Source organism: Akebia trifoliata, chromosome 1 (genome assembly GCF_017979445.1).
Source record: "Akebia trifoliata isolate Shusen 1 chromosome 1, ASM1797944v1, whole genome shotgun sequence".
In the NCBI taxonomy this organism is placed as follows: Eukaryota; Viridiplantae; Streptophyta; class Magnoliopsida; order Ranunculales; family Lardizabalaceae; genus Akebia; species Akebia trifoliata.
The window spans coordinates 13,302,238-13,374,326 of NC_141375.1; the positions used below are offsets into that span (position 1 = coordinate 13,302,238).

The window sequence follows — 72,089 nt, forward strand, 5'->3', positions numbered from 1 at the left end:
GGTCCATCATGATTGTTGGATCGGGATGGACTGAGTCATTATTGTAAAAGAATGGATTTTTTTTATTGGATCGGTGCACCCATTTTACTTTTCAAAAGCAACATTTTTATCCTTGAGATCAATTATGCACTCGGATCTCATCATTCATATGCATTCATCAATCAACAGGTTCCAATCAATAAACAACCCGGGAACACCCACGATAAATTCCGATCGTGACCTACTGGGAAGGTTTCTAGACTCTAAGCTTACTACATGCAATGCATTTTTATCTGGCCACCCTCGTCCAAGCACACCTATATACCTTTCGATACATGGTGACTTGGTTTGATATACCGTATAGGTGATAATCTAAAATCTCGATTCACTTCTCTGAAGCAAAAAACAGCCAGTTCGATCTCCGGTTGAGAGGTGACGCACAATGCTGAGCAAGGGCCCACTTAAATACCTCTCGTCTAGAATAGACGTAGTCTATCCCCCTCGTACAGTAGGGTACAGCGGGGCAAGATCTTGCTTAGGCACCGATTTTGACCAAGAAGTGCAATTGATATACTTAGATTATCTTTTATACTTACGAGTACGAGTCAAGAGTTGTAGCTTTCATAAATTGTTTGGCATCCCACGAGGGGACCGATCACGTACTAGTACTACGTTGGCAATCGGGACATGTGACTGTGTGGCTCACAATAGGTCAAAGGCTCAGGTCGCTCCAGCCTGGGTGCATCAATATAGTTCTCAGAATCACCTGATCAGACGGTATTGATGCCCCCAGTTTGATATACCCTAAGGTACGTGACTGAAGTTGTGGTTTTCATGAATGACGTCGCATCTCCGAAGAGACCGGGCCACGCACTAGTGCCACGTTGGCTATATGGGACGTGTAAGTGAGTAAAACAGTAAACGTGCATGTGGTGTGTGCAAAACAGGGTGGGGTGTGCCCGGGGCTTCTTTTTTTTTTTTAAAACAAATAGGCCCATGGCTTGATCATACTATCACAATATGGATATTAGAAAAAACACGATCATAAAGCATAAATATCCATAACATCAAGATTAAAAATAAGGCATGCACATCAAAATATATATCAATCAAGGTCATGATATATCAGATAGGTAATCGATCAAGGCAGTGCAAAAGAGAATAAAGATGATTAATCAATCAGGATTGTACCAAAAAGAATATCAATCATCGAAAGCATCAAGTTCAAGATTTAAGCATGCACATCAAAATATATATCAATCAGGATTATGACATATCACAAGAAAAATCTTTTTTTTTTTATTGAAAAATAATTTAATTTGACCAACACAAAGAGATTTCAAAATTTACTAAGGATCACTAGGCCAACGTGGTCATTTCATCGGTAATCCAATACCATAGCTTTCTAGACTTCAATGGAAAAACTTGAATCCAAAAGTGAAATTCACACAATTTTTTTTTTACTTTGATCCAATGTTTTGAGAATGAGTGGCTTATGAAACCAAATTTAAAATCAAAAATCAAAATAAAAATTAATTTTGGAAAAAAAAATTTTAAAAAGTTTTAGAATTTCATCCGCCACAAGCACGTTTCATTGGATCACTTTTGGATGCCACGTGGCGAAGTCAATGACTCTGAGTAAGAAGGAAATCTTACTAAGCTAGTAAGATTAGCTCATAAAAAAATTTAAATTTGCTTTTCATGTTGCTGCCAACCACACGTAAACCCCAACTAGCATGTTTTTAATATGTTGCTATCATTACACAACAAAAAGAAATTTATACATTGCTGACAGCACAACAAGAAAAATGAAAGTGACATCATGTAACACAATTTTTCTTTGCTGCCAGCACACCATGTACCTCAATTTCCAGCACACAGCCAACATACTATTCTATTTTAGATCGTCATGTTGCGGCCCCACACATATTGCCAACACAGCAATACTTAAAAAAAAAAATTTCACAAGTCCAAAATGCTGCTGCCAGCACTTCACTCACATGTCCACGCATCACTTCCTCTTTTTCTTTCGGCATCTCTCTCTACCCAAAAAAAATAAATCCACTTCTAACCCCTTACTTCTCTTCTCTTTTTTTTTTTCTTTTAAAAAAAACATTTATAAGAACACGCAAACAGTGAGTCAACCCATTAAATCTCTTTAAGTGCCTGCCAAAACACTCAAACTTTTTTTTTTTTTAAACGAAAGGGAATATTTTGCAACTCCAGCTAGGATTCTTCGAGTGTAGCTCCAAGAACCAGAGAGCATGCCGATGTAAAGTGCTCAAATGGGCAGCTTCCACCAATGTCTGATGTTCGACCCTCTGTTAAGTCAATCATCTCCTTTGCGATGATGATCCTTCCCTTTTCAATAATTTCCACTTTTCATCCATGGAATTGATGGAAAAGAAGCTACAGCTATCAGAGAGAGAGAGAGAGACAAAGAGAGAGACGTTTCTCTCTAGGTTGATGAGCATCTCAAGGCAAAAAAAAAAAAAAAATCAAGGGTTGGCCATGTGAGGGAAAAGCAAGGAATGTTCATTAGTTTGCACTGATTGTGTCAAAGTTTTTTCAATTTTAATTTACGGATTCCCCATCAGGTTAGCTTCTCCCACACAATGTTGCAACAACTTCATGCCTTTCCTTCGTATTCTTACTCTTTCGACCTTAAAACACAGAATAAAACAAATAAAACTTATGATTCCAAAATCACGTCGGGCCAACTGAGACCCAACAAAAACCTGTCCATAAACCATGTAAACACAGGGTTCCAAACACCAACAAGTGTTGTCGTTGTCATGGTGCTCTATTCCTCGGGTAATCGGCAGTGCCCATAGAATTATCCCTTGAACCACAGATTTTAGAGCTATTCCAACCGTTGATCCAATACAAATCAAGAACCCAAATAGACGAAATAAGGGTTCATTATTTCTTGCTAAAACAATCCAAAACAACTGGAATCAAAACCAAATAAACTTCTCCGGATTCTTTCTTACAAATAATCAATAAAGTGAAAATTGCTGTAAAAAAAAAGTTGTTGCTCCAATTGTTAGACTGAACGATACAGGAAGATATCGAAGAGACGTGTTTCCACAAACAATAGAGAAACAGAAAATAACGGTTAGGATTAAGGTCTTGAAGAACTGAGTTTGAGAAACGAGTTGTTGAAACGGGACGAGTTGTAACCAATGGATTGAGATAAAACTGGAGACGGCGCAAAATACCATGTAAAGCATGGTTAGAATATGGGGTTTGATGGGGAATGGGATTCGTAAGTTTCGACAGCGCTGAATGGAGAAGAAGATGGATTCTTTTTATAAAAAAAAAACTATTTAAGAGGGGTGAAAAAGAAATAAGTAAAAGGCTTTTCTACTAACAGCACCCCAAAATCATTAGTTGATTTATACTAAGCACACACCACCAAAAGTTTCTGCCGGCAGAAATTCCAAAAAAAAAAAAAAATTATTTTTTATTTTTTTGAAATTCTATATGCTATCAATGGACAGCATGTCTTGCCTACTAAAAAAAAAGAATTGAATACCTACGCGATAAGCGAAAAACAAACAATTAACAAAATGAAAAAAAATCTCTCTTTTTTTTTAAAAAACATTATCAAACAACGTATCCACCATGTTTCTTTAAAAAAAAATCTTTTATTAAGCAAAAATGGATCAACATATCCCAAAAGGAAGAATAACCAAAACAAAATCCCTTTCGTTTCATTATTCCATCCTCAATGATCATTATTCCACCCTGAACAAAATTATCCATATCGAAATATCGCATTATTTAGGATCATTCCGAATGGCCCTTGATTAAATCATAAAAATTAACATGTTAGATCAAAGTGCTCCGAGTAGAATCAGATAATTAATGATGTACTAACAAAAATAAAAACAATAAACAAATAATAAAAAAAAACTAACTAAAAATTAAATAAAATAAACAAAAATAAAAAAACTAGGTCATTGGCAATGCTCCCATACTTGGGGTTTTTCAAATCTGATCCTCAATGTCCCCAGTGGAGTCGCCACTGAAAGTGCCCTCGATCCGCGGGGTGTGCGGATCCGCTTTTGACCCTTGAGGTTTGGGAGTCGCCACCTAGTTATTACGGTCTAGGAACCAATTTGACCCTACAATGGATAAAAAGAACTAATCTACTATAGAAATCTGAATCCGGGGATCATGTTACGGGGTTGGAAGGTGTTAGGCACCAACCCCGCCCGGCCAATGCCGGTCTCTACTTATCCCAAATAGATCTACATTGCTAATGATAAAACCTAGATTAAAAAAATAATAAAAAACCTCACCTTCGATCAGCAAAAGCACTATTCCCTCAGATCTGAAAAACAGTTCTTTGTACCGTACTCCTTGCTTCGTTTTGTCTCCGGATCTGATTTTTGATCTCCGAGGCAAGGTGTCTCCTTCTTGGATCTGAATGCTTTGAATTTGTGGTGGATTTTTTAGATGTTTTTGAGAGGTTTTTAGGTGTTTTTTAGGCTAAAATAGGAGTAGGGGTGTTAGGGAAGGAGTTGGGGCTCCAAAATTAGGGTTTTGGAGGGGTTGTGGAGGCTTCTTCACCTACTTTTTCTAGGGTTTTTTCTTTGATACGAAAATAAGGTGTGGAGGCTCCTATTTATAAAGTTTTTAGAAGCATTAGGGTTTGATTAGGGTTTCTTTTAGGGTTTCAATTAGGACTTAGTCTTTAGGGTTTTAGGGTTTTGACTTTAGTCTTATGAGATTGACTTGATTAGTTTTAGATTAGGGTTTGGATTTAGAGTTTTGACCTTAGTCTTATGAGATTGACTTGATTAGTTTAGATTAGGATTTTAATTTAGGGTTTTGACTTTAGTCTTATGAGATTGACTTCAATTTTGACTTCAGTTTTGCTTGATTGACTTTAATTTTGACTTCAGTCTCACTTGATTGACCTTGACTTCAGTCTTGCTTGATTTACTTTTATTTTGACTTTGGACTTATTTGATTGACTTTAATATCTTGACTTTAGTCTTGCTTGATTGATTTTAAATTTTTGGAGAACCCCTTTCTATTATATCTTTAATTCTTTGGACCCCCAAATAGAGGGGTCCTTAAAGAAATATCCCACGAACCCTCAACAATTTTGCCTGAGAGTCCAATTAATCGATTTTTTAGGTTCAACTTTTTAAATTAATTTCATTAATGTTTCACTTTAATTATTTAATGTTTTATTTATTAATTTTAAATTTTTTTAATTATGAAAATTGTGAAATTACCGTTTTACCCCCGGAGAGGACTTTTCACGTTTTAAGTCGTTTTTCAATGTTCCAAGATGTTTTGGAATCAGTTTTTCGTAAGGAATTCAATGGGAATGTTGGTTTTTGTCATTTATGAAGTTTTTTGTATGAAATGATCGTGAACTTTATGAGGGGTATTTTCGTAATTTTGTCAAATTTTGTGAAAATTGGCGAAATGGTTTACTTGGTTTCGATTTATTGTTTTATGTGTTTGAGTGGGTTTTCCTAAGTGTAATGCAGGCTCTAGAGTTGTTTTGATGTTAGGGGTATTTTGGTAATTTAGTGATTTTTATCGTGAAGCTTCTTTTTTATTTGCAAGATGATGATTTCTATGTTTCTGGGGTCGTATTTTCCTAGCGTAGCGTGGTTTCTAAGTTTTGTCAGTTCGAGATACCTCATCCAGATTTCTGAAACATATCTGGTAACAAAATAAAGCATTGGAATAGACATCTATCATTGGGAAACTTTGCGATCGGGTCGACGACTTGATTAATCAGGCGGATGCAAAAATGGGGTGTCTACAGGGAATCATTCCGATCGGGTTGACGAGTTGATTAATCAGGCGAGTGCAAAAATGGGGTGTCTACAGATGCCCCTCTCTGGCAGAGGGTTGAAGCAAACTAGATAGCAAATCTATTTTGGTAGATAGTGCGATATCTGAATGCCAAAGCTAGTGACAGTTCATTTTGTAGCCTGATTTACCAATTCGTCGCGATGTTCGGATCCTTGAGGATAAAACTCTCCCCGAACTAAAAAGTTGTCAGGTCCTTGAGCGCAAGCTCTCACTGACGGTGTCATATCCTTGAATTTTAGAAAATTCTCCTTGACTGATGTAACAACTGTGCAAGTGTGTGACTTAAAATCTGTGATAAATTTCAAAAAGTTTAAGTTGGAACTAAGTAAAATCTGAGCATAAAATGAATATAAATTGAGCATAAATTGAGTATAAACTGAACATCGACTAAGCATAATTCTGAGAAAACCCTCAACGGTAACTGAGCAAAATCCAAGATAACCCTTGGTGGCAACTGAGCAAAATCTAAGATAACCCTCGGCGGCAACTGGCTGAGCATAATCCGAGCAAACCCTCGGTGGCATCTACTTGAGCATAATCCGAACAAACCCTCGGCGGCAACTGGCTGAACAAAATCCAAGATAACCCTTGGCGGCAACTGAGCAAAATCCGAGATAACCCTCGGCGGCAACTGGCTGAGCATAATCTGAGCAAACCCTCGGTGGCATCTGGCTGGGCAAAATCCAAGATAACCTTTGGCGGCAACTGAGCAAAATCAGAGATAACCCTCGGCGGCAACTGGCTGAGCATAATCCGAGCAAACCGTCGGCGGCAACTGGCTGAGCATAATCCGAGCAAACCCTCGGCGGCAACTGGCTTAGCATAATCCGAGCAAACCCTCGGTGGCATCTGGCTGAGCATAATCCGAGCAAACCCTCGACAGCAACTGGCTGAGCAAAATCCAAGATAACCCTTGGCGGCAACTGGTTGAGCATAATCCAAGCAAACCCTCGGTGGCATCTGGCTGAGCAAAATACAAGATAACCCTTGGCGGCAACTGAGCAAAATCCGAGATAACCCTCGGCGGCAACCGGCTGAGCATAATCCGAGCAAACCCTCGGCGACAACTGGCTGAGCATAATCCGAACAAACCCTCGGCAGCAACTGGCTGAGCAAAATCTGAGAAACCCTCGGCGGCAACTGAGCAAAATCCGAGATAACCCTCGATGGCAACTGGCTGAACATAATCCGAGCAAACCCTCGACGGCAACTGGCTGAGCAAAATCCAAGATAACCCTTGGCGGCAACTGAGCAAAATTCGAGATAACCCTCGACGGCAACTGGCTGAGCATAATCCGAGCAAACCCTCGGCGGCAACTGGCTGAGCAAAATCCAAGATAACCCTTAGCGGCAACTATGCAAAATCCGAGATAACCCTCGGCGGCAACTGGCTGAACATAATCCGAGCAAATCCTCTGCGGCAACTGGCTGAGCAAAATCCAAGATAACCCTTGGCGGTAACTGAGCAAAATCCGAGATAACCCTCGGCTGCAACTGGTTGAGCCTAATCCGAGCAAACCCTCGGCAGCAACCGGCTGAGCAAAATCCAAGATAACCCTTGGCGACAACTGAGCAAAATCAAGTTAACCTTTGGCTGCATCTGAGCAAAATGAATAAATCTAGGAAAGAGTGGATGAATTTAAGAAAGAATGAATAACTTGGGAAAGAGAAAGTAAGGAAAAGAAATATTGAATCTGGGAATGAATAGATCTAGGAAATAATGATGAATTTGGAAAGGAATGATTGAATCTAGGAATGAATAAATCTGATAAATCATTAGTGAATTTGGAAAGAATTATGGAAATAATGAATGAATCTGGGAAATAAATTCTGAGTAGAATAAAACTTAAAGGTTGAGAAAATCTCTAGGAAAAGATCTAAGTTATCAACAAGTTTTGCGATACTTTTATCCCCCAAAAAAATTGAATAAACACTAATGAAAAGAAAGTTTAAAAAGAAAAACCTTGAAAACTTCTGTTCAAAACATATTAGGCATCTTATTCTCTTTAGGCACATGTTCCAAAATGATCTTTAAATCAGAATTTCTTTCTTTTTGATAAACCTGATTTGACAATATCTAGATTTATTGAGATGGTTAATTTTTATTAGGTCACGATTGCTCAACAGACAATTCGAACACATGAAACATAACAAGAACTTCTACGACTGAGATAAAAAAAACGTCTTTATTTAAAGATGACAAAGAATAGACAAACATGCTTGACTCAAGTGACCTCATCCTTTGAAATTCTGAGACTCTTAAGAGCATCATATGTGCAACTTTGAACATTATTTGAAAAACTCAAAATTTGATGAACATTGAAAATTTGAATTTTTCTTTCGAAGTTTGAAATTAATCTGTCTTTCTCCCTTTCAGATCACTTAATCTAATGAACATTCCTTCGAAAATCAAAGATGATTTCGATGTCTTCTGAGTTTTTGTCCTTCGTATAATCTTTCTACTACGGCATGAGCCTTGTAGGAAGTTTCGTAGATTCTCCTCTTGGATTTTTTTTTGATGGTGCCTTAACTTTTGTCAGAATTGTCCTTATGGGTTTTCAATCTAGTAGGTTAGGAATTTTATTCTTTATATGCTCTTATTTTTGCTTAGACCGTCCTTTTGGATTTTCAATCTAACGAGCTTGCTCTGACTTTTGCCTAGATCGCCTTTTCAAGTTTTCGATCTAGCGAGCTTTTTTTTCCTTGGCTCTGATTATTGCCAAAGTTGTCTTTTCAGATTTTCAACCTTGCGAGCTTGCCTTAGTTTTTGCCTAAGTCGCCCTTTTCGGGTTTTCAACTTAGCAGGCTTTTACTTTTCTTCATTAAGAGATCCTTATTAGCGATAGCACGAACTTCCCTTGATCATTTTACATAATACCCAGGAGAACTTTTTAGGTGGACTTAGGAGGGTTTAGAAAGAAAGGATATATGGTTCAAAATCCCAAAAAAAATGCCCCTAGTCTAATGTACTCTCCATTTCTAAGTATCTTTTTTCTTTGATTTTTTTTATTTAAAAAAATGCCCCTAATTTGGCATTCTTGATTTTCTTTCTTATATACTTCGGATGAAAAAAAAATACTCCATTCTTTATTCATTTTTTTCTAGGAGTAGAAATCTTTTTTTTTTGAACCAGGATTGAAGTAACTTCTCAAGTTGTCTACGTACCCCAATTTAGTTTGGGATCAGGTCTAAACGTAGTTCGAAATACCCTCCCCTAGGTTGGTTGGTTGGTGTGGTTTAGAAAAAAAAAATAGTTATCTTTTCATATTGGATAGAGGGGCTAGCGAAGGAAAATATATATATATTTTTTTTGAAAAAGGGTGAGATTGGGAAAAGTGCATCGATCAAAGAAAGGCCTCCTTAAATGGGGTATCACATAATTTGATTGAGGTTAGTTAATGCTTTGCCTTATACGGTCTCTTTGATGATAACTTATTTGCCTTAGTTGGGCTCAAATTTCTGAATGAGTGATTTTATTTTTAACATTGAGTACTTGAGTTGGACTTCTCTTATAGTGTTGATTCTGGCTCTTAGAGATAGTATTTTTTCTAAAGGAAAAAATTTTGCCCCTTACTTGATGTCCACTTTTTGGCATCCATTATATAATGTTCATTTCCCTAACATCCGGGATGGTAAATTCTGAACACTGTGATCTTGAAGTGTTTAATCCAATTTGATGGATTACTTTGAGTATTTGAACTCATTGGTGACATTTGATTCTTCTGAGTGTAATTCACGCTCCAAATTTTCTCTCTCTTGACCATGACTCCCTCGCGATGTGATGTGTCTTCGAACTGTCAGAATAACCTCTGATTCTAGAGATATATGTCGTACCCATATCATTAGATCAAAGATTCATTGTTGAAAAATATTAATGTTCACATTAGGCGTATCCTCATAGGATCATGCGAAAACATCTCTGAACTCCTTAAGTAAGTCCATTATTTTCTCATGTTCTTCTAGGGATTGGACAGTTTTGATTCGCACTTCTCAAGAATTATCCTTAGATTCAATTTTTAATCAAATTCATTTTCAACATTTGAAGACTTGTTGCACACATGATAATCGAAAAAATCTTTTTATTTCATTGGAATGGAAGGATTCCATTATTAACCTAGAACAATGACTCTTGTAAAAAGAAATATTCTTTGAAACTTGACACTACTTGAAAATTAATGAAACAAAAACTAATGGAAAGATTAGGAAAACTAAATGGTATTTTATCCAGCAGACTCAACATTTCACTTAAAGGTTATCTTCCTTGCGTCAATGAGGTCTTGAATAGCATGGCGGAGAGATATACATTTGTCGGTGTAATGACTTGTAACCTGGTGAAACTCGCAGAACTGGTGACTTTCGCCATTACTTTGAGAGGCATTGGGTACGGATTTAGGCTGTAATAGTCCTTTCTTTATCAACTTCCTCAAGGCACTACTTAAAGTCATCCCGAGATTATCAAACTTTCTTCTAGGCTTTGATTGTTTAATAACATTAACTGTCGATTGTGTTGGATTCGAGTTAGCGACCTTCAAACTAAAATGCTTCGTAAACTCTTCCATGATTTCTTCCCAAGTATGAAGTCGAGACTGTATTAACAATATAAGCCATTCAAGAGCGGGTCCTTTGAGAGTGGTGCGAAATAATTGTGCCATTTGTTCACTTCCTAAACCTCGAAGATGCATGTCCCCAACATATGAGCATAGGTGAGTTCTTGGACAGGAAGTTCCGTCGTATTTAGGCATGCTTAGTAATTCATATTTTTTTGAAGTATTGATTCTAGTCGTTGAATCCCCTCTATCTTTGTTTTCATTATCTTGGCATGCCCCCATCGGATGGAATTGACAAGCATGATTCATCTGGTTCACAAAATCTTGCATGATTTGACGTAGATTAACCGTGTTGAAGATTGATAATTCTTCGGAAACAAATTAGAGATCACGATCAACAAGGGCAAATGATTTGACCAAACAATAGAGACTATACTTAGGTAGCAAGTTAGATAACTTGACAGAATGACAGGGGTAAAAACACAAAATAGGATGATGTAGAATGTCTTAGAGCAATTTCGACCAAATAAAATATTTCTTTTTTATTAAATCCGGATGCATCCTTTATCATTACCAGGTTTACCAAAATAAGAAATTAATATAATGACCTACAGTCCGATGGGTAAAGTGATGTGACCAATTTAATTCATTTGATCATATGCAAGCATAATGAAATAATAAAAACTTGTTGATTTGAAACTACGCATCCAATCAAGTTGTTAGTTCTATTTAGACCAATCTAACCGAATGGACTAAATTAGATTTTTCTTTGCTTGTAATCAATTGATCCATTTGATCATGTAAAAGTTGATCAAAAAGCTTATTTCAAATAGGTTAATCGATTAGCTACGAACTAACTAATCCATAGGTATTTTAGTACGTTTTCAAGGTTCATGTAAAATATCAATTACTATTCTTTTTATTTTCCTTTATAAAATATTTTTCTTTCGAAAAATCTTGTTCTTATGGAAAATATTTTTTGGAAAATATTTTTTCTTGGAAAACATTTTTTCTGAAAAATACTTTCCTTTTGTAAATCATTTTTTTTCTTTAAAAATGGGTTGAAATCTGAATTTAGAAAATAATTTGATTTTGCTTTAAATGACCCGGCCTATCATGATTGGATCGAGATGAACTAGGTCATTATTGCAAAAGAATGGATTATTTACTAGGTCAGTGCACCCATTTTAATTTCTAAAAATAAATTTTTTGATCATTGAGGACAATCATGCACTCTGATCTCATCATTCATATCATTTACATACATCAATCATAAGGTCCTATTCAATGAACAACCCGGGAACACCCACAATAAGTTCGAGTCATGACCTACAAGGAAGGTTTTTAGACTCTAAGTTTACTACGTATAATACATTTTTATCTGGCCACCCTTGCCCAAATACACCTATATACCTCTCGATACGTGGTGACTTGGTTTGATATACCGTATAGGTGATAATCTAAAACCTCAACTCACTTCTCTGAAGTCAAAAACAGCCAGTTTGATCTCCAGTTGAGAGGTGGTGCACAATGCTGAGTAAGGGACCCACTTAAATACCTCTCGTCTAGAATAGACGTTGTCTATCCCCCTCATACAGTAGGGTACAGCGGGGCAAGATCTCGCTTAGGCACCGTTTTGACAAAAAAGTGCAATTGATATACTTAGATTATATTTTACATACCTATGGGTACGAGTCAAGAGTTGTAGCTTTCATAAATTGTTTGGCATCCCACAAGGGGACCGACCACGTACTAGTACTACGTTGGCAATCGGGACATGTGACTGTGTGGCTCACTATAGGTCAAAGGCTCAGGTCGCTCTAGCCTGGGTACATCAATATACCTCTCAGAATCACCTGATTAGACGGTATTGATGCCCCAGTTTGATATACCCTAAGGTACGTGACTGGAGTTGTGGTTTTCATGAATGACGTCGCATCTCCGAAGAGACCGGGCCACGCACTAGTGCCACGTTGGCTATATAGGACGTGTAAGTGTGCAAAACAGTAAACGTGCATGTGGTGTGTGCAAAATAGGGTGGGGTGTGCCCGGGGCCTTTTTTAAACAAATGGGCCCATGGGCCTGATCATATCATTGCAAGCAAGGATATCACTTTAATCAAGATAATACAAATCCCCATCATATCGACATTAAGATTAAAGCAACCCATCAAAAATATATCCGTAGAGATCATGGCATGGTAGATAATCAATCAATGAATGTAACACAGGATGGTCAATCAGATCCAGCATTGAACATGTAAATTTTTTATTTTTTATTTTATTTTATTTTTTTTTTAAATATAAAAAATCAGAATAATTTTTTTAATTTTTATGGCCCAATCAAAGATCACTTTGAGTGATCCTAACCAAATCGAGATTCTAAAAAAAAATATTAAGTGGAGAATAGAATGATAATCTTCGAAATAAGAAGTCATGATCAATTTTTTTTTTTACTATTAAAAAAAATTGAAAAATGAGAATCTAAAATTTCGCGTAAGCAACAAGTAAACCATTATTTTCATACCATCTTTTGTTAATGTCATACCAATTTAAAGTTCATAATCACAAACAAAACTGGCTAACATCTTAGCGATATGGGATAAGCAAAATTTGGTATGACAATAAATGTTCAAGAAGGATCAACCAAATGACTACCGTGGTCACCAGTAAATTAAAAAAAACAATTAAATTCTTTTAGTTGTTTCATCCAATCCACCGGTTTTGATCCAAAGAATTCCAATAATTCACCAAGAAGATTTCAACTCTCAACTCCCTATTCGAGTAATGTCCCAATTAGGATTGGCATCTTCAGCCATTTCTTTACTTTGCCTTTACTTTTAAAAAAGTTTAATCATTATTTTTTTGTGAGGGAAAAGTCGAGAAGGAAAGGAGGTAGATTACAGACCACAGAGAGTTAAAGAAAAAGAGGTGATGAAAACGAATATGAGCTCAACGCGTGCTGGCAACAGATATAGATAAAAAATACTCCTCGTTTTCTTTGGCTACAGAGATGATTGGGGTTTGATTTGGTCATTGGTTACGGTTCCTCGTTCGTTTGAGGATTAATCGAACCCATCTGGAACCCATCTGTTGAAGGAGATCATCCATCTCTAACTGGAAGCTAACAATGAGCTCCACAAATATTACACCGGAAATATCTCTAACTGGAAGCTAACAATGAGCTCTACAAGACGAAATTATTGCGAACTATTTAGGATTTTAGAAAAGGACTATAGACCTCAACGAATCATTCGAATTAGAAACCAAAATCTAAAAAAAAAAAAAAAAAATCGCCAATTGAAACGACCCCATAGATATTCAGTCTCAGTGATGCTGACCTTTCTAGAAACCTCACCAATCTGTTCTTTTTTTTTTTTGTTTGTGATGATACATCTCTGTAACAGAACTACAACTCGAAGCTCTTCTCTCTCTGCTTAAAATCTTTTAAGAGCTTGTTCAGAACTTGTCCCTGGTTCTAACTCGTTCGAGTCAACAACGATTTCGACTTGAGTTTCTGTGTTTGGCTCCATAACTTCGGGCGTAACAGGGGTTCTTCAAAGTGGGCAAGTCAAGTGAGAATGAAACCACATGTTGATCCAGTCCATGTGAAAGTTGTTTTTACATTTAGGGAGGAGTAGACCTTTTCATTCTCCTCGAATTCGGATAAGCACACGGCGCATTCTAGCACTTCAGCGTAGGTAGAGGTGTTGTAGACAAATGTAGGTAGGGATTTGAGTACAGAGGCATCGAATCCACGAGTAGGGACTAAGGTGGTGTAAGAGGGTAGGTCTGATGCGAAGATGAGGTGGGACCTACGATTTCTACAGTGGAGATTGTAGTGAAGACGATGAGCTCTGGTTAGAGACCAACGGGCGTGGAGTTGGATGCACAATAAGAAAAATACTATCGTCAACATGATAGAAATTGATATCAGGCTTGTAATCCAAAGGGAAGTCCCTAATGTTTTCGTCCATGTCTGTTAATTTCACACACACACACACAGGGAGAGGGAGGGGGAGAGAGAGAGAGAGTAGGAGAAACGGAGGAGACGTTGCTGTCTACTCTTCTGTTTCTTCTTTCTCAATTGAGAAGATAAAACAACAAAAAAAAAAACAAAAAAATTCTAATGGCACACCACTCATCCCATTAAATACATTGTGTTCGGTGATTAAAATCGATTTCTTATTAGGGGCGCACCAACATTTTAACAACCTTAAAAACCAGCCCTTTTTTTTTTGAGTTCTCTTCTTGCTGCCAAGGGACAACACGTTTTGAGAGTTTTTTTTTTTTTTATAATTATTTTTACTATTTTGCTAATCTTCTTCTTGCTGTCTAAGGACAGCACGCTAAAAAAAAAAAAAATAAACATAAAAAATGTTGTCCAAGGATGCATCGTACCTATAAACAAAACAAAAAAAATTTATTTTTTTATTTTCAAACAACTATGCTTAAAAGCAAAATCCTAAAAACATAAATATAAAACTTCAACAATCATTAATCATCATTCCATCCTCCATTAAACCGCATGATCTCTTTAATTACTTAGGATCATCATTCTAAATAACCCTCGATTGAGCCAGGATAATAAAATTAAATAAACAAAAATAATACGAACATGCAAGAGCAGAATATTCATAATCCAAACATATGATCAATGATTGAACCAAAAAAGATGATAAAAATAAAATAAAAACATGTAAACTAACAACTAAAAACAGTCTAGGTTATTTTAGCAATGCTCCCTTACTTGGGATTTTTCAAGCTTGATCCTCAATGGTCCCCAGCGGAGTCGCCACTGAAAACGCCCTCGATCCGCGGGGTGTGCGGATCCGCTTTTGACCCTTGAGGTTTGGGAGTCGCCACCTAGTTATTACGGTCTAGGAACCGATCAATGACTCTAAACGGATAAAAAAAACTAATCTAGAATCGAAAAAAAGCTGAATTCGGGGATCATGTTACGGGGTTGGAAGGTGTTAAGCACCAACCCCGCCCGGTCAAAGTCGGTCTCTACTAACTTCCCAAATAAATTACATTGCTAAAAACCTAGATAATAATAAATAAATAAATAAAAAGTTATACATTTCCGATAGCAAAGACTTTGTTCCCTTAGATCCGACAAAAATTGCTCCTTGTACCGTACTCCTTGCTTCGTTCTGTCTCCGAATTTGATTCCTGATCTCCGAGGCAAGGTATCTCTACTTTCTTGAATCTGAATTCTTCAAGTTTGTTGTGGATTTTGGGATGTTTTTGGACAACTTTTAGGTGTTTCTTAAGCTAAAATCGAAGGAGGGATGTTAGGTAAGGAGTTGGGACTCCAAAACTAGGGTTTATAGGAGGCTAGGGGGGCTTTTGGACCTACTTCTCTTAGGGTTTATGATTTGATACGAAAATAGGGTGTGAGTACCCCTATTTATAGATTTTTTTAAGGGTTGATTTTGATAGAGTTAGTATTTAATTAGAGTTCTTTTAATTAGAGTTGTGTTTTAGTTAGACTTGTTTTAGGTGAAGTTGTGTTTTAATTAAAATTGTTTTAGGTGGAGTTGTTTTTTAATTAGAACTCTATTAGATAGAGTTATTATTTAATTAGAATTCTATTATGATTTTGACTTTTGGTCTTATTTGATTGACTTTTAATATTTTGACTTTAGTCATAATTGATTGACTTTTAATATCTTGACTTCAATCTTGCTTAATTGACTTTAATTTTGATTTCAGTCTTGCTGGATTGACTTTAATACCTTGACTTCAGTCTTGCTTGATTTACTTTAAATTTTTGGAGAACCCCCCTCTATTATATCTTTAATTCTTTGGACCCCCAAATGGAGGGGTCCTTAAAGAAATATCTCACGAACCCTCAACAATTTTACTTGAAAGTCCGATTGATCGATTTTTTTAATTCAAAAATTTAAATTAATTTCATCAATATTTCAATTTAATTATTTAATATTTTATTTATTAATTTCAAAAATTTTAATTATGAAAATTGTGAAATTACCGTTTTGCCCCCGGAGAGGACTTTTCACGTTTTAAGTCGGTTTTTAATGTTTTAGGATGCTTTAGAATCGATTTTTCGTAAGGAATTCAATGGAAATATTAGTTTGTGTCATTTATGAAATTTTTTGTGTGAAATGGTCATGAACTTTATGAGGGGTATTTTCGTAATTTTGTCGAATTCTGTTAAAATTTGTGAAATGATTTATTTGATTTCGATTTATTGTTTTATGTGTTTGAGAGAGTTTTCCTCAGCGTAACGTAGGCTCTAAGGTTGTTTTGAGGTTAGGGGTATTTTGGTAATTTGTCAATTTTTAGTGATTTTTATCGTGAAGCTTCTTTTTGGTCTGCAAGATTATGATTTCTATATTTCTGGGGTCGTATTTTCCTAGCGTAGAGTGGTTTCTAAGGTTTTGTCAATTCGAGATACCTCATCCGGATTTCTGAAACATTTCTGGTAACGAAATAAAGCAATAGAATACACATCCATCATTGGGAATCACTGCGATCAGGTTGACGAGTTGATTAATCAGGCGAGTGCAAAAATGGGGTGTCTACAGGTATGACGCATCAAATGATCCTCGCTCGATGGTTCTACGATTGCCTCTCCAGCTGCAGGCTCTGAAGCTAAAAAAAATGGGAAGTAAATGGTGAGTAACAATGATTACGTAGTAGGTTCACAAACAATTCCTAATAATAATCTCATCTAACGTGATCGAGTAATCATACTGAATCATTTCAAAATATGCAAGTTTTACAAATTAAACTATGATTAACTGATACATATAGCCAGGGATGAGCAACTAAACAGTTTAAAAGTCCACATACATCCATCATCAGTAATCACTATATATTTTCATTCTTATACAAATAAATTGACAACTTTGAAATGATAGTCATGCTTTTCAGTTTATAATTCGAAATAGAACAACATATACATATTACATAATGGTGAAGTAATATAATTAGAGAGTTGTGATTCACGACTAAATTGTTCCTAGTTGAAACATGATATTACAACATTTCACTGATTTTTAGTTCTCAATTTTGTGGTCGGTCGCTGCACTTACCACACTTGGTGATCATTTTTCCGGCTCAGACTGGTCATTTGACATGACTATAAGCAATGGTCTCTTTTCGATATGTCAGAACGTTCGACTACTCTAGATTACTAGTGATCACTGACCAATCATCTTCATCTATGCCTATCAAGCGTACATGTGATTTCCAAAGTAAACAACTCCATTCATATATGACCACCTTTACAATACACATTTACTGATAAAGATAGAGAGGAATGGACCAGAATTCTAGTTGTGACTCACTGTCATACGTGTTTCATACCACGTAGAGCTTGATTGGTCCCTATCGTACATCCCAGGATAATATACTACTTCAGATGATATGACGTACTATCCCTTCAGGCATTCACATACTCTTTAACAACTCCCAAAATAGCTACGTATATATATTATTTTTCTTTCAAAATAAAAAAGAAACTTAACATAACAAGGTTGGGAACGGATATCCAGTTCTTACCATGGTCCCCTGGCCTAAAATAAATAACAGAACTCAGCGCCTCTTCATTAATAGAATTTAAAGAAACATGCAACCAATCATTATCCCTGGATATCCCTTCACCAACTTACACACAACATACAATGTAAAATGCATACATCACCCATCGGGTGTGATTCTAACATTTTACCATTTCATCAATTTCCCATTCTTCGATAGTTTCACTACTCAAATTTTCAAACCAAACATTTTTTTGTCAACCTTTCAAATTCATTTTGATCATTCAATAAAAAAATTATCAAATTTTTGTTAAAACGGGATCCCAATAGGTACACGAAGGCAAACTGTCAAAATTAGAAAAACTGGTGAAAATTTGGCTAAGTGTCGAAAACTCAAAATTTCAAAATTTTTGAAATTGAAAATAGGCTTTTTAAAATGAAAGCCTTGAACACGAGATTTGATACCATGTAATTTTTATAGCCTAATTCAAAGTAACGTGAAAGATATTAACTTTTGAAAATTTATCGAAAACATCGAAATTTACATTTTGTTCTTGAAACCAAAATTCAGATTTTGATCCTTTGAGATTTGGATTTTGAAACCATTCCTATTGTTCCGAAATGGGGGGTAAAACCTTAGGTGTCAGTGGCAACGCCAGCTCCTGAACACATTCATGAAATTTTGATTTTCGATCCACCCACGAATTTGTTGTTAAAACTTGATAAAAACACATCAAATCTCTAATTCTAAAATGAATTTAAAATCAAACACAAGATTTCTATGATTTATAAATATCACGCATATCGATAAAAGTTTCTAAATGCATATTTCAAAATCTAAGGTTACTACTAAGAATCAAAAGTCCCCTATTGAAGTTTGTGAATGCCAAAGGTGATGAGCTAACATGAAAATCAAGGTTGGATGGTAAGAGAGTCGATATTGGGTTGACTTGAGTGCAAAATGAATAAGGGTTTGCAATGTATTCGATGACGGCGCTTTCCTTCATTTCTGCAATGAAGGGTAGATCCGACGAAGCCTTCGGATGGAATGTGTAGAGGCTCACTCGAACTTTATGGTAGGTAATTGATAGAGGATGGGGAAGAGGAACGAAAATGGGCAAACAAAGATGGTGAGGTTGTAGCTTTTGTCGTAGCCGACAATTTTGCCTTTTTCATCGAGGTTCAACTCAGCCTCGTTCTCAACGAATCTTGAAGGAAATGAGTCGAAACCCTTGGGTTGGAAAGAGTTGATTCTTTGGTTCTTTGGTGAAGAAGAGAAAGAAATAAAAGAAAGATAACTTTCTTTTAAATAGAAAGGGCTGAGGGTATATTTGTAATTTTCTTTTCATTGTTTCTAGTTTCGGCGGTAACTTGATTATTTGGGCTGAAAAATGGCAAATGAGTATTTCATTTTGAATATTTTTTTGTTGTAGACCTAACGGTGTGGTCAAATTTTTTTGATTCTCACTCTAATAAAATCTCACTATTTTGAGTCCCATTCAACATGAAATTCGAGGATTTAATAATTTTTTCCTCCGAACTCGAATTCAAACTTGCTTACAGGCTAAAGATATATTTCAACATTTTTAAATCCGATGGCGAAGTCGATTTATATTAAAAATGAACATAACCATATCCGAATATTTTAATTAAAATTTTTCCTTTAGGATTTCCCTCGAGATACAAGTTAAAAACTCGGGGTATTACAGTTCATGTACCCAATGTTTTGTACAAAAATACACTAGGTTGTAGGTGATCCACGACCCTGAGGAAAATTCCTCTAGGCCCTGGGTTATCCAAGGCCTGGCTTAAATAAGCTTTGAAATTACTATTTTGGAGAGTTCTCTCCACTGAAGTGGGCCCCACTTGATCTATTTTGAACATTGCACTGAGCTTTTCTTAACTAGATTTCAAGAGTTTTCGGGCTCGGTCCACAGATAAATTGGTATGTCTACATGGGTTTTCTTCTTCTAAGGTTTGAGAGAGAAAATGATGGGTGTATAAGAGTTTTAGGTCTTGAGTTTGAATAAAAACCTTGGGTGTTTTCCTTGTACTATTCTCCTATGATTTCTTAGTGAAAAAATTTAATTTTGATCTATGGATGTAGGCACATTGTCAAACCACATAAATCCTTATTATATTTTTGTATTTTTGTTCCCTTTACTACTTCATTGCTTCACAAATTAATATCAGGGCTTATCGAGTTTGTATACATTTTTTGAGATAGTAGATTCTTTTCATTTAGGGTTTAATATGATGAGAGTGAAGAATTTGAACACGAAGTTCAATGTCAAGAGATTTGATATGAATGACACTTTCAATATTTGGCAAAAGAAAGGTAAATAATACCTTGGTTTAACATGGCCTGGCTAGGTTGTTGAAAGAGAAGTTCGATAAATTAAAAATATGGTAGATGCAGATTGAAAAGACATTGAGGCAAAACCAATTAGCACTATTTAAATTTATCTTGTAGATAACATTTTGTTTAACGTCATGGATGGGGAATCAACATCAGAACTATGGGAGAAGGTGAAAAATCTCTACATAGTTAAGAGGTTGACTAACATTTTATTTCTGAAAAAGACAATTGTATGCTTTGAAGATGATAAAGGATGTGAATCTCCTAGAATACATGAATATGTTCAATTAGATCTTGGATTAATTGTATAAAGTTGATGTTGAGTTGGAGAAAGAAGATAAGGCCCTCATGTTTACTACCTCATGTTCAGATTCATAAATCAATTTAATGACAATACTTCTATGTGGGCAAAGTACGCTAAAGTTGGAAGATGTCAAAACAACACTTCTATCGGATGATATTAAAAGGATACCCAATCTTGAAAGTAATGGTTATGGGTTGATTGTTCGTGAAGGGAATCAATGAGGAAGGATTTTAGATAGAAAATCTAAAAATAGTAGGAGTCGATCTAAAATAAAAGGGAATGAAAACATTCAATGTTACTACTACAAGAAATATGGTCACATCAAAAGGAATTAATTAATTCGTGCAGAAAAGAAAAAAAAGGGAATAGTTCTAGTACGTGATTGTTGTAGTGAAAAACAATGTTGACTACGAAGATGTTCTCATAGTCTCCAAAGGTATGTACACATTTTCTCATAATGAGTGGATATTATATTCTGGTTATTCTATCCATATATGCTCTAAAAAGGAATATTTTGATACGTTTCGAAAAGAGACTAGTATGATTTTCTTAGGTGATGGATCTGTTTGTGATGTCACAGGAATTGATATGGTAAAAATCTAAATGTTTGACGTGGTGAAACATTTTTTAGGTGATGTGACTTTTTTTTTTCCAAAGATGAAGAAGAATCTAATATCACTTGGCAAGTTGGATTCCATAAGTTGTAGGTATTCAACTGGAGGTAGAGTTATGGAAACCACACGTGGTTTGCATGATCATAATGATAAGAGAAGAATATGAGAGATAGAGTAGGATTTAAAAAAAAAGTAGGTAATCTTTGAAGTTGGGAGAGTGCAAGGAAACAATTCCTCGCATATTTAAATTATTAATACAATGTTGATTTTGTTTGTATATAATCTAAAATTAGTAAATTTTCAAAATTTATTAAAAATAATATAAAACGTTGGACTTCAATGTTTTCTGAAGGAAGCTGGGTTGTAATACCCCTGATCTAAAAACCCATGAAATTATTTTATAAGTAATACTCTTGAAAACATCTTTAATTGTGATATATTATAATCAATATTTTTAGTTTTAACATATGGTAGTTTCATAATTTACATTTCGATAATTTATTATGTTAGACAATTAATTTACATCATAAAACAAAATATTGATTAATGTCAGGTCTCCATTCATTGTTAAGATTTAAAAAAAAATTATTATGAGATAAAAAGTGACTACTAATATAGAATTTTGACTTTATATAATTGAATAATTAATTAAAAAGTTTGCACCCAATAAATAAATATAGTAGATAACTTAGTAGCTCAAATTATAGAAGTCTATGTGATGTGGATAATATTTGTTAAAACAATGATAAATGAATTACTATAAAAATGATTAATTGACAGTGGTGTTATAATGTAATTTATAATGCATAGGGAGGGTTCTTTTTATTTAATTTAAAATTAAGAGTTTTTATGAAAAATTGATTTAATCATAGGTGTTAAAATTAATATTCAAATAAAAAATTGCTATAATTATTTGTGGATTACATTGAGTCTTATTTTGGTATCATTAAATTTCTAAATAGAATATAAATAAAATTTATAGAAAACTTACATATTGTGGTGATCCTTAATAAATGTTTTGTTTCTTTTTTTATTTTATTTTAATAATAATATAGAAAAATAAAAGAATAAGGATGAAATGAGAATTGAATTGGGAAGTTATTCAAAATTTAAAATCATTTTTAAATGGAGTGGGCTCAAGTAGGAAATTCTTTTTAAAATTCAAATTAATATTTTATATTCATATTAAAGTAAGGAAATAATTTTAAGATAGTTAAAATTTTTCTTAATTTATGAGTGACCTAAATTGATAGCAGAATTAATATTTAGAGTAAATAAATGAGATAATATGTGGGGACATTATTGCTGAAATTTTTAGGAGCACACATTTTTTTTTATTTTTTAAACTTAATCTCATCCTTAGGAAAGAGAAAGAGAAAAAAATGGAGAGAGGGAAAAAGTGATGTAGGTAGTGTGGAGACTCTCTAATAGAAAGAAGAAGAAGACTATGGGGTTAAGGAGGTGTGAAGAACGCGTGACTCGATAAAAAAAGATCTAGAAGTTGATCAAGGTAGGATTTGACTCTCTTTAACTTAGTTTAATAGTTATATAAAAGAAGTAAATCATGCTTGTATAAATGTTGATTATTATATAATCTAATGATATTGTATGCATAAATGTTGGTATGATTTTAGTGATTGCATGCTAAGGATGAATGGTTCACATGATTTTTGAGTTATATAAAAAAGATACAATTTTTATGAGGACAAATGGTGATGTAAAGCAAATAGGGCGTAGGTCCTTACGTGCAAGACCCTTAAGCCTTCGAGGAAGACCTTAGAATGCGGTCGTTTACATTTTGTCAGATCGGGGATAAAATGACTGAATTGAATATGACGGTTTAACCAAACCGAAGATAAAATGGTTGGTAAGATATTGATTTAACGATTTATTTATTTATTTATGAAATGGTGAAATAATTGTTTTGTTTTATTTTATTATCATTACACCATGAGCAATTTGATGTATTCTTTTCTATTATTTTTTTGACTATGTGGAGGGGTGTCATATCACTTTTGTTGGGCTTCGTTGCTCATTGACATTTTAAGTCAAAAATTTTAGATTTCGATGAACACACATTAGCAGCGATGAGATCATCTTCAACGATTTACTTTGTTTATTTTTAAGTTGATTTGCTTCCATAATTATGGGTATATGGGGTTTTAGGGTGACTTTTTGATGTTATCTTATACTTATTATAAACGTTTTAAACTAAATTTATCGAATAAATGTATAGGATTTTCATCTTAAAAACCTTGGTTATTAATTGATTTAGAAAATAATATTGTTATGTTGCTGATTCCTTTTAACATATTTCACGAGAAAGATTATATAATTTTCATTTGTTGTTGAAATGATATTGTACCACTTGAAAGAATTTTGTAACTTGCACGCGTATATCTTTATATTTTTTTTTGAATTTTAAAAGTTTTTATTATATTTTAAAATGAGTCGTTTTTTGCTGTCGCTATTAATGGATAACAAAAATGAATAGAAAACAAAACCTATTTTATATCGTTGTAATCCATGGTTAGACTTCTTCTTTGGTTCTGAATTTTTTTGAGGATTGGGTTTAGAAAGTTAACTTTAACATAGTTTTGACTCCATACCATTTAAATGATAGAAATATTTATTTCGGATTTTACCATCCAACCTACTGAATAGGATTGTAAGAAACCTATTTTGTACCGCTGTTTTTGAAAAAAAAAATTTCACATGTCAAACAATGATTTTAATATACATTTCATATTTTATTGGGTTCTACATTTCAATAACTTCTATAGAATTTAAAATCTCTGCTTTAAAATATGAATTGAAGTGTATACATATTTTAGAAGTCACATGATGTGTTGTTAAATTAAATTGCATCATAGTATAGAATTTTTGTTAGGTATTTTTATATTTGAAAAATAAATATTTATTTGGTTTAACATTTTTATATTATGGTTATTTTAATCATCTTTCCAAAATGGGGTGTCGCATTAAATTATGATAAAACAAGTGATGAATTTTTGATTGAAGGTGCATTGAGTTGTCCTAGGTGAATGTTTCCAAGAAATGAATTTAGATATGTTTTTAATTAGGTTTATCATATAATTTTTTTTTTTGTTGCCGATGTGAGTAAGTGGATTATTCTTAAATCACTCCTAAGTTATAGATCACGGTTCAAATAGTGGTTATGAATCTTGAAACTTGGGGTGTGACATGGGTCATATACACTCAGGTGCATGGTTGAAACCCTCTTTCCACACCTCAATCCATGCCACGTAAGCTACAATCCGAGAAAGTAGCGTCTAAAATATTTTTCTTGGATTGTGAGTTATATGACTTGTATTGAGGTATGGGAGGGGGTTTCAATCCTCCACTCCGTGTGCGTACTATCTTGACTATTTTTGACATTCTTAGATAGTCCAATATTTTAGTTTCCCACCTTTTTGCATGCCTAAAACAATCTATACAAATCATTGGACAGTCCAGTCCAGTAAAGGGTCAGAAAAGTTTTAATGTTGGACTGCCAAATGTTTTAAATAAATTTTGAAAAATTAATATCATTTTGATAATAATAATGAGAATGTGATAATCTAACTACACGATAATCTAACTACCCACGTGGCACACTCAATCGACTCTTGTGACAAATTTGGGAATTGTATATCACTACATGGAATACAAAACTGCACTTTCCCATAAAATGTGTATCTTGAAGGAATCGTGTATCCTATGCTATATTGATATGCGATTCCAAACTTGTCATGTCAGGAGAGTTGATTTAGTGTGCCATGTGGGGTAGTCATATTATCACGACTCTAACAATAAAGAAGATTGTTTTAGTGATTTTGCATAAATTCTTAAGCAACAACATATTCAAATTGGTTGATTCGACCAAGTTTCAAAACCTGACGAGTTAAAAATCGGCCGATTTAAAGTACTTATCGCAGTCGATAAAAAATGTGAATGAAACTCGTTCGAGGTCGTGACTCACTTCCGAATCTTCCGAGTTTAAAACCCATGTCTATCGCCAAATTCTTTTGCCCTCCGACTCGTTCCACACGACTTCCCTCTTCACCATTAGCGAATACTTGCAATCATAATTAAACCAGATCAATTGGATCTATCTTCGAAGAATACTTGCAATCAGATTCATACCGATCTTTGGAGAATCACAAGAAGACTGCTCTCGACTTGTCGGTAAGAGACTCTCTGCACTTATTTTTATTTTTTGAATGATTTCACAGTGATTTATTAGGTTTGTTGTGGATTCTACTTTTGAATGCTTTCTGATTTTCTTAGTTTATTTTGAATGGTTTTCTGATTCTCTTAGTTGAGTTGAGTTCCTAATTTTGATGGTTTATGAGTTGACAAATATAAATTTTGTTAGGTGATGTTATTGAGTGGATATTAATTACTGAACTTTTGTTATTATTATTAGTACAATTAGTCTTCAGTCCTTTTTGATTCTATCGGTTGAGGATTTTTGTTCTAATTTTGATTGGTTTTGCATGCATTGTCATTATTGCTTTTTGAAAAATTTAAATTTTGTTATGTAATGTTATTGAGTCAATATTTATTTTCTTAGTTATGACCTCTGTGGGATTAGATTTGTTTCCAAATTGACGTTTTCTTTTGTGGGTCGATTGGCCCAGGAAAGGATTCTCCTGAACAATGTGTTCCCTTTCTCAATGAACAAGCGAGTTGCCCTTAGGTATTGGTCTTGTTTTCGAGTTTTAGGAGAGAACTGATTACATAATTAATCCATAATTGGGCATGTTCTTTGAAGAAATCCCATAACTTCAACCAAAATTAGAATCTAAGAAGTTATACATGGGATGTTTGAAACTTAATTTCAATGGTACTATTTACAATATTGGTGTGATAGGGGTTGGGAGATATTTAGCTATGGAAAAGGAGAGATTTTGTTGATTGCATATAACCTAGTGAAGCAGAAGTGACAACCTACTTGGTGTGTAAGCATTTTGGGTCCAATCACAGTCGAATCAGTAAAGTCGATGAACTTGGTGACATGAAAGAACTTTAATTTTGAAATATATTAAGGATTAATAGAGGATCTAATCTATTTTTTAGCAGTTGTTATCATTTTGCCAAGGAACAAGTATTTTTATTAGCTACCAATAAAAAAAATAAAAAATATTTATTAGCTCAATAGGATGCTCTTAAGATTTCTTTATACAAACTCTCCTAGGTTTCATTTTCTTTTCTTCCTTAAAAAACAGTTTTCTTAGCGATTTAAGTGCATTTAGCACTAAATATTCAAGAGAAGGTTGTGAGCACCTTCACTCACAAAACAAAATTAAGAGAAGGTTAAGACATATACTTCCAAACTATCTTTGTTTTAGTTTCTAGTTTTTAATTCAAGAGTATATTTTTAAGATAGATAAAACATATGGTACGTCCAAATTGTAAACCTTTTTGAGAAGTACTTTTCTAAAGAAACCCTAAGCGATGCATTTGTTTTTTCTAAGATGGTGGTGATAATGCATTATAAAACCCGTGGGCCAATACTATGTTGATGTATGTTATGGGTCGTGTAGTTAAGTTTCGCATAGGCGACCACATCACGTACGTAGCACCTCTAGTGCCTAGGCAAGTCTTAGACATTTCCTAAACACCATGCAGTCACCTAGATGCACCTAGGCATTGTTGTTCTGGGCTCTATAGGCAACCTAATGTAGCATATCTTTTACAGACAGGTAAATGTAGCTCTAATAGATCATTTTCAACCTATTTCTTTCCTTTGTCAACATTTTGGAGTTGTAGCTATCATGTTTTGAAGCCCTAGCTATGGTAACCTTCTAATTTTAAGAGAAACTATGTTCCTTAGTAACATATAGAGAAAATGTGTTTTCTATTTTCTGTTTCCTGTTTGTGCGGCGAATAAACAATCATTCCTTTGCTTCTCTATCTTTTTATGTTTTGGGTATGGATTGTGTTTTTTGAAACATCGAAACAACCATTCCTCTGCTATTATTGATGTTGTTTTATTTTTTGTTATCTCCTTGTCCTTTTTAGTTTTTCTTGCTAGTTTTTCCAATTTGTTTTTAACTTGGGTTCTTTTCATTATTTAAAGAACAATGACAGACTCTTTATACATGCATATAATTTGCATAAAATATTCAAGAGGTAAAAATATTTTCATAGTAATTGATGATCACATTGCCTAGTTTTGTCCTTGATTTGTGCAAGACTTTATTACATGATAAAAAGAAGTTAATGCATTCCAGTCGAACAATATACAACATAAGAAAAAGAACTCAACGATCCATAACTCTTGTCTAAAAAGGTACGACACCCAATCTAGAAACAGATCCTCAAAGAACATGCCTCTAAATTCTTTGAAAGGCTTGGACCAAAACAAAATAATAGTTTTCTTTTGAATGGGCAAATTAAAACCAATAGCTTCTACCCATAAAAAAATATTGTCCTCTCCTTCCAAAGGCTCCATATCAAACTACAAATGAGAGCAATCTCCTCACAATTCTTTCCTTAGAACTAAAGGCCACGTAATTCCAACTTTTAAATAGGAACAAATAATATAGTCCAATTGATAATAAAAAGACTAAAAGAGAGGGATCAAGTTGGAAAAGCAGCAGGCAATGGATAAGGAGATGGTTAATTGAGAACTGTAAAAGATGAATGGTCAAGTCTCAATGAGAGCTTGCCACGATATTTATACTAATAAAAGGAGAATGGCCATAAATGCCTTTACATAAAACAGAATAAAAAAATAGAAAATAAGACACATTTCCCAATATTCCCCCTCAAGCTGGTACAAATATGTTAACTAAGCTCAACTTGACAAGATGAGAGTTAGTAACAGAAGGACCAATAGACTTTGTAAGTATGTCGACAAGCTGATCTAAAGAAGATACGACTACTGTCTAAATATCACAAGATCGAACTTTCTTCTAGAGAAAGTGAACATCAACCTGTGTATGCTTGGTTTTTTCATGAAGGACATAGTCAGAAGCAAGCATAATAGCAGACTTGTTGTCGCAAAACAGAGTGGAGGAATCATAAATAAGAAATCCTAACTCCATTAGCAAAGTTCAAAGCCAAATAAGCTCACACAAGTCAAGGGCCATAGTTTGATACTGAACTTCAGAAGAATGATAAACAACATCAAGATGAGAAGTGTGTTTATGCATGAACTGATTGACCACACTAACCGCAAAAGTCATATCTGGTCTAGTGTTAGTTAGATAAATCATATAGCATATGAGTCTTTGATAAGAAGGATTGGATAAAAGGTCACTAAATTCAGTATGAAGGCGATGATTCTGATCTATAAGAGAGGAAGCATAACGACAACCAAGCATATTAGTATCTTGAAGAAGATCCAATGTGTATGTGTGCTGAGATAGTGAAATACCACGACGAGAGCGGGCTCTTCTATCTCCAAGAAGTACTTAAGAAGACCCAAGTCCTTAGCTTCAAAAGCACGACTCAATATCATTTTTACCTTATTAGTCCACTGAGCATTATCCCCAATAAGGATAATATCTACATAAAACAGAACAATAACACAACGGCTACCCAATCCTCGACGAACGACACATGTGTGATCTGAGTGGTATATGGAAAATTCCATATATAAAATGACCTAAAAAAATGTTGAAATCAAGCTCACAGAGACTACTTCAGCCCATATAGAGATTTGAGGAGGCGACATACCTTTCTAGAATACTCCTTCTGAAGATGAAACTCAGGAAGGGGTCCATATAAATGACCTAAATTAGATCGCCATTCATAAAGGCATTCTTCACATCTAGTTGATGAAGAGGCCAATGGTGACATGCAACCAAAGAAATAAGTAGGCGAACAATAATAAGCTTAGCTACAGGAGAAAATGTAGCACCAAAATCCTTCCTTTGAGTCTGCGTAAATCCCTTAGCAATAGGCGGGCCTTGTATTGATCAATGGTGCTATCTACGAGATACTTAACTAATAATAAAAACCCATTTACGGGAACAGTCCGCTCTCCAGAAGGAAGAGGAACAAGCTCCCAAGTATGATTATTTTGCAAAGCATCTATCTCAGTAGTCATGGTTGTAGTCCGTTGAGGGTCTTGTAAAGCATCTGAAACACAACGAGGAACTTGAATGGAAGCAGTGGCAGCACGGTAGGCCTGATAAGAAGATAGACCCTAATAGGAAACAAACTAGGCAATAGGGTGATCAGTAATAACTCCGCCTACTTTTGTGAAGTGTAATAGGTAAGTCAAAGGCAAAAACATAAGGGATATGAACAGGGATAGGAGGTAAGATACTTGAGTCTAATATGGAGGTTGATAAAGCTGGAGAGGGGGCGAGGGTGACGAGAATAAACTTGGAGCATTAGAGAAGATGAAGAGAAGACCGGAGAAGGCAACACTATAGGAGAATGAGTAGAAGAAGGGTCCTGCAAAGAAGGGTCTTGCAAAGAAGATGATGCATAAAAATATGAAATATTTCTCAAAAAAGGTGGCATCAAGAGTGTATAACACAATGAGAAATATGATCATAACATTGATACCCCTTCGACATAGATAAGTATCCCAAGAAAATACACCGAATGACTTTGTCATCTAATTTCCTACGATGAGAGCTTCGATCCTGAATAAAATAGGGGCACCCAAATACTTGAGTGTGATAGGAAAAAAGTGCTATCAGGGCGAAGAACATAAAGAGGCACATGTCCTCCTAAGGTGCGAGTCGGAACACAATTAAAAAGAAATACCACAGTGATGAATGCCATGTTCCAATATAGCTTAGGAACATGCAGTCGTTGAAGAAGGCAGCGGACAATATTCATAAGGTGGCAATTCTTTCGTTCCGGCACCTTGTTCTATTCAAGAGTATAGGGACACGTCAACTGATGAAATATTCCATGCTTATGAAGGTGAGAATAGAGCCCATCAAAAATATATTCCCCTTCATTATCTGATCGAAGAGTTTTTACAATAATGTTGTACTGTGTCTAAATCATTTTAAAAAAATTAACAAAAATAAGAAGTCCTTCAGAATGAGAACGCCTCAAATAAATCCAAGTATAACTAGAATAATCATCTATAAATGTAATATAATATCGATGACCAATAAAAGTAATAACAGACGAAGGCCCCCACACATCATAATGAACTGAATCAAACATTGTATTAAACCATTGCATGTGAGGAATATATGAAGTATGTGTTTTTAGAAAGCTCACACACAGGGCATTGAAACTTTTGTCCACTATAAGACGTTTTCAAAGCGAGAAATAAAGAACATAAATGTTAAAAATTAGCATGTTCTAAGCAAGCATGCCACAAATCTAAAGACTGAGATGAAAAAGTAGGACTGAAGTCGGAGAAGTAGTATGCGGAGATCCAAATAGGTATAGTCCATCCGATTCATACCCTTTTCAAAAATCCTCCTCGAAGTCAGGTCTCAAAAAATACAATGAGTAGGGAAGGTCACTGAATAATTTAGAGATTTATTAATACTACTCACAAACAAAAGGTTAAGAGATATGTGAGAAACATGAAACACATCATCAAGAAAAATTTTAGAAGATAAAAGGATGATACCCTTGCTGTGTATAGGTGTAAGAGTTCCATCAACAAGGTGAACCTTTCTTTGAGTAATAGGAAAAATAGATGAAGTAAAGTAGTTAGACTCACTGTTCATGTGATCAAACACACAAGAATAAATAACCCATATCAAGGGAGCAGGACCCGACTGGGTGACATGAAATATAGAGGATGTACTTGGAGGCGTGGTAATTGAGGCCATAGTAGAAGAAGATCAAGTATGAACATGAACAATGGTGACAATTTGGGTCTGAAGCTGTTACAAATCAATAGTGGCAAGAGAAATGAGAGGGTCATTGGTAAGAATTGGTGATGAATTCATAGCGGGAACATGGAGAGCGGAATGCCCTAAAGAAGGAGCAGTAGATCGCAACAAATGAGGATAGAGCTGAAAGCATCGGGCCTTCTTATGTCCAGTCTCTCGATTACAGTTTCTACGTCCACGACTCCCCGTTCCCTGAGTAGGAGAGGTAGAAAAATCCGAATTGACTGCTAGAGTCATCTGATCTGTCGTTGGGGTAGAAAGAATACTAGGAGCTTGAGTTTGAGACAACATTACACGATGACGACGCTCATCACTATTAATAGTCGCACAATTCTCAAATAAGAAAGGCATAGGAGAGATGTTAAGAATCTGAGTCCGTAGTGCCTCAAACTCAAGACGTAAGCACATAAGAAATTGGTATGTCTGATGTCGAGCAATCCTTTTAACCAGATACCCAGTTGTCTCAGCAGACAACTTCGCTATAGACTCATAATGAGAAAACTCCTTGCATCAAGATTGAAGAAATCCAAAATAATCGGCTACACTCTGAGTTCCTGAGTAGCCTAGGCAATGTATTGATAGAACTTATAAATCCTCGAATTGTTCCTAGCATGCACATATGTCTGAGTGAGAGCTAACCATAAGATGAGATGGTCTCATGATACATAAACATAGTATATATACGTTGCTCCATGAAATTAAACAACCATCCAAGTACGATTGTCTATCTGCCACTATTCAAATTTGAAATTAGTAGTAGGTGGCTTGTTTACAGTGCACAAAAGTCATCCAAATTTGCCTCTACTTCCCAAATAGAGTATCATAGATCGAGATCGAGACCAAGACTAAAAATTTTGATCATCTAATAAGGCATTAGTAATACGTTGGCTTGAGGAATTTTTCTCAAGAATAGTATTTGATTCATTGTTCTCTTGGTTCGACGTCATGTTGCACAAAAAACTATAGAGAGAAACCAGTGAGGCATAAAGTTGAACTCGCAGCAATCACAAGTCAGAAACACTGAGATTTCTACCACAAAATCAAATGTCCAAGTCTAGATATGAAGCTTTGGCTTGAAGGGAGATCTCTCACGATTCCAATGTCATGTGCGATCATCAAAAAGGCAAAAAGAGATCATACGAACCAGAAATAACACCAATCGCATCATGCGAATGGGAGATAACGAACCCCAAAAATAAACCTAAAGGAGAAACCCTCCAACGAAGCTTCCTTTAGGGTTTTAGATCTCAAAGATCTAAGGAGATAAAGGAGAGGAGGGTGGTGGCGTTGATTTCTCAAGGGCCCAAAATGGTTGAAGAAAACCCAAGGGAAGGGTTGTCGATGGGTTATCTCCAACTCTGATACCAAGAAGAATTGTAAAAGATGAATGGTCAAGTCTCAATGAGAGCTTGTCAAGATATTTATACTAATAAAAGGTGAATGGACATACCTTACATAAAGAAGAATAGAAAAGTAGAAAAATAAAGACATATTTCCCAATAGTTCCGCCACTATCAATATATAATGAAAAAACTTTAACTATAATCATTCTAGAAGAGACAATATGGTCAACAATCATAAATTATCAAAGAAAGGCATTGGAAGTTAGGAAACAAAAATCTCTTGATCGAGCTAACATGTGATAAGATGTCACTGAAATCATAGCACCACTACTTTTACTCACTCTAGAGTCCTCATCCAAGGGTTGGCTTTAGAAACACATCTAATAAGATCAACTTAGAATTCATCTCCAGCATGGAAGCTTTTTTGAAATCGAAATCGCAAAACTTCCCATTTTCCCGATAAATTAATTCTATATTGTCTTGTTTGATTATTTAAAATATCATAATTGGTAAATTTTTTTCTTTGAATCCTGAAGGGCTCCTGGCTATAGGAGCCCGTTTTTATTCTGAAAAGGCCTTTGGGTCCCTCAACTTCTTTGGGGTTGAGGCTAAGTAATCATTTGGTGTTTAGGAAATCAAAGATTGAGTCCAGGTTTGTGTGGTTTTCAAAATGACATCATGATGTGTTATAGAATCAATATGTTCATGATAATCAAAGGATTGGGAAAAAATAATTGACAAAGCAAATTGATAGAAAAGACATGGCAAGACAAGGCAATCCTTGATAAGGGAGAAATCAAATGGATGGGAAAAATATTAAAGGAACCTATTCATTTTGATATACTAATCTTGTTCTTGTGAAAAAGTTTTACTAGTGGCTGTTATAAGATAACAAAGTAATGGTCTTTAGAAGAGGGAGACTTCACCATCTGACAGTGATTCCTCTAGTAAAAAACCAAAACAGTCCAGAGATGAAGGAGAAGAAGAAGAAGAAGAGGAAAAAGAGAAGATTGGAGAAAGAGAGAGATGAACACACAATTTGTAGGGTTTGGCCTCTCCTTTTATTAATAAACTAATAATAGTGTGTGGGTCCCACCCTTTTATATAAAAGACCTAAATGCCCATACGGCTGTCGCACAAAAGAGAAAAGAATAAACAATCCTAGGGGCTATTGCACATGATTAAAACAATAATTCTAACACTCTCCCTCAAGCTGGAGCATACATATCAAAGACGCCCAACTTGATACATAAAGAAGAAAAAAGGTACACGAGATAAAGGCTTAGTGAGAAAATTAGTCAGCTGATCAGTCGATTTCACATAGGGTGTGACAATCTGTTTGCGCATGAGTAAATCTCGAACAAAGTGATAATCAATTTCGATGTGCTTGGTGTGCTCATGAAAGACAAGGTTGCTGGCAATAAAGATGGTAACCTGGTCGTCACAATACATCTGTATAGGTAATGGAGCATCAACACCCATATCACGAAGAAGCGAATGAACCCATAACATATCAGAAGTAGTGTGGGCCATCGCACGATATTCAGCTTCAACACTATTGGAAATAATCTAGTTGTTATTTAGTTTTAGTTGTTATTTTAGTAATAACTTTTATTTATTTCTTATATGTAAGGGTAGTTTTGTCTTTTGACTCTTTTATTATTATAAATTCTTGCCAAACTCTCAGATTGAGACTTAACAATTATTTTTCTAAAATTTTTCTTGGTGTCAAATCCAAGGAATTTCACCCCCCTCTTTGGTTTATCTCCTTCTTCTCCTCTTTATTCACTAAACCCTAACCTAGAGCAACCTCATTCGATCTTCTCCCCTTCGGGGTCTTTTAATTTTCTTTTTTCCCTTTATAGCATGTTGTGATAGGGATTTAATCACATGCTGCGATAATCTTTCCGCATTGTATTTCTACCCTACGTTAGGGTTTGTTCATCCAAATTAAATTTTTTTCTGCCCTATGATAACAATAGTGGCTGTTTTTGGGGTGAACGACAACAACTATTACATCTTTCCTGCTTAATGACAACAACATATGTTGTTTTTGGTGCTGCGAGAACAACAGTTAGCAATTTTTATGTTTTTTGGTGCTGCGACAGCCTCTATTAGCATCGTTTCTACCTTATGACACCAGCAATTGTTGTTCTTGGTGCTGTGACAACAACTGTTAGCAACTTTTCCACCCTACGACAGCAGCAGTGGCTACTTAGGTGTATGTGACAACAACTAGGCTAGTGCTTAGTGTCCTACGATAGCGATAGTGGTTGTTTTGGTGCTATTGACAGCAATTAGTAGCAATTTGGTGCCCTACAACAGCAGCAGTGGCTGTTTTGGTGCTGCCGACAGTGATCAGTAGTATTTTCGTGCCCTACGACATCAGCAGTGGTTTTTTGTGTTGTCGACAGCAATCAGTAGCAGTTTGGTGCCCTTCGATAGCAGCAGTGGTTGTATACGATAGTAACAGAAGTGCTGCGCCATTGATTTTTTGTTGTTGCCCTTCGACAGTATTACTACGGGAGATCTCTCTTCGATTCAAAGTTTTTGTTGTTCATAATGCGCAATGACGACAACTCATGAGATTAAGGATTCCAATACAACCCTTGGGACAAATTCCTTAGTTCAACGTATAACCAATGCCTTACTAGATGGTCGAAAATTTCAGTCCTGGTCTTAGTCTGTGCGACTTTATTTGGGTAGTAGAGGTAAATTTGGATGGCTATTAGGCATCGTCGCTAAATCACCCCTCACTGATTCTAAATTTGAACAATGGTAGATCGATAACTGCACTATTCTTGGATGGCTATTTAACTCAATGGAGTAGCGGATTTATACCATATTTATATGAAACTGTTCCATTTTTATGGTCAGCCCTCACTCAGACATATGCTCACGCAAGGAATGACTCGAGGATCTATAAGCTTTACCGAGACATTACCTAGGTTACCCAAGGAACACAAAGTGTAGTTGATTATTTTAGGTTTTTCAGTCCTGTTGGGAAGAACTTTCTCATTATGAGTTTATGACTGAGTTATTTGCAGAAATAGTCGGATTTGTGATTAAGAGGATTGCTCGACAACAGACATACCAGTTTCTCATGGGTTTACACCCTGAGTTTGAGGCACTTTAGACCAAAATCCTTAATACCACTCCTTTGCCTCCTTTATTTGAGATATTTGTGATCATTGACAGTGATGAGTTTCGTTGTTGTATTGTTCCTTCTCAGACTCAGGTCCTTGGCATCTTCTCTGTTCTAGCTACAGATCAAATAGCTCTAATAATCAACTCGAGTTTTCTCAACTCGTACCCCGAGATCTGGAAATCATGGCCGTGGCAGCCATGGTTGTGGTAAAAGGAATGACCTTACTTATAGTCATTGTGGGAAGGATAGCCATAAGAAGGCCTGCTGCTTTCAACTCTATCCCCATTTGTTGCAATCTTCCACCACTCCATCTTTGGAAAGTTTGCTTCTCGTGCCGTTATAATGGAGTCATCATCTATTCTTCTCATTGATCCTCCGTCTTCACTTCGCACTATTGATTTGCAACAATTACAGACTCAGAATGCTACTATTGTCCGGGATCAGATTTATGCTCACTCATTCACCTTCTACTGTGGCCTCAATTACTACTAGTCTGAATCTGCTCCTCTGACATGGGTTATTGATTCTGGTGCCTCTAATCACATGATCGATGAGTCTAGTCATTTTACTTATACTTTTCCTACTACCCATAGGGTGGTTCGCCTTACTGATGGATCTCTTACCTTTATCTACAACAAGGGTATCATCCCTTTATCCTCTAGGATTTTCCTAGATTCTGTGTTTCATGTCCCTTACCTATCTCTTAATCTTTTGTCTGTGAGTAGTATTACTAAATCTCAAAATTGCTCAGACACTTTTTTTTTTTACTGTATTTTTTAGGACCTGACTTCGAGGAGTATTTTTGACAAGGCACATGAGAGGGATGGGCTGTACTTATTTGGATCTCAGCTTACTGCTATTCTGACTTCTGTGCTTCCATCCTCTGGGAGCCACACGTTTACATCTTAGACTCTAGATTTATGGCATGTTCACTTAAGATATGCCAATTTTAAGTACTTATGTTTTTTATTTCCTATTTTAAAAATTGCTTATAGTGGACACAAATTTCAGTGCTCTGTATAAATTTTTTAAATACACATATTTCTTATATTTCTCGTATGAATCAAGTTAATGCTATATTTGATTTAGTTCATTTTGATATTGGGGCCTTCTTCTATTACTATTTTTAATGGTCATAGATATTATGTTATATTTATAGATGACTATTCTTATTGTACTTGGGTTTATTTGATGCATTCTCGTTGTTCTGATGTGTTCTCCATTTTTGTTAACTTTCTTAAAATGATTCAGAATCCGTAAAATATCACTGTTAAATCCTTTAGGTCTGATAATGGGGAGGGGATATATATTTGCTAGGAATTTTTCCCATCTTCATGAGTATGGTATTCTTCACCAGTTGACTTGTTCTTATACTTTGAGTAGAACGGGGTAGCAGAACGCACGAATCGCCACCTCAAGAATATTGCCAGCTGTTTTCTTCACAGAATGCATGTTCCTAAGGCATATTGGAATATGACAGTTCTTACTACGACTTTTCTTCTTAATTGCTTTCTGAGTTGCACCTTAGAGGGACAGGTGCCTCTTCATGTCCTTCAACTTGATAGTCTTCTCTTCCCCATTACATATCGATCCTTTGGGTGCACGTGCTTTGTTCAGGACAGGACTCCCCATCGCACAAAATTGGATGACAAAGCTATTCGATGCGTTTTCTTGGGTTACTCCTTTATGTAAAGGGGTATCGGCGTTATGATCCCGTGTCTCACCGTGTCATATACTCTTGATGTTACTTTCTTTGAAAATGTTCCATACTTCCATTCCACATCTACTTTATAGGAACCGTCTCCTATAGTGTTGTCGTCTCCAATTTTTCCTCCATCTTCGTCGATGCTTAAGATCTACACTCGTCGCCCTCGCCCTTCTACATTCTTGCCAATTTCTTCTTTGGATTCAGGTATATCATCTCCTACCTCTACACATATACCTGTTCTTATCCCTTTTATTTTTTATTCTTACTTATTGCCCTTCACAAAGGTAAGCGAGGGTGTGTTACTGATTATCCTATTGCCCAGTTTGTTTTTTATCAGGATCTTTCTTCCTCTTATCAGGCCTACCTTGTAGCTATTGATTCTATTCGAGTTCCTCGGTCTGTATTAGAGGTTTTGCGAGACCCTTAGTGGACTAAAGCTATGATTGTTGAGATGGATGCTTTCCAAAAAATAATATCGGGGAGTTAGTTACTCTCCCATTTGGGGAGCGGACCGTTGGTTGTAAATGGGTCTTCACTGTGAAATATCTTGTCGATGGTATTGTTGATCAGTATAAGGCACATCTAGTTGTTAAGGGTTTACACAGACTCTAGGAAAAGATTTTGGCGCCACGTTTGCTCGTATTGCCAAACTCTCCATTGTTCGACTTCTTATCTTTTTAGTTGCGTGAAACTTATGGCCATTTCACCAATTTGATGTGAATAACACTTTTCTAAATGGTGATTTGACTAAGGTTATTTTTATGGACCTTCCTCCTGGGTTTCGTCTTTAGGGGAAGTATTCTGGGAAGGTATGCCGCCTTTTTAAATCCTTGTATAGCCTGAAGCAGTCTCCTTGAGCTTGGTATCAATGATTTTCTGAGGTTATTTTATCTATAGAGTTTTCCAGATGCCACTCAGATCATATTGCTTTGTTCGTCGAGGATTGGATGGCCGTTGTACCATTGTCTTGGTTTATGTGGATGATATTATTGTGACTGGAGATGATGCACAGTGGATTGATCAAGTTAAGGTATTATTGGATCGTGTTTTTAAAGTTAAGGACTTGGGTCCAATCAAGTATTTCTTGGGGATAGAAGTGGCCTGTTTTCGTCGTGGTATTTCGCTATCTCAGTGTTAATGTACCTTGGATTTTCTTCAAGACACTGGGATGCTTAGTTATCATCTTGTTTCCTCTACTATGGATCAAAATCATCGTTTTTATGCTGATTCTGGTGATCTTTTATCGGATCCTTCTTATTAGAGACTTGTAGGTCGTCTGATTTATCTGACTAACACTAGACCGGACTTGTCCTTTACGGTCAGTGTGGTTAGTTAGTTCATGCATACTCCGCATACTTCTCATCTTGATGCCGTTTATCGTATTCTTCACTACTTGAAGTCACGTCTTGGTCTTGAGTTTTCTACTCTTCGACTGTTCAGCCGCATTTGTCTTGTTTTACAGATGTTGATTATACTGGTTCTCTCACAGACATGAGATCTACCTCTGATTTTTGTACTTTTTAGGGTGATAACCTTATCTTGTGAAAAAGTAAATAACAAAATGTGGTTTCTCGTTCTTCTTTGGAAGCTGAGTATCGTGTTATGGGCCTTGGCACATGTGAGCTAATTTGACTTCGATCTTTGCTGAAAGAGTTGGGATTTTCTGTTTCTGATTTTTTTACTTTGGTCTATGACAAAAAGTCTGCTATCTTGCTTGCTTTTGATTCAATTCTTCATAAAAAACTAAGTATATTGAGGTCGATATTCATTCTCAGGGAGAAAGTTTGATTTGGTGATCTTTAGACAATCTTCGTACATTCTTTAAATAAACTTGCCGACATGCTTACGAAGTTTGTTAGTCCTTCTATTACTAATTCTCACATTATCAAGCTGGGTATAGTAGATATATTTGCCCCAGCTTGAGGGAGAGTATTGAAAATAATCTAGTTGTTATTTTAGTAATAACTTTTATTTATTTCATATATATAAGGATTGTTTTGTCTTTCGACTCTTTTATTATTATAAATTCCTGCCAAGGTCTCAGATTGAGACTTGACAATTATTTTTCTCAAATTCTTCTAGCACTAGAACGAGCCACAACGTTTTGTTTCTTACTATGCCAAATAACAAGATTTTCACCAATAAATGTGCAATAACCAGAGGTGGATTGACGATCAGAATGGCTCCTAGCCCAATCAACTTCAGAGTATCCAGAAATAGTCAAGGAAGAGGAAGGACGGTATAAGAGACTTTTGCCAGGTGCATCATTCAGATAGCGTAAAATACGATGGATAATTTCCCAATGTGGTTGTCGAGGGGCATGCATAAATTGACTGACCACTCCCACAACATAAATAATGTTAGGACGAGTAATTGTGAGATAGATGAGCTTGCCAACCATTCAAATATCCAAAGGAAATATGGCCTAAGCGTAAGTGCCAACATATTACAAGTGCTTTATTAGACTAACCACTACTACTAAGTTGAGAAACAAAATGAGTGCTAGGTGAAATAGGTGCGTCTAAGAGATACAAGCCATTTACTTCACATCCAGTGCCAATCGTCCTCTTCGACCCCAGATCCTGAAAGACACAATGAGAGGGATAAAAAGTTACATTGCAATTCAAATGCTTGGTAATGCTACTAACAGAGATAAGATTAGTAGTAAGTTGAAGAACATGTAGTGTATTAGTTAAGGATAAAGTAAGTGTAATAGAAAAATGACCTTGACCAACTATAGAAGACAAAGAACCATTAGCAAGGCGAATCTTGCAATAACCAAAACAAACACTATAGGTTTTGAATAGGGAAGACGTACCGGTCATGTTATCTGAGCCACCAAAATCAATGATCCATGGTGAGGAAGTGGTGGAAACACTGTGTGCAGATGCAAAGTTACCTGAGTGAGCGAAAGTAGAGACCAACTGAGATGAAGTCTCCATATGATTAAAGAATTTCCTGAACTTGTCAAGCTTAGCCTGGGACATACATATCAAATCCATGGAGGAGGTAGTAACTGGAGGGAGTGCTGGATCAGTAGTCGACTGAGAGACTACATGAGTAGAAGATTATTGAGACAGTTGACGTTGTTGATTAGGATGATCATGAAAGGCATAGCAATGGGCCTTCACGTGACCTAACTTTCCACAATGATTACACTTATGTCGTTGACGTGTAGGCAGAGATACATTGGGAGGTTGTGGAGAAGGTGTGTGAGTAAACATAGTAGAATGGTCTCCTAAAGAGTGAGGCAGGATAGCTGTGTAATGACTCTTATTAGGTAAGACATAAGAATACGTAGTCTGTAGGGACGAAAAATGATCCATACCCAATAAATGAATTCTCGCATACTCAAACTCATCTCGGAGATTGGCTAAAAATCGAAAAATTCGATTCTTATCTAAAATCAACACATATAATGCCTTATCAAAGACGAGGAATAGAAGGTCGACTATTCCCATCGAGCACGTAGCTGTAATATATAGGTGGTGACTGAAGAGTCATTTTGTGAAAGGCAGGAAATCTCACGTTTTAAGTTAAAGATCCGGACATTGTTTTGACGTTACGAGTATCCCATATCTGTTTTACGGTCTTGGAGAACATAAAATCAACAGCAATGTGTGGTTGCATAGATATAACTAGCTAAGAACGGACCATAGAGTCATTAGCAAATCATTGGGGGTAAGTAGTGTCAGTCGGTGTAGGTTGTTTGTCTGTCCCTGTGAGATAACCAATCTTCATTTTTCCACCAATAAACATTTCAACCGATCGTGCCCAAAAAAGATAATTAGGACCATCTAATTTCAATGTGGTAATTTGGATGCTTGGAAAATCGGTTGAATGAGAAGACCGCCCGATCCATCACTATTACCGGTGATCGAGGAAGAGGCCGTTTTAGAGGCCATTAGAGTCGATGTGCTTTGGTTTGAAGAGACTTCAAATAAGAAGAGGGGACGACTCGCAAGGAGAAACTGATCGCAACACTCTAAAGGTGGCAATACATGATCGTAAGAGGTGTGGAAGGTGATCAAACACAGCTATAGGTGACCAGAGAAGTCATTAACGTAATCCTAGGGCACGTAGGAGCAATTCTGTTGCTGTTGTAAGCTTCAAACAACAACTTGCTGTTGTTGCAACCTTCAAACAGCAACACTACTGTAAGCACAGCCTCAAAACAGCACCCTACTGTGAGCACAACCCCGAAACAACACCTAGCTGTGATAAATACCCCCAAACAACACCACTGCTGTGATCGAGACCCCCAAACAACACTTGCCTTTTTAGCAAACAACCAAGGAGTTGTTGCCGCAGGTCTCTATGGATGGTCTAAGGGCCATCGTTTGGCCTAAAAGCCATCAAAAAACAAAAAAAATAGCACCTTTGTTGTTGTCATAGGGCTTCAAGATGTTCTAATGACCTTATCGCATGGTACGATTAGCATATGAAGCAAAAAACCCTCATAGGGGTGATGTTTTAATCTAAGACGAGAGGTGTTGAAGATGGATTTAAGAGAGGAGGGGGACGATAGGGTTTGTAGCAAGGAGGGGGGGGGTGATGGAGGTAGGTTCTAATATTAAATTGAATTGAGAGAACTCAAAAAAGTGATTAATTACTCATATCTAATTAGGCTTTAAAAGGATTATATAGTCTAATAAGTGGAAAAGACTAAAAAGGACAAAAGACTTAATTTTTTTAAAAATAAAATAGAGTTATTCAATAAAAACAAAGGATGTAGTGGCTCCACAATTTCCTGTATCAATTGTTTAGATTCTTTAGGCTTAGATTCTTCTTCAAGAACTAATAATAATGCCTCACACTCGTCAATCTTACTATCGCTTAAATCAAACTCATAGATTTCTTCATTACTTTACTTGAGTTTAGGCGTATAGATTTTAATGACATTTGCCTCATTCTCCCAGTTCGAGTACTCCGATTTATAATGTCCAAAATGATTGGACTTGGAGTACAAGTTTTGTTGCCTGAGCTCTTCATCCCACGGATCACGTAATTGCCTATGTTCTTTGCTTTCCTTTATAATACGATCACGAATAATGTGGAAATATTCTTGACAGTTGCGTATTTAATGTAATTCTGAAAAAATATTTTTAGCTCTTCTAAAAACATCTCTGTTAAGTCCATCCCCCTTTAACGCGATCTGCTAATTTTTTTATTTTTTTTACGGCTTGAACTTAAACTCTTATACCAAATTTTGTGCAGGACGGTGAGGGAAGAAGGTGAGAAAAAAAATAGGGGTTTAGGAAAATTGGTTTGGGATTTAGAATTGGGTTAAGGATTTGGGCAACAATAGGAGAATGATTTCCAAAATCCCAATTGGCTATTGAGATATAAAATACAAAGTTTTGTAAATTATGATATTTTTGTTGGGGGTTAGATAATGGTTAAAGGAAACGGATAAAGGATTAAGGATTGAGAAAAATGTTAAAGGTTGTAGGAAAGGTTTTCAAGAATCAAGAATTCAAGAAAACCAAGAACAAGGAACTAAAAGAAAATCAAGAAAACAAATGCTTAAAAAAGAAATAGAGAAATCATAAAGAAAAAATAATGTTATCTTAGACTCACTGCAAAATGGCTTCACACTACACCCATTGTTCGGAAGATCAAAGATCAAACTCTATTTTTTATTCATCATTGTTCTTTGCTAAAAAAATTCCTAATACAATCTATATATAAAGAAAATAAACCTGAGAATCCTAATCAAACTAAAATACCAAATAGATAACTTAATTTCGTAACTTTATCTCTCATAAATTTTCTACCCTAATAAACTTAAATAGAAAACAAAATAAATTTACCAAATTACCCCTAAACATTATACTAAGACCGTGGGCCAATAAAATATGCAAAAGCCCAAAAAACATAAAAATAAAGTCCTAAAACAAAAAATTAAATAAAAATAAAATCTACCCTTCAATCTTTGATGCCCCGATTAATGGATCTCGAGATCACACTCTTTGGGGGAATAAGGATGCCCCCATTAATGGATCTCGAGATCACACTCTTTAGGGGAATAAGGAGCAATCACTTGTTTAAGGGTCAAAGTTAGACCTTTTGAGGTTGAGGAAACAAGGGTCAGGAAAATAAGCTCTATCGTGGTATTAACAAGTTAGGTCTAGCTAGAGGTGGCACAGAAGGTTGGCCAGGCTTCAATCAACACAATATTATGGGAACCGGTATTTCCAACCATATAAGCTTTAATTAAGGTTTGGATCAACCTAGTTGGCAACGAAGGTCAAATTGCGAACTTTGTACCATGTCTAATCCTAGAGGTGGGTGAATAGGACAGTTAAATTTTTTCTCTTAAATCCTAAGTTCTCTAGGTGGGACAAATGTGATGTTCTACTCACCTAAAGCTATTCACTAACCCCGATTCAATCAAGGTCCCATAGTTGAGCTAAGCAATGTATTACACTTAGAATATGGAATTTAAAGTATGACATTCAAGGCATTCATAACATTCAAGTGCAATTTGAAGTAAAAGCATAAATCAAAAGATGAGACACAAGATTTATAGTGGAGGCAACTTGCCTACATCCACTCCCAAGAGCACCTTAGCAAAGGTCTTGGTGTTGCACTAATCAATGAGGTTTACAGTTCACCTCTAGCTGTACATAAGATTTTTCCATAGGCTAAATCTCAAAACCCTCAAATTTGAGAGAGAGAACTTCTCCCTAAAAAATCTGAGTTTTATTCTTAGTGTTAAATAAGTCTGTAGGGTTATTTTAGTCTTTTCACTTCTTTCTCTTATGTAATACTTATATAGCCTAATTAGGGCTAATCAATCTAATAACTTTTTCTCTCTAATCTTCAATTTGGTATCAGAGCAAGGCTCTCTCGATTTCAACTACTGCTTCGTCTGCTACACCTTCATCATCTTCCTCTTTCTTAAATCACCTCCACACTTCTCGTCTTCAATCCCCATCACCCCTACGGGGGTTCTCCTCCACTCTACACCTAATCGCATCATGCGATAGGGGTTCTAGATCTGTTTGAAGCCTGTGATCAGGCTGTTCTATCAGCAAGGTTGTTGTTTGGAGTTAACAATAACAACAGCATGATAGTATAGCGTTTGTTTGTCATTCACGACAGCAGCAGAAGTGCTGTGCTGTTTGACTTCCACGACAGCAGTAGAAGTGCTGTTTGACTTCCACGACATCAGCAGCAGTGCTGTTTGACTTCCACAGCAACTGCAGAGGTGCAGTTGGGTCTTACGATCACAGCAGACCCTGTGTTGGAGGCTGCAAACACCTACAATCACTGCAGAGGTGCAGTTTGTGGTTTACGATCACAGCAGACCTTATTTTGGAGGCTGCGATCATTGCAGATTTATTCTCGGGAGGCTGCGATCACTCCAGATGCTGTTTATTGGATTGCAGCAACAACAGTTGATTGGTTCTTTGGCTGCGGCAACAGCAGGTGCTGTTTAGGAGGCTGCAGCAACGACAGTTGCTAGTTGTTTGTGGCTGTCAGGCCATCGTTAGTGGGGTACATCAACAGCAGGTTGCTGTTTGGGAAGTTCTGGGGCACATAACAGCACCTGGACCCCTAGTTGAGGCCTACGACAACGGCAGAACCACTCATTGGTGTCCTACCATTGATTTGATGGTTGTTTGGGTCACATACAACAGTGTTTAATCATCTTCCACGCCTCTTACGATCGTGTATTGCCACCTTTAGGGTGCTGCGATCAGTTTCTTTTTCAAATTAAAGCACATCTAGTCTTTGATGGCTTCCGAGATGTCTTCTTCCTCAATCACTGGTAATAGTAATGGATCGAGTGGTCTTCCCTCTAACTCAACTGATTTTCCAGGTATTCAGATCACTACCGTAAAATTAGATGGTCCTAATTATCTCCTTTGGGCAAGATCAGTTGAAATGTTCATTGGTGGAAAAGGAAAAATCGGCTACCTCACTGGGACAGACAAACAACCTGCACAGACTGACAGTTCTTACTCCCATTGGTTTGCTAATGATTCTATGGTCCGTTCTTGGTTGGTTACTTCTATGCAACCACACATTGCGGCTGGTTTTATGTTTTCCTCTACAGCAAAACAGATATGGGATTCCGCAAAGAGTATTTACTCACAACGTCAGAATAATGTCAGAATCTTCAATTTGGAGCGTGAGATTTCTCGTCTTTCCCAAGGAGACTCTTCAGTTACCACTTATATCTCACAGCTACGTGCTCGGTGGGAAGAGCTGACTTTCTATTCCTCATCCTATGCTTGGAAGGACCCCCTTGATGAGACATTATATTCGTCAATTCTGGATAAGAATCGGGTTTTTCAGTTTCTAGCGGGTCTCCGGGACGAATTTGAGTATGCGCGAGTTCATTTATTGGGTATGGATCCTTTTCCGTCGCTACAGACTGCTTATTCATATGTCTTAGCGGATGAGAGTCGTCGTGCAGCTGTCCTACCTCATTCTTCAGGGGATCATTCTGCTATGTTTACTCGCTTATCTTCTACACAACCCCCCAGTGGGTCTATGCCTACCCGTCAACGACATAAGTGTGATCATTGTGGAAAGTTAGGTCATGTGAAGGCTCGATGTTATGCACTTCATGGTCATCCTAATCAGCAACGTAAACAGTCTCAACGATCTTCAGCTCATATAGTTTCTCAGTCGACTACTGATTCAACACCTCTTTCAGTTACTACATCCTCATCAGACTCGGTATCTCTATCCCAAGCCGAGCTTGACAAGTTCAGAAAATTCTTCAATCAGATAGAGACTTCATCTCAGCCGGTTTCTACCTTTGCTCACTCAGGTACCTTTGCATCTGCACACAGTGTTTCCACCACTCCCTCACCATGGATCATTGATTCTGGTGCCTCAGATAACATGACCGGTATGTCCTCCCTATTTCAAACCTATAGTGTTTGCTCTGGTCATCGCAAGGTTCGCCTGGCTGATGGTTCTTTGTCTTCCATAGCTGGTCAAGGTCTTTTACCTGTTACATCCTCTTTATCCTTAACTAACACACTACATGTTCCTCAACTTACTACTAACCTGGTATCCGTTAGTAGCCTTACCAAAAATTTGAACTGCAGTGTAACCTTTTATTCTTCTCATTGTGTCTTTCAGGATCTGGAGTCGAAGAGGACGATTGGCACTGGACGTGAAGTGAATGGATTGTATCTCCTGGATGTTCCCGATTCCCCTAGCACCCATTCTGCTCTTCAGCTTAGTAGTATTAGTAGTCAATCTAATAAGGCTCTTGTAATGCGTTGGCATTTACGCTTAGGTCATATTTCTTTTGGATATTTGAAACACATGTTCCCTAATTTATTTAATAATAACAATGTGCTTGATTTTTCTTGTGAAACTTGTCAATTAGCTAAACATGTGCGTTCTTCTTATCCTATTAGTATGAATCCTACTACACCTGCTATGTTTGACTTAATTCATTCTGATGTGTGGGGTCCTTCCCCCGTCATATCCACTCTTGGTTTTCGCTATTTTGTCTTGTTCATTGATGATCACAGTCGTACCACTTGGGTTTATCTTATGAAACACAAGAGTGAGGTTTATGGGATCTTTAAGCAATTTCTTGCTATGGTTCAAACCCAATTTGGTCGTACCATCAAGACCTTCCGTTCTGATCATGGTACTGAGTACACTTATAGTGAGGTCTTGAAACTTTGTTTAGAGTCTGGCATTGAGCATCAAATGTCCAATGTTAAGACCCCTCAGCAGAACGGCCGATCAGAAAGAAAAAATCGCCATATTCTAGAGTTAGCCCGTGCCATTTCGATTGGCATGAACGTGCCCCAATCCTATTGGGCTGATGCAGTTCTTACTGCTGTTTACCTTATTAATCGGACCCCCTCCAGTGTTCTTCAGTTTGTCACACCCCTTCTAAGCTCTCTCCAGATCGTCCCGTGTTTCCACTTCCTCCGCGTGTTTTTGGGTGTGTCTGTTTTGTTCAAATTCTTGACCAAAATCGTTCTAAACTTGACCCTAAGGCCGTCAAATGTATCTTTTTGGGTTATTCCTCTACCCAGAAAGGCTACCGTTGTTACCATCCTCCTTCTCGACGACGTTTCATTTCTCGCGATGTTTCTTTTTTTGAGCATACTCCTTACTATAATGGGTCCGTTGGCATTCAATCTGAGTGGTTTCCTCTAGATTCACCTGATGATCATTTTCCTTCTTTATTTCCCCTTCCCATGCCTGTTCCTCCCTCTCCACCCCCCGTCAGTTCGTCCTCTCCTTCATTGCAGGTTTACACTCGACGTCCACGTGATACTACCATCACTTCTATGTCCGACCAGCTCGCCTCCTCGCCTCCAGCTCCGCCTCCGTCTGTTCCCTGTGATGATCGTCCTATTGCCACTCGTAAGGGTAAGCGCACTTGTACTTATCCCATTTCAAATTATATATCTGACTCTGCACTATCACCCTCCTATCGGAGTTTTCTTGCTTCTGTTTCCGCTGTTTCTCTTCCTACTACTGTTGCAGATGCTATTGCTCATCCTGAGTGGCGTGCAGCTATGATTGATGAGTTGACTGCTCTTGAAAAGACTCAAACTTGGGAAATTGTGCCTCTTCCGTCTGGACGGAAAGCTGTGGGTTGTCGTTGGGTATTCACGCTTAAGCATAATTCGGATGGTTCCATTGCTCGTTATAAGGCCCGTCTGGTGGCCAAAGGTTATGCTCAGACTTATGGGATTGATTATCAGGAAACTTTTGCTCCGGTTGCCAAGATGACCACCATTCGCGTTCTCCTTTCTGTTGCTGCTATTCGAGGATGGCCTCTTTTTCAGTTAGATGTCAAGAATGCTTTTCTCAATGGTGATCTTGAAGAAGAAGTCTATATGGTCCAACCTCCTGGTTTTCTTTCTTCTGCTTCTCCTGCACATGTTTGTCGTCTTCGCCGGTCTCTTTATGGTCTGAAGCAGTCTCCTCGTGCTTGGTCTGAGCGCTTCACTAAGGCCATGCATCAGTTTGGTTTCCATCAGAGTTCTGCTGATCACACCTTGTTCTTGCGTCACTCCCGAGGCAAAACTGTTGCTCTGATTGTGTATGTGGATGATATTGTTCTTACTGGAGATGATGCCGATGGCCTTACCGAGGTCAAAACTTACTTAGGACGTCAATTTGAGATTAAGGACCTTGGACATCTTCGCTATTTTCTGGGTATTGAGGTTGCCCGGTCCCGGTCTGGTATATTTATTTCTCAGCGTAAGTATGTTCTTGACTTACTCAGTGCCTCTGGTCAGCTTGGATCTCGTCCAGCTGATACTCCTATTGAGCAGAATCACAGGTTGGCTGATTCTGAGGGGGAGTGTGTGTCCGATATTGGCCAATATCAGCGTCTTGTGGGAAAATTGATCTACTTGTCTATGACTCGCCCTGACATTGCCTATGCTGTTAGTGTTGTAAGTCAGTTTATGCACTCGCCTCGAACATCTCATCTTGCTGCTGTTTATCGTATTCTTAGATACCTTAAGGGATGTCCTGGTCGAGGTATTTTATTCAACAATCATGGTCATCTTCGCATTGAGGCATGGACAGATGCAGATTATGCTGGTTCAGTGACTGATAGACGGTCTACTTCTGGGTATTGTACTAAAGTTGGTGGTAACTTGGTAACTTGGCGTAGTAAGAAGCAGGATGTGGTTTCTCGGTCAAGTGCTGAGTCAGAATACAGAGCCATGGCACTTGGAATATGCGAGTTGTTGTGGCTCAAAATCTTACTAGCTGATTTATGTCTTCCTGTGCCGGTCCCCTTCTTACTATATTGCGATAATAAATCAGCTATTAACATAGCTGCAAATCCGGTTCAGCATGACAGAACGAAGCACATAGAAGTTGATCGTCATTTCATTAGAGAAAAAATAGTTTCTGGACAGATTTGTACTCCCTTTGTCCCTACCTCTCAACAACTTGCTGATGTTCTTACTAAAGGTGTTAGTAAAACCTCATTTGAAGATGTCTTGTCCAAGTTGGGCATTGTTGATATCCACGCACCAACTTGAGGGGGAGTGTTAAATAAGTCTGTAGGGTTATTTTAGTCTTTTCACTTCTTTCTCTTATGTTAATACTTATATAGCCTAATTAGGGCTAATCAATCGAATAACTTTTTCTCTCTAATCTTCAATTCTTAGGAAACTCAGAACCTTACTTACTTGACATTAGTCCTAGATTCAAGCAAGTGCTTGGTATTTGATCGTTGAAAATCAAGAAACTCCGATGAAGGATTTTGAACTAAAAACAGAAAATGACAAGGACTCACTCGATACATGGATCTTCCAATCAAGCTCTTGAGTTCTTCATGTCCTTGACTTTCACTTCTTCCATCTCCTTTTGCTCCTTGTTCCAAGAATGTACCAATGGTGTGTGCAAGGTAAGGGTTGATTGTTGAAGTGGGATCAAATGAGAGGGTTTGCAAAGGTTGAAGGCAGGTTCAACTAAGGTAAGGCTCTCGTGCTTGTAGAGAATGCTCCAAGGTGTGTGGGAGGCTTGGGAGCTCAAACTCTTCGGGTTTGATCAAGCCCAAATGAAGCCAAATGCTTCTAATATATATATATTAAGTGATGAGCAACGTCTATCCGTTGGTGGTAGCCTCTATTTGTTGGTGGCACTGATAGAGAGACAAAACGGTCACTAAATTCAAATTAAGTTACATTTGCACACTGTTGGTGGCAGGGGTTGGCATCGAAAGGTGTTGCTGACTGGTCTGTTTCTGATCAGACTTATTTGATTTTTGGGTGTCTGGGTCTCACTCTCACTCGGTAAAAAGGGTCTACCTATTGGTCAAGCCAAGTGAGGTTCCAAATGAAGTGTGGGAAGGTCTGGTTGGTCCAATTAGCTCGTTAAGCTATGCACACACATGATCGTTTTGTTGAGGTATCTGAGGTTGAATGTCGATGCCGAAGTCTTCACGAGTTTTCCAATCACCCTGATTTAGAAATTTTAACACATCGGTGGGATGATTTGAGTTAATTTTTTTTTTCTGGGGAGTCTAAATGGATCAATAAGATGGAAGCTGCGGAGAGTTTTCCTAGTTTGATCACCAGAAACATTGTACTGTCAAAGGAATCATGGTCAAGAGACCTCAATGGGTTGTCAATTAAGGGCTGTCAACCACTTGTCGGAAGGTTCCTTCCCACCCCAACATAATATAAATGATATCTCATACATCATCCCTTTGTGGGTTCTTCCTCAATGGCGCGATAAGTTGGATCACCCAACTTTAGATTCCTTTCCAATTTTCATTGTCATGCGAATATTAGTTTCCAAAGCTATGTCACTGATGTACTGTCAATGTTGAGTTAGTTCCTTATTTTTATCAGGTGGGATACAATCTTTCTACCAAAAGATTTGAAGGGCTATTAAGATTGTAGCCAGTGAGATGATGCACATATTAGATTCAACTATGAGATACAGTCAGGAAGATACCTTACGCAATGGATGTTATGATGACCCCTCACTATCCAAGTATTATTCAAGAAGGAGATACAAAAGAATATAGATATCAGGGAGGCAAGTAGCCTAAAACAGCAATCATTGTGTATAGTAGGAGGAAGAGCATGATGGTTTGGAGAGTAGGCTATAGAGAAGAATACCTAGTGGGAGAAGGGAACACTTAATATGGTGAAGAGAAACTATTTGCAGTGTTTGGGACAATGCTTACTGAGTGGGGCATGGAGGTAATATAGGCATTTAGTAGGAAGAATATAATAATGATAGAGAGGGCTAACTAATTGTTGAAACAAACAAGGTGAAACAGGTCGAGTAAACTACGAAGAGGAAGTAGTGGAGAATAGTGGGGGCACACAAGAAGTTGGGGGAGTTGAAAGTAGGAAAGGAAGTATGTGCTGGTTCATAGGAAAGATGGAGGAGAGTCAGGCTGGAAAGGGAGGTGAAAGACCTAAAGGATATATTAGGTAAATGTAGCAGGAAAAGGAGGAAATCAGTAGTATAATGAACTTGAAAGTTCAATCTTGGCATGTGAGGGCTCTCAGAAAAAAGGAAAGGAAGTTGTGATTAAAGCATTCATAAAAATCCAAACACCAACACTTGTGGTTTTGCAGGAAACGAAGTTGAAAATCATGAATGATAACACTATTAGAGAGTAATGGGGGCTTAACAGAAGTGGGTTTGTGTGATTTGACGACAAGTGTCAGTAGGGGGCATAGTGATGATGTGGGATAAGAAGTGCATTAAAGTGGAGGACACACTTACAGGGGCTTTCTCTATTTCAATTTTTTGTTGTTGCTTGTGAGAGAATTTTTCGTGGGTATTTTCAGGGATGTACTTTCCATTGAAGGGGTGATTTATGGATCAGCTTCTGGAGGAGCTCTGTGATGAGCGGTCTATAGAGTACCGGTGGTTCATCGGAGTTGACTTTAATGTCATTAAATTCACATACGAGAATAGGGAGTAAAAGAACACAAAGCATGGAGAAATTTGAAGAATTCTAGCCTTATGGACCTCTCCTTGCAAGGTAGTTGTTTCACCTGACCAAAAAATCAAGGAGTCATGGTGATGAGTAAGATGGATGGAATCCTTATCTCTAGATGTTGGGAAGAACACTTCCATTTATTGACACAAGTGGCTATCCCCAAGCCTTCTTCGGATCACAATCCAACATTTGTGGAGGTAAAGGAAACGTCAGAACTCAATTCCATTTCACTTTTAGAAATCTGGTTGAAAGCCCAGATTTTTTTTGGAAAACTGTGGAGATATTGGCGGCTTCCTTCCAAGTAGTAGGGAGGGCTCGAATGATTTTCAGGAACCAGCTTAAATCCCTCAAAGAAAAGGTCAGTGAATGGAGCAAATTGGAATTTGTGATTATAGATCAGAAGAGAGGGATCTACTGGAGGTGATTGAAGATTTGGATAGGAAGGACGGACAAGTGGAGTTATAGGTTGAGGTAAAAAACAAAAAAAATCAATGCCAAGATGGAATTAAGAAGCGCAAGGCAGGGGGGGTTTTGATGGTTGAAAGAGTAAATAATAATACAAAATAATTCTATTAAATCATGCATGGGCATAGGAGGGTTTTTGTTTGCTTTAGAAATCATCTCAGATTCAGTTTCAACGCATTTGAAGCTTCATTTCAGCCCCATTTCAGTTGGTTTCAGCTCTGTTCATGCTCAAGTTTATCGGAAATACGTAGTTCACATCATTTCAGATTCCATTCAAAATTTAGACAGTTGTTATTACACATTTCAGTTCAGAATGATTTATTTTGAAGGTTTGAAGAATTTCTGTAAACAGCACAAGTGTTGTTTTTGTTAAGAAAAAAGTTTGAGAAGTGGAGCATGCATACTAGTTATGGTATTTGCCGGCCGTATTGATTCCATAGTCTGAAGTGGCGGTATGAACCAAACTGGAGGCTGTGATACTTTAGCTAGTCATACTTTATAGGTTATGTTTTGTTGAAATAGTTGAGCATCACTTGTGGGGGCTGAACGTGACGTTGAAGTTACACTTGTGATACTTGGTGGATTTTTAGCATTGATTTCTGTCCACACCAGCTATATTGATGACATTTGTGCCACTCAACATGCTCAGTGATTCTGTCATTTTGGTGCTAGCCCTTGAGCTGTTCTCCGATGGTTTACCACCAAGGAGGCTTTATTGTTATAGGTTAAAGTGGCATGAGCTCTCTTAATCTTCATAAATTGACTCTTTTCACCTTCATTTTTATTCAAGGGCATTTTGTAACTTAGAGTTATTAAGGAGCATTTCATAATTAGAGAAGAGATGTAGGAAAATCTATTATTTTTTAAAGATGAGGGCACTTGTAAGCTCTCCGTATAAATAGGAGTGAGATTGATAGGTTTAGAGATCTTCTAGGCATTCTCTCATTTTTTTAAGTTGGAGAAATTTGGCGTGAGGATTTCATGTACGTGAGATGATGATAAAATAAAGAAAAGAGTCAATGGAGAAAATTCTCTCTCTCTCTCTCTCTCTCTCTCAATATATATATATAATAAAGGAGTAAAGAGGAAAGATAATCAAGAGGTGATATTAATGAAAACGAGGGGGGAGAGGAAAGACAATAAACTTGAAGGGGGAGAAAAGGAAGGGTAGGGTAATGTGGACCCCACTCCAACTGTAGCTAGAGGGGACGTTTATACCCCACAAGTGGGACTCATAGTTGTGTTTTATGTTATATACATGTATATGTGTATTTTTTCCTTCTTCTTTAATTTCTAGCTGTAAACCTTTAAATTCCTAGCTGTAATCTGCGTTTTTTTTATTTTTCTTTCCATTCTTTCCATGAATCCTGCTCAAATTTATTGATCTAACTCCATAAATAAGGGAACTGTTAGGTAGTTGGACCTCTTGATCCGTCCATGGAAGGAAAGTGAGATCTTTGACTAAAATCTCCCAACAAATAGACCCTAGATAAACGAAAGTGGTCGCTTCAAGTTATTCTTAGGCCATCATTTTATGCTAGACATTCTTCTTCTTGTGTGTTTGTACTAAACTTATACTTAACATACCCCGTCTTGGTTCTACTTATTTTGAAGTCCTAGGACTCAAAACACCTCTCTTCATCAGTAGTTTTGTGTTGACTCCATCTCTAATCTTGTCCCATCAATTAATACTAAATTATCTGCAAATAACATACACCAAGACATGCTCTTGAATATGAGTAGTTACTTCATCTATTACTAAAGTAATCAAATACAAACTCAAAGTTGATATGTGATATAAACCAATTGTAACTGGGAACTTTTTTCTTTTTATAACGCAGGTTATCCCTATGGTCTCACACTCGTTAGAACCCTTTCTTAAATGTCATTTATGTCAATATATTTATCATTGCTTTTCTTTCCCAATTACCATCAAATTAGATATCTAGGTCTTTGTCACTTGCTTTTTCTATGATATGTGTATGTGGCAGGTTCAAGAGCCACTATTTGGCAAACATATTTTGTCCTATATGGGTTAGAAGTTTCAGAATGGGCTGATTTTTGGTGAGGATGATCTCTATGGCGAGGAGATCATGCTCACCAAAACTCAGCCCATTCCGAATCTTCTAACCGGTTTACAAAAAAGTGGACGGCCCACAATTCTTCAACTTGTAAACTAGGGTTGGTAGTTTCGAATAGGCTGATTTTTGGTGAGGATGATCTCTATCAAGGACAAAACACGCTGGCTCTTTCGCACATATTTATGTAGTGTGCCAATAAGTTTAATACCTAGATAGTTACTAATATTTTGTCTCCTTTATTCTTGTATTACAATCCTTTTCTTCCAATTGTCAGGTCATCATAAGATAAATGGCTGCAAGAGGACACTTACCATCGAGTTTTGAGGGACGTTCTATCCAAGCTCCTGGGATGATGCGGCATGGTCCATTTCCCGGGTTGGGCCCTGCTGCTGGACACCGCTCTTTCGAGCAACTTCCTCCTCCAGAACTACTGGAGAACAAGATAGCTGCTCAGGCGGCAGAGATGGAACGACTTACAAGGGAAAATCAAAGGTTGGCTACCACTCATGTGGCCCTACGGCAAGAGCTTGTTAATGCTCAGCAGGAATTGCAGAGACTACAGACACATATAGGAAGCATCCAAGCAGAAAGCGATATTCAGATTAGGGTGTTGTTGGACAAGATTGCAAAAATGGAGGTGGATATCAGGGCTGGTGAGAGTGTCAAGAAAGACGTACAACAAGCACATAAGGAGGTGCAAAGCCTAATCACGACCAGACAAGAGCTGACTATGCAAATTCAACAAGCCACTCAGGAATTGCAGAAAGCCCATGTTGAGGTTAAAAAGTTACCTGAATTGCACGCCGAGCTTAGCAGCTTGAGGCAAGAACACCAGAGGTTACGGTAAGCGAAGAAATCTTCCATCGTTTATTTTCTATTACTCTGCATTCTGAGTAATAGACAATAAAGGAATCCATAATGTTGATATTTTTGAGTAGGGGTGTCAATGGGTCGATTCCTGTAGGAACCAGAACTAGAACCATTAATTTTTCTCAGTTGTAATTCCTATCAGTTTCAGTTTTGCCACCCAAAGCGATGGAATCCGACCCATTAAAAATTTCTTTTTATACTGTTCTGATTCTTGGATTTTATCGGTCCTAGCCATTTTTGTTCTCAATTGCTTCGGTTCCAAAACTGTAATTGGTTTAATAAAAAGGGACCCAAAACTGTACAATCAGCTCTGGTTAATTAAGTACGCCATTGACACCCTTACTACCAAGACATTTATTTGTTTCCTCATGAGTTAATCAAACAATTTTTGTTTATTGTTTGGGTAAAAGGGCTTCTTTTGAGTACGAAAAGGGTTTGAACATAGAACAAGTGGAGCAAATGCGTGCAATGGAGAAGAACTTGATGTCCATGGCGAGAGAAGTGGAGAATCTACGGGCTGAGGTGTTGAATGCAGAGAAGCGAGCTCGTGGTAATGTTTTGTTTTTTCTTCATTAAATTTATTTACTTAATTTACATAATTCCATCAAACTCAACACTATATGTAGCAGCAAACCCGTATGTGAGTGCCTATGGAAACCCGGAATCATCATATCCGACTCCTGTCCAAGGTGGTGGTATCTATATGGACGGTTATGGAAGGTCTCGGGTTCAGATGGTTGGTGGGGCCACAGGAAACGGAGTGAAACCTTATGGCAGCAACAGTGGTTCCTCTGCTGCTGTTGGTGGCAGTAGTAGTGGTGGATGGGGAGGATCGTAATGACGGTTGTGAGTATAAACAAACTGTTGTGATAGGTAGTAATATTTCTTTTAAAACTAACCAATCAAGGTATACGATATCCATCTGTTTTGAGTGAGCATAAATTGAATATATTTCAGTGAATAATTCTCTGTTGTTTGGATGTGGATACATCTCATTCTTTGTGTCATGTTTATGCTTGTGAACAGTAGTTCCATCCCATCAATGGATTGGGTTTAAGATTGGATCATTTTTTATTTGAAACCAATCTGATAGGATTTGGTTCAGATCCATTATCAATCTGATAATTGTTGAATTGGATTCTTAGATCTCACTATTTGGATCCAAATCTAATCCAAATGTCAATTGGTTCAGATCAGATCTGATTTGATTTGATTTATAGAATATAGATATATACCATTATATATATATAGCCCACTCTCTACGATGATGATATATGTAATATATCTAACCAATAATTTTTATACTTTTTCTATCATTTTCAGATAGGATCCCAATTACATTTGGACATGGTTGATCCAAAAACCAATTCAATAAATTATCAACTAAGATCCTTATCGGATTCTGAATGTTCAATCTGGGCCCTAAATTTTCTACTTTAAAATGGTGAAGGTGTGGACTTTCTAAGTTGGTTAAAAGTCTGTTGAGTGTTGTTTATACCATGACCTGAGTTGTGACACAGACTAATTATTGACCACTAATCTCGCGATACCTAGTGAAAGTGGCCAGGCCGCTACAAAATTTTGGAGGAACCCTCCTTGTAGCATGACACAGTTTTTTGAGTTTATTTCACGTCTCTACTTCTTTGGTAATATTTGAGATAACTCCTTGGAGACGCAACATGTAATCTAAAGAGAGGGTTCTACTGAAATTTTGAAGCCGATGGGCGCTTCAAACTTTTGTCGGAAAGAAGAGAGATTTAAAAAAGAAAAAAAGAGAGATTGCATTAATTGTAGATTGAGTTCTATCACTTTTAGTTTGTTTAGTTTTTGGTTGGATTCTTTTTCAATTGTTACCATCTTTAAATAGACTAGAAGGTGGCATGTGCAAACACACATGTATTTAAAAGGTTTATTTGTAATTTTAAATCTTAATTAAAGGGTGATTTTAAAATTACATAGTAAAAAGGATATGTTTGTAATTTTGAAAACTCACTCGATTATGATTTTAAAGGTACATGCATTTTTCTGATTTTTTTTTTAATAACCAAAATAACCTTAATCATATTAAATTTAAATATGTTAAGGTGAGTATTTTTGGAATCCAAGTTTTGGCGTCGAACTATTTTTACCGTTGTAATGGTAAAGATGTATTGCCATATATTTCTGGGAGACAAGGACTGTGCTGTGCTGTCCATTTTTGGTTGGAGTGATTTTCTGCTCACAGACTCTTCAGTTCAGTGCGTGCTGGGTAAGCATAGGAAGGGTAGTTTTGTACCTAATTAGGGTAATTTGGTAAATTAGGGATGCCATTCAATATACACGCGGGTTCATGTGATTTCTGTGAGAAAAAAGAATTTCTTTTTGGTTGTCACCAGATCATGGTTTGGGTGTGCTCCGGAAAAATGTTAAATGGATCGAAAGAAAGCCCTCGTATGGGTTATGTGAATTGGCACTAGTCCAAATGTTACCTCAGCCCAATACATTCTTGGTCTAGATTCGGTTAAAAAAATAATTTTTACTAGGCCAAAGTCTTTGAAAAGGATAGTCGTTGAAATCTCAAATTCAAAATACATTTTGTGGAGGAATAAATTCCCCAACCTAAAGGATAACGACACGTGTTGCCCAAGGACTAGACTTGTTGGGAAACAAGGTTCCGATCCAAAGGGAAAACGCTCGCTAGGGTTAAGCATTGAGGAAGATGCTTGGATCAGAATATTGATGGAGGTCGAGGAAATAGAGTTCCGTGAGTAGAAAACACTCTAATCCTTGGATTTTTAGGATTTGAACGCCACAATCTGCAAAGATGTAAAAGAGGAAATGTGGAGAGGAATACACCCTCCCCCCCTTCCTATAAATAGTGGATGATCCTCATACTAAAAGGTATGCAACTCTCACTATAAAATCTCTACTAAAATTTTTCAGGAGTTAACTTAGGCATTGAAGGCTCTGTGGAAGAGGGAACATGTGGCGCCCTCGAAACACTAAAACAAAGTCCCATGTCAAATCTCAAGGTACTAGGTGGTGTCTTGAAATTTCGGCATAATTTCATTTGTTTATGTTAGCATTCTAATACACTAAATACATGTTTTACCTAATAAACAATATGCATTACATCCTGTATATATACATATAAAATCTAATATTAGCGGAAACCTATGTACATCTAATAATGTACGATAGATCAGAGTGTAGAAGGATAAACAAAATACAGGATTATACAAAAATTTCTTATTCTAACAAAAGTCCTAACGCTCTACCAAAATCTATAATATAGCTTGGGCTAACTGATGTTACTAGGGAATATAGCCCCAATACACACTAAGTAATTGACTCTGATTGTCTATCTGACCCACCAAATGATCATCGCTAGTCGGTTCTACGCTCATCTCACCAACTGCAAGCTTTGAAGTTAAAAAAAAAAAAACAAGAAGGAAAAGGTGAATAATAATTGTTACCCAGTAGAAAAGAAAATAATTGCTGCTAATAACCTCTCCTAACATGAACGAATAAACATATTGAATTATTTTAACATATGCAAAGTTTTACAAAATAAACTACGATTAACTAGTACATATAGTCAGGGATGAACAACTAAACATTTTTAAAACTCATATTACATCAATCAACAATACTCAATAGTATTTTTTTTTATAAAAATTGAATTAATCAAATGGAAAGATTAAACCTGCATTTCATTTTATATTCCAAAATAAGACAACATATACATAATACACAATGGTGGAGTAGTGGAATTAGAGAGTTGGGATTCATGACTGGATCGTTCCTAGTCGAGACATGATGTTTCATAATAAAGTATTAGTTCCTGATTTTATAGTTGGTCGCTATTTACCACACTTGCGGGACCATTTATCCGACTTAGGTCGGTCGTTTAACGTGACTGTAAGCAATGAATTTCTTTTTTATGTGTCAGAACGTTCGACTACTATAAATTGTTAGTGATCATTGACTAATCATCTTCATCTATACCTATTAGGCGTGCATGTGATTCCCAAATATACAACCCCATTCGTATATGACCACCTTTGCATTACAAGTTCACTGGTAAAAATAGAGAAGAATAAACTCGGATTCCAATTGTAACTCCACTCTCATACGCATCCCATACCACGTATGAGTTTGGTTGTTCCTACCGTACATCCCAGGTTAGTATATTACTGAGGATGATATGACAAATTATTCCTTCAGGTATTCACAAACTCTTTAATAGTTAACAAAATAGATATATATATATATATATATATATATATATATCATTTTTCTTTGAAAACAAATAAAAAATTTCTTTGAAAACAAATAAGAAATTACCATTACAGAGTTGAGAATGGATATTCAATTTTTTGCAAAGCAATTGTGGCCACGCGACCTTTAAATAATAGTACAGAAAAGTAAATCAATGCCTCGCGCTAATAGAAAGTAAATCATACACATCACCTCGTGACAACAGAAAGTAAATTAACCCTGGATATATGTTCATCAACCTACACATAGCATCACAATGTAAAATGTAGACATCATTCCCTCGGGTGAGATTCTAATATTTTACCGTTTCATACCCTTTTCCTCTTTTTCTAATTTTTGCAGTTTTCAAAATTTTGAACACAATATTCACTTTTTGATATTCATCAACTCAAATGAGTTCATTGAATATTAAAACATTTTTCAAACTTTAAAATTTATTTTCATCAATTAAATTGAAAAATTACAAAACTTAGATAAAAAAGGGGTCCGAGCAGTATACAAAATCCAATTGGCAAAAATAACTCGGCGAAATATCCTACCCATGTATAATTTGTTATAAAACACAATTAAATCTATCAAACATGAAGATTTGACGTGAATTTGAAATAATGAAAAGAATTCTAAAATTTTTACATACATTACAAATTTTCGTTAAAAATCATAAATGCAATTATCATAATCTACGATTACCAATAGAAATTGAGAGTCTCTAATAATCTCTGTGTGAAAAAAATTGAATTATGTGCACAAAAATCAAGGTGGATCGGATGTCGAGGCATTTGATTTTTGAATTGGGCCCGGTGGTTTCGAAGATCTCGATGTCGTCGTCCTTTCTCCCTCCTACAGCGGATGATGGTTTGGGCTCGAAGTAGATGAAATCCGATGTTGAACGTTCGAAATCCCTCTTGTATCCTACAACTATTTTTTGATGAAACAAGAAGAAAGAGAAAAGAAAAAGAAAATAAAATGGATGGGTTTTATAGAGGTTGATGTTGTGACGTTTTTCCCTTCTTCATCGAAAATTGACGACAACCCGTTCGCAACGAATATAAGATTGAAAGTTGTGAAAAAAATAAATTTTTTTAAAAACTCTCAGCTGGTTTTTATGCGTTGTAAGAGAAGAAGAATAGTTATTTTTATTTAAAATTTATTTATATATGCTAATGGGACAAAATCGATATTTTTAATATTGTTTCGTTTGACGATAAGTCAATTGTTCAGACTCCAAAAATGACACGTGAATACTCTATTTTATATAATGTTTCATTCCAGATCTAATGGCATGGTAAGATTCTACAAATTATGTTTCTAACAAAATTTACTATTTCGACCCGATGAGACCCTAAAATTGATGCTATTTCCATTTTTTACAATAATTCAACTTTCTAAGCTCCAAAAATGATGAGTAAAAATAGCCCATTTTCTATAATTTTTCGTTACGAACCCAATGATGTGCTCAAATTTTAAAAATTCTTGCTCTAGTAAAAGTCATTATTTTAGCTTGGTCCGACTTGAAAATCAAGGATTTTGCAACTTTTCTGTTCGAACTCGCATTTGAGCGGTACTTATAAGTTAAAATATGTTTTTCGATCATTTTGAATCTAATGGTGAGGTCATATTTCATTAAAAATGATCAGAATAAAATCTTCAAGTTTTACCCTAAGTCCTAGTTTAAGAAATTTTCAAAATTCCACTATTTATTTTTTCTCGAGATATGAATAAAAAACTTGGGATTTTACAAAGCATGAAAGATTTTGAGAAGTTGCAAAATTTTCAGTCGGGAGTTTAAGAATCACGAGGTGATCATAAAAATAACCTTTGCAATTAGCACCATTTGTGGAATTCAAACAAAAAATACGACGTACACATGGTGAACACAAGGAACAACTATCGGAGGGAATCAATCGAAGATGCAGTAGAGAGCGCAACATAAGTAATAAAGAGAGACCAAGCCCTTGTAGTCAACACAGGCCTATTGTGCAGTATAGGCCAGATAGGGTGGTGGAACAATTCGGCCTAGATCAGGGAATCCCCCGCGTCATCCCTCATAATAGCAACCACGAAGTAACGTGGTGCATATTCGACATGGAACCCCAATTTGCAAGCATTGTAAAGCCTTCCAAACTCCAAATAGGTGCGGATTTGCCTACATATAGCAAATGGGCCTCCCAGTTCTGAGAATCTTTCAAAACTCCTCATTTTAGATTGAGTGAGGCTCAATGTAATATGAGCTGATGGGTTAGGATCGGATTGGGGGAGAAAAAGAGCAGTAAGATTAGAACAACATGCAGAATGTGTATCATCTACTAACACAGATGAATGTTGAATTGTAATAGAGTATAAAATAGCAATCGGAGGAGATTCAAGCTGTGAGTAGCGAGAATTAGTAGGTGCGACAGTAGAGGGTCGTAGCAACTGGGAATCACGATGCTAAAATCCGAGTTGAAGGATATCAGGTCAATAACATATAAAACGTGCCATCAAACTCATTAACGCTGGGGGAAATGGAAGACCTGTTGAGGTGAAGGGAAAATGTCGTTATTGAAGGAGGGCAATCATTCACACGGTCGTCAGAGATATGAGAATATCACTATTCATAGAGGCGATTCAAAATTCTGAGCCACTGAGGAAATTCTATATGCCCAAGTTCGATTCCTTTGATGGTAAAGCCCTCATAAAGTATGTCATGCATTACAAGAACCTAATGATCCTTTAGCAATGGAATGACTTACTCACTGTAATACCTCGAATTTTAATTAGTATTTCAAGAAAATAAAATAGTGAAATTTGAAGAAAATTTTGATAGAGGAACTTAAAGTAAAATATTCAAATTTTGTTCTGTCTATTTTTAAAGAAATTTGACTTTGCCATTAGATTCAAAATGATTGAAAAACATATTTTAGCCTGTAAGCATGTTCAAATTCGAGTCTGGACGAAAAAGTTATAAATTCCTTGAGTTTCGCATCAAGTAACTACCAAGTAGGTAAACGATAATTTAGAAATATAATTTGAGGAATCTGATCATACACCATTAGGTTTGTGTCGAAAAATCACCCAAAATAGGGTATAAGATTGTTTAAATTGACATTCGAGAAAAACAATTCCTAAAATGATGCTTACACCCACTTAAGTTATAAATATCTAAATTCTAAAGAAAAATCTAATTTTTCTTATTCTTCTCTCTAACCAAGATTTAGCCCATTTTTTTTTTGAGATTTGAAATTCAGATCTATGTCGAACTAGAACGATTCAAACTTCACTGCAAGAAAGAAAGTCATAGACTTCGTCGAGGATTATGCGTGGATGAGAGAAAATACTATTTTCGTCGAGGGAAAGTTTACGTGATTGGTCGGAGGTGATCTTAAACTCAGTTCAACTGTCGAATATAACCCGAGGTAGGATGCCTTTCCTTCTACCCTCTAGTTATACGATATTTTCTATAGAAAATAATCTAAATCGTCGATGTTATTCTCATTTTACCATTTATCGATGAACCGAAAAAACTTATGTAGGTTGGATTACATTTAAGCGAAATTTTAGGTTGCTATCGATTAAATTTTATTCTATTGAAATATTGATGATATTCTAAGTGATTAGAGCATAAATTATTCATTGGTTTTCATTGATTCATCGAAAAACAAAAGGATTTTCAACTCCCGCAACAAAAATCAGCAAAAAATAGATTTTTTGTAAAAGTCTTTTTTCTTTAGAAAAACAATATTTCAGAAAATTTCCAGAGTCCATGTAAAAATAGATCATTTTTTCCTTCATTTTCTTTTCTTTTGGAAAACATTTTCATCTAAAAAACATTTTTTTCTCTAGAAAATATTTTTCATTTAAAAAACATTTTTTATTTGGAAAACATTTTTTTAAAAATGGATTGAAACCCGAATTCAGTGAAAAAGTTTGAATACCATTCTGATTTTAATGGCTTGACCCATCATGGTCGTTGGATCGAGATGGATTGGGTCATTATGAATCATTGCCCAATTTAAAATGGATTCTTTATTGGGTTGGTGCACCCAGTAATATGGTAGCTTCAAATCAGGTTAAAATAGAAAATTGATCCTTGAGGACAAAACCGTGCATTCTTGATCTCGTTATTTGTAAGTTCCATTTCCAAAAAGCAACCCGGGAACACCCACAAAAGTTCAAATTGTGACCTATAGAGAGGTCTTTAGACCCTAGGTTCACTACGTGCAATGTAATTTATCTAGCCATCTTTGCCCAAGTGCACCTATATACCTCTCGATACGTGGTGACTTGGTTTGATATACCGTATAGGTGATAATCTAAAACTCCAACCCAAATCTCTGAAGTCAAAAAGTAGCCAGTTTAATCTCCAATTGAGAGGTGGTGCGCGATGCTGAGCAAGGGCCCACTTAAATACCTTTCGTTTAGAATAGACGTTGTCTATCCCCCTCATACAGTAGGGTACATCGAGGCAGGATCTCGCTTAAACACTGATTTTGACCAAGAAGTGCAATTGGTGAACTTTGATATACTGTATAGGTACGAGTCCAGGGTTGGTGATCGGGACATGTGACTTTGCGACTTATAGTAGGACAAAAGGCTCAGGTCGCCCCAGCATGGGTGCATCAATATACCTTTCAGTGTCACCTGATCAAACTGTATTGATGCCCCAGTTTTACATACCCTAAGGTACGTGATTGGAGTTGTGGTTTTCATGAATGACGTCGTGCTTCACAAGGAGACCAGGCCACGCACTAGTGCCACGTTGGCTATAAGGGACATGCAAGCATGCAAAGCGATAAACGTGCTAGTGGTGTGTGCAAACATGGTGGGGTGTGTCCCGGGCATTTTCAGATGAATGGCCCTATGGGCCAGATCAGATTATCGCAATATGGATATCAAACAACTATTGATATAAAATCCATAGCATTAAAATCAAGGCATGCACATATATATCAATCAGGATCATGATATATCAGATAAGCAATAAAAAAGAGAGTGATGAAGATCAATCAATCAGGCTAGTACAAAAACGATATTAATCATTGATCAAACATTGAGATAGGCACAAGAAAAAATCGTTCTAAAAAATTTAAATAAATTAGAACAAAAGAACTCTTTTTATGGTCCAATCAATGATCGCTTTGAACGACTCAAAATGATTCGAAATTTTCAAAAAAAATCTTGAATTAAGGATAGCATAATTATTGTCATGATAAGGAGTCATGCCTTCTTTTTTTTTAGAGACATGCTTGGCAAACTTTCTTGAGAACATAGGCTAATTTGACCCAACTCACAAGGTTTCAAATTTTACTAAGGGTCATTATACCAACGTGGTTATCTCAACAGTAATCCAATATCACAATCTTTTGATTTGATGAGAACAGACTTGGATCGAAAAAAAAAAAATTATTTTTAAAAAATGAGAAATTTAGATCCAAGGTTTTGAAAATGAGTAATTATGAAATCTCAAATCAAAGTACAAGATGAAACTTAATTTAAAAAAAAAAAAAAAATTAAAATCTTCTTTTGAAAGTTCATAGAATTTTGTCCGTCACAAACACGTGGCATTGGATCACTTTTTCGGGTGCCACGTGATGAGATCAATGACCCTTAGTAAGGAAGCAACCTTGCCAAGCTAGTAAAACTTGCCCCCCCCCCCCCCCCCCCAAAAAAAAAAATATATATATATATATATATATTTTAAAATTTTTTATGTTGCTGCCAGCAACACTCACAACCCAACTCACATATTTTTAATATGATGCCACCATTAAAAACATGAAAAAAAATTTAATGTTTATACATTGCTCGCAACACAACACTCATAACATCAAGAGTGAAAATGACAAATTTTCTTGTTTTATTGATGCAAACACACACATCATTCATAGCAAAAAAAAAAAAAAAAAAAAAAAAAATTAAATAAATAAATTTTTTTTATAATATTTTTGTTGCCTATGTTGTTGCTAGCACAATGTTTTATTGTGCCAACACCACAGTACTCACAACAATTCACATTTTATTTATTTATTTCTTTTCTTTGGTCCTACGTATGGCAGCAAATATATATTTTTTTATATAAAAAACAACCAAGCCAAAGTTTCCTCTTTTTCACAGTAGCCAACAACTTTTGTTTTATTTTCTTTTTTTCTTTTTTTTTTTATTTATAGAAAAACCTTCAAGAAAACAGAGGACACCAATTTCTTCAAATACTTGAGAATTGCACATCACAAACACCTCTACAATAAGATCGAAGCGAGTTGAAAAATGAAGGATGCTTGACCCTTCAATGAGATATGGTAAAAGGTGAGAAAAATCATTCTTTGGGTTCAAGGCATCCAATAAGTGAGTTTTGAAATCGTTGGAGACAACCTAGCAAAGAAAGAGAGAGAGAGAGAGAGAGAGAGAGAGAGAGAGAGAGAGAGAGAGAGAGAGAGGGCGTCCCTGTTTGCTGTTTTTCGTTTTTGACCATATGGAGAAGAAGATAAAAATAACAAAAACCATTTTCTACTAACGGCACACCATACAAAATATATATATATATATATATATATATATTTTTTTCTTGAAATCCTCTCCTCATTAGGAACAACATTAAAAAAAAAATATTATTTTTATTTCTTAACACATCACTCACAAATAATTTATTTTCACAACTTATCACACATGCATGCTAAAGATTTTTATCCAAAAATTTTCTAAAACAAAAACAAAATTCCATGACTCTCACCCCAACCACCATCATTCCGTTCTCAATTCATATGTCAATTTGAATTTTTCATTATTTAGGGTTGTCCCAAAATGACTCTAGATTTAATCATAAAAAAAATGTGTCAAAACAAAGTATCCAAAATCGAACCAAAGGATACCAATAAAGGATAATACAAACTCAAAAAATAATCTAAATAAAAATGGGTCAACACCTATTTTTTCACATCATCTTCTCAATATCCTGCATTATTTAGGGTCATCCCTAACGACCCTAAATTGAATCATAACAAATAATATTCCATAATAATATCCTAAAAATGATGCCGAGAGAATATAAAACAATCCAAAAAATAAACGAATCAAATAAACAGAACAAAAATAAAAAAAATTAAGTCGAAATGGAAATGTTCTCATACTTGGGGCTTTTCAAGTTTGATCCTCAATAATCCCCAATAGAGTCGCCATTGAAAGCTCCCTCGATCTGCGGGGTGTGCGGATCCGCTTTTGATTTTTAAGGTCCGGGAGTCGCCACCTAGTTATTATGGTCTAAGAACCAAATATTGACTCTAACAGATAAAACACTAATCTACAAAGAGAACAGGTCCGGGGATCACGTTATGGGATTAGAAGGTGTTAGGCACCAATCCCGCCCCGCAAATGCCGGTCTCTACTTTTTCCAAATAATACTACATTGCCAAATAGACCTAAAAATAATAATAAAAAAATAAAAATAATTACCTAGCGGATTACGACGGTTCCCTCAGTATTGGCAGATAGTGTCCGTGTATCTTGTTATTCCCCTATCACTGGATCTATTTTTGATCTTCAAGTTGAAATATCTTTCTTCTAGATCTAAGTATTTATTGACTTCTTTAGGGATTTCTAGATGTTTTTGGAGGGGTTTCTAAGGGTTTTTTGAGTAAAAATTGGGATTTGAATGATAGATAGGGAGTTAGGACTTCAAAATTAGGGTTTGGAGGAGGCTAGGGAGACTTTTTAACTTACTTTTTCTAGGATTTATTTTGACCTACGAAATTAGGTTGTGGAGACTCTCTATTTATAGAGTTTTTTGGGTAGAGTTAGTGTTTGAATAGGTTTCTTTTAGGGTTTTAATTAGGATTTTGACTTTAGTTTTATGATATTGAACTTGGTCTTTTTAGATTAGGGTTTTGACTTAAGTCTTATGAGATTAACTTGGTTCATTTAGATTTAGGGTTTTAATTAGGGTTTTGACTTATATCTTATTAGATTGACTTGGTTTCTTTAGATTAAGGTTTTGACTTGAGTCTTATGAGATTGACGTGGTTTAAAATTTTAAATTAATTTTATTAAGATTTTACTTTACGTTAATTAATATTTTATTTATTAATTTCGAAATTAAAATTTTTAAAATTTAGAAAATTACCTTTTTGTCCCGAAGAGAACTTTTGCATTTCACGTCGATTTTCGATGTTCTATAATATTTTGGAATCGATTTTTCGTAAGGAATTCAATGGGATTATTGGTTTATGTCACCTATAAAATTTTTGGCATGAAATGATTGTCAACCCTTATGAGGGGTATTTTCATAATTTTGTCGAATTTTGTGAAAATTGACGAAATAGTTTATTTGATTTCATTTTGTTATTTTATGTATTCGAATAGATTTTCCTAAGCGTAAGGAGGGCTCTAAGGTTATTTTGATGTTAGGGGTATTTTTTTAATTTGGTCATTTTTTAATGATTTTTATTGTAAATCATCTTTTTATCTATAAGATGATGATTTCTATATTTTTTGGGTTATATTTTTCTAGCTTAGTGTGGTTTCTACAATTTTATTAGTTTGAGATACCTCATCAAATTTCTGAAACATATCTAGTAATAAATAAAGCATTGGAATAATCATCCATCATTGGAAATCGTCGCGATCGGGTTGACGAGTTGATTAATCAGGCAAGTGCAAAAATGGGATATCTACAGTTATATCAGCGTAGGGTTAGTATCTGCGGGAAGTCGACATCAGCATAGAACTGGATGACATATTTTTGTAAGGATGGTTACATTAGCACGGAGCTGGCATCAACACAGAGTTGGTATAGTTTGAAAATAACAGATTACATCAACATGTGGTTGGCATCAAAACGGAGTTGGAAAACATTTTGTAAAATTAGATTTTTGCGAGCAAATTGAGTTGGAAGACCATATTTTTTGTTAGCCTCCAATTCAGTTATCTGAAACCTAGGTTGACAAGTTATATCCCCAGGGAAAAGGTGGCGCACAATGCTTTCGCAAATGCACTTTTAAATAACCTCATTTCCTTGAATAGACATAGTATATTTCTCTCATATCAATAAGGCAAAATAGTTTTTAGGCACTTACTTTGATCAAGAAATGCAATTGGCGTCTTCAAATTCCTTTTTTTTTTCCTGTGTTTTCAAATTTTTTTGAAAATATATTTTATTGGAAAAAGATTGAATTTATTTAGTTGATCAGTCGGTAGTCGACCTCGTCGGATCATATATGGATCATGGACTCGATTTGGGTTGAATTGGAAGATGGACCCGATTCAGGTCAAATATGGATTGAGGACTTGGTTTGGAATGGATATGAGTCGTGGACTCGATTTAAGATGGATACAGGTCTTTGACCTAGTTTGGATTGGATATGGGTCGTGGACACGATTCGTGATGGATATGGGTTTTTGACTTGGTTTGGATTGGATACGGGTTGTGGACCTGATCTGGGGTTGATATGGGTGGTGGGTCCTATTCGGGTTGGACCATGAAATTGTTTCGATTGAAGAGAACCCCTTATTTATTTTATTTTTTTTTTCTTTGTTTTTGTTTTTGAAAATAGTCAGCGAGAAGCTTGAAAATACTAGATCGTGCTTGTCCCCGAGTCTTGGGGTCAATTTGGTTGGTCGAATAACCTATCGTGGTTATATGAAGCACAATGGGCCTGCTTGAAGCCCAAGGTCTGAAACTATTCCGATTCAGCTCGTTGACGAATGATTTACTTTTTTGTTTTGTTTTTAAAGTCATTGGTTAAAAGAAAATTATTTAGTTTTCCCAAACTTTGGGATTCTTTTGTTTTTGCTTTGAAAGTGACGTTAAGGTTCAAGTAATGGTTAAGAGACCCAAAGAATCTGGCCTATGCTCATACTAGGTTCCAGATTCATATTGGTCCATGCTTGGATCACAGATATAACTAACATTGCTTCATCTGTGCTTCAAGCATGGATGGTGCACATACTGTTCTGTCTGTGGTTCAAGTACGGATAAGGATGCATTTTTGGCCATCCTTGTTATGAGCACGGACCAAAAAGTAATCCAATTTCTGGAATTCACAGAAACTAATTCCTTGGTCCCTGTTTTGAATGACCCTCACTATTTTTTTTTAATATAATGTAGCAAGCACATCTTCCCCTTTTACTTAAAGGGGACAACAAAGCAATGAAAGGAAATGCAATCTTAATCTATACAGGGTTGCCTTCGTGGGCTTACATCTTGGGCTTCAAGGCCCGAATGCATCTTAAACATATGCAACTGTTTTTTGGGGGTCAATACATACTTGAGAACTCGTGTCTTAACTCATCTAATCAGCACATGCATGCGGCTAATGGGTGGGTTTATGATTATCCGATCTTGAAACCTCGATGCATATCGGAGTATACACATCATTAATTAGTGATCGGACTTGATGTGTTCATCATCGATACTTGAAATAACTATCTCAAGCCGTAGAACTACGAAGCATCGGGACTAGATATCTTGAGGGTGAGGTGGTTTGTGCAATGGGCTATGCTTGCAAGTGCTCGTGCCTTTAATCATTTTTTTTTATCTTTTCCATCGACCCCCTTACAAGTATGTAATGAAAGAAAAAGAAAGTAAATAAACATTACAACATGTTATCTTGAATACAAAAGGAACATAATCAACAAATAACAAATAATGTTAGTAGAAAAATAAATAAATAAATATATATATATATTCTAAATGACCGAGTTGACATGATGATTGAACCTAGTTTCCCCAATGGAGTTGCTAACTGCAGATGTATGACTTTTGATTTTCAAAGATCACTTCTACGAAGGTTTAGAGTTGCCACCATTCTATTTTGTAAAAGGGTGTGAATGGTCACCTGATGTAATTTTTTTGAAAAGTGTGTCATTTTGGCGTTTAGTGACTCTCATTTGGATAATATACTAATCCACCTAAGATCTAGGTAAGCGGTTCGGTTAGAAAAATTGGAAGGTATTAGGCACCCCTTTTTTTCTATCAAACGATGGTAACCTCAAAATAATTCGGCCATTTTGGATGAAAATGCAAATAAAATAAAAGTGTCACGTGTTGACAACTTGTACCCTAAGTAGGGATTCACTGTTAGCTTAGTTTGATAAGAATCATCTTATTGAGGGAGGTGACCTTTATATGGACCTAGCGTTGGAAGGACATAAGTTTTTGAAAAGTGTTGGCTAATGATTATGGGTCCATTCTCATGGGTTTGAGAATGACCCAAATGTCGGTTGCCTCAAAATGATTTGAAAGGTTTAAAATCGATTTTGTTTTGAAAAAGGTTACAACCCCTATATTTTCAACTAAATCGAAGTCCGATCCACTGAAGATAAGGGAAGAGAAGCATTACATCCTAAGTTTTTCTAAAATAAAATAAAAAGAAGTGAGGGGGATAGTAGAAGATGGATATGGAGAGGTGAAAGAAAGAGAGAAAGAGGTCTATATTCTTTTGACCTACTTTGAAGCCTTAATGTCTTCTTTCTTTCCTTTTTTTTTCTTCTTAGGTCTTTAGTGAGTTATGAGGGTGCATTGTTAAAGTAATAGTGATTAAAAAAGATGAAAGTAGAGTAGGAGAGAGTAGAGATATTTTTTTTAGACTTAGAGTTGGTACCATTTTTAGGAGGTAAGGGGGGTATTTTATAGGTGTTGAGGATTATATTTTAGGGTAGGATGGGGTAAAAAGTGGAAGAGTGAAAGCGCCCTCGATCCGCGGGGTGTGCGGATCTGCTTTTGACCCTTGAGGTTTGGGAGTCGCCACCTAGTTGTTAAGGTTAGGAACCAAACTGACTCTAAAAAAAGGCAAACTAATCTATGAAAGAGAAAAAAGTTCGGGGATCACGTTACGGGGTTGGAAGGTGCTAGGCACCAACCCCGCTCGGCCAAAGCCGGTCTCTACTAACTTCCCAAGTAAATTACATTGCTAAAACCTAGATAAAAATAAATAAAAATAAAAAATTTACCTTTCCGATAGCAAGGACTTTGTTCCTCAGATCTGACAAAATAGCTCCTTGTACCGTACTCCCTTGCTTCGTTCTGTCTCCGGATTTGATTTCGGATCTCCGAGGCAAGGTAGTTCCTTATTTTTGAATCTGAACTCTTCAAGTTCGTTGTGGATTTGGGAGTATTTTTGGAGGGCTTTTAGGTGTTTTCTAGGCTAAAATTGAAGGAGGGATGTTAGGTAAGGAGTTGGGACTCCAAAACTAGGGTTTATGGGAGGCTAGGGGGGCTTCTAGACCTACTTCTCTTAGGGTTTATGATTTGATACGAAAATAGGGTGTGAGCACCTCTATTTATAGATTTTTTTTAGGGGTTGATTTGGATAGAGTTAGTATTTAATTAGAGTTCTTTTAGTTAGAGTTGTGTTTTAATTAGAATTGTTTTAGGTAGAATTGTGTTTTAATTAAAATTGTTTTAGGTAGAGTTGTGTTTTAGTTAGAATTCTATTAGATAGAGTTATTATTTAATTAGAACTCTATTATGATTTTGACTTTTGGTCTTATTTGATTGACTTTTAATATTTTGACTTTAGTCTTAATTGATTGACTTTTAATATTTTGACTTTAGTCTTGCTTAATTGACTTTAATTTTGACTTTAGTCTCACTTGATTGACTTTAATACCTTGACTTCAGTCTTGCTTGATTGACTTTAAATTTTTGGAGAGCCCCCCTTTAAAATATCTTTAATTCTTTGGACCCCCAAATGGAGGGGTCTTTAAAGAAATATCCCACGAACCTCAACAATTTTACTTGAAAGTCCGATTGATCGATTTTTTTAGTTCCAATTTTCAAATTAATTTCATTAATGTTTCACTTTAATTATTTAATGTTTTA

General features: G+C 36.2%; 1 protein-coding gene across 2 annotated transcripts; it reads left to right on the forward strand.

The window, feature by feature from the left end:
• Window positions 1-25,032: 25,032 nt before the first annotated feature.
• On the forward strand, window positions 25,033-56,027 carry LOC147410742 (protein FLX-like 4). 2 transcript variants are annotated; one of them, XM_086439668.1, is made up of 4 exons: window positions 25,033-25,348; window positions 54,444-55,012; window positions 55,450-55,589; window positions 55,666-56,027. In XM_086439668.1, exons 2-4 carry the CDS (start codon window positions 54,459-54,461, stop codon window positions 55,875-55,877), a joined length of 906 nt encoding a protein of 301 aa, XP_086295794.1. In that variant the 5' UTR covers window positions 25,033-25,348; window positions 54,444-54,458; the 3' UTR covers window positions 55,878-56,027. The 2 variants fall into 2 exon arrangements, with proteins under 2 accessions (XP_086295794.1, XP_086295802.1); XM_086439676.1 differs by having other exon boundaries at window positions 25,035-25,348; window positions 55,669-56,027.
• Window positions 56,028-72,089: the final 16,062 nt, after the last annotated feature.

What these genes read in the sequence shown, in the direction of transcription:
- LOC147410742 (XM_086439668.1), top strand. Translation starts at nt 54,459, where the DNA reads ATGGCTGCAAGAGGACACTTACCATCGAGTTTTGAGGGACGTTCTATC. An exon ending in CAAGAACACCAGAGGTTACG is followed by an intron (nt 55,013 to 55,449) that starts GTAAGCGAAGAA and finishes TTTGGGTAAAAG; the next exon opens with GGCTTCTTTTGAGTACGAAA. An exon ending in TGCAGAGAAGCGAGCTCGTG is followed by an intron (nt 55,590 to 55,665) that starts GTAATGTTTTGT and finishes CACTATATGTAG; the next exon opens with CAGCAAACCCGTATGTGAGT.